General features: G+C 44.4%; 4 protein-coding genes across 4 annotated transcripts; 2 read left to right on the forward strand and 2 right to left on the reverse strand.

Annotated features, from left to right (window-relative positions):
- Positions 17027-20824, reverse strand: LOC8060937 (NAC domain-containing protein 18). The gene is made up of 3 exons (XM_021464971.1): positions 20237-20824; positions 19855-20141; positions 17027-17864 (listed from the first exon to the last, which is right to left on the reverse strand). The coding sequence occupies exons 1-3, from the start codon at positions 20460-20462 to the stop codon at positions 17670-17672; spliced, it is 708 nt and encodes a 235-aa protein (XP_021320646.1). The 5' UTR covers positions 20463-20824; the 3' UTR covers positions 17027-17669.
- On the reverse strand, positions 36045-39836 carry LOC8060599 (glycerophosphodiester phosphodiesterase GDPD1, chloroplastic). The gene is made up of 7 exons (XM_021464909.1): positions 39477-39836; positions 38409-38468; positions 38232-38312; positions 37936-38136; positions 37715-37810; positions 36779-36975; positions 36045-36675 (listed from the first exon to the last, which is right to left on the reverse strand). Exons 1-7 carry the CDS (start codon positions 39819-39821, stop codon positions 36450-36452), a joined length of 1206 nt encoding a protein of 401 aa, XP_021320584.1. The 5' UTR covers positions 39822-39836; the 3' UTR covers positions 36045-36449.
- On the forward strand, positions 40468-42948 carry LOC8060600 (mitochondrial import inner membrane translocase subunit TIM8). Its single transcript, XM_002444640.2, has 2 exons — positions 40468-40625; positions 42538-42948. The coding sequence occupies exons 1-2, from the start codon at positions 40593-40595 to the stop codon at positions 42721-42723; spliced, it is 219 nt and encodes a 72-aa protein (XP_002444685.1). The 5' UTR covers positions 40468-40592; the 3' UTR covers positions 42724-42948.
- LOC8060939 (probable protein S-acyltransferase 7) lies at positions 53915-58631 on the forward strand. Its single transcript, XM_002444642.2, has 5 exons — positions 53915-54344; positions 56572-56754; positions 56985-57281; positions 57453-57686; positions 57773-58631. The coding sequence occupies exons 1-5, from the start codon at positions 54270-54272 to the stop codon at positions 58286-58288; spliced, it is 1305 nt and encodes a 434-aa protein (XP_002444687.1). The 5' UTR covers positions 53915-54269; the 3' UTR covers positions 58289-58631.

A 71868-nucleotide genomic window follows, 5' to 3' on the forward strand; every position in this document is an offset into this window, starting at 1 on the left:
TACGAATCTAACGAAATTTGAATGGGTCAAAACGGAGTTAAAACGAATATTTTATGAGCAAAACAAACTCAGTGGCAATTTTGTAAATACCAGAAAGCGTACTTGAAATCATACCGAGGTGAAATACGTTTTCAAAATCCGTTGACGTATTCCTCAGGGGCGCTTTGGACTGCGGGTTTATTTGGCAAAAGCTCAGGGGCTCTTTAACAAAAGTGCGAATGAAGGGGTACGTTCTAATCTAGATCGTTGATCTTGAATCGGACGACTGAGACTCAAACTGGAATAAACAGGTGGCTGCCGGTGGTGCACAGAAGCCAGACACGGTGGCTCCATTGCCGCAAAGAGGAGAGACTCGCCGGAGTTCGGAAAGAAAACATTAGGAAGCTCGGTTTTCGATGGGAAAAGTTCCAGGAGCAAGAGAAGACCCTCGCGAACTCACCTGGGGGGTTATCGAAGCCCAGGGAGGTCTCGGGAGAGGCGCGCGACGCAAACCGCGGACGGCCCTTCCTGTACAGATTTCGGCGTTGATTAGAGAGACACTGGAAGCACTAGAAAACGTAGGGAGTGGTCCTTCGGCTTCGCAGACCTTGAACGAAGCTCGGCAAGGGCTCGGACTCGCCCGCACGGCTGCAAAACGCGATTTCCCCAGCCACGGTTGAGTTGAGTCCGACGGCGAGATCCAGATCAAGAACACAAGCGTTATAAAAGGCTTTGCATCGTGTGCAGGGGAAAAGGGGGGGCGCAGAGAAGAGCCTGAGGCTTTATAGGCGCTGGATTAGCAAGATAGGAAGGAAATCAAGTGATTTTGGGCGGCGATGGCTGGAGTCCTGCTCGGTCACGTCCCAGGAAGAAGAAGAAAGGGAGCTGGTGACGCTGACGTGCGGGCCCAGGGTGGCAGTGAGAGAAGAGGGGAAGGGAAAGATGTGGGCCGGCTGCTGGGTCGGTTGCGCGCACGCTGGGCCAAGCTGAGTGGGCCGAAAAGAGAGGGGAGAAGGGTGGCGCCAAACAGAGAGAGGGAGGGGTTTTTTTTAATTCTTTCCTTTTATTTCCAAACCATTTTCAAATCCATTTTAAAATCACTTTAAAATACTTTTGAACTTTAGTCAAATCACTCAGCACAATAAAATTAATTCTCCTGCATGAATGCACAAACAAGTTGCTAAGCTCTATGATAAATTTATTTTAATAAAAAATATTATTTTCCTATATTTCATGAGCACAAAAATACAAATTAAATTAATTTCTCCTATTTTTAAATACTTGCAAACTTTAGGGTGTTACAAATCTACCCCCCTTAAAATGAATCTCGTCCTCGAGATTCGGAAGAGGCACGGATCCTTTGAGAGAACAGAGGATAAAGATCTTGATAACTCTTTCAACTTCACAACTTGTATACCAAGGCAAACTCAAATATTCCATGGAATGTATATTATTCATAATTGATCAAAGTCCATCTTGACTACTCACTTTTTTTTGACTTATACAACTCAAAGATATGATAACTTAGCATGGATATGCCTCCTCAGGTAGAAGTGGACCACCTTGATACTCAATTCTTTTCCCTGATGGTGTGGTTAAGAAAATTTTCCACTGGGTAGCATAGATCATTGCCTTATGTGCACATAACCATCCATTGCCAAGAACCAAAGGAATGTCGAGTGACTCTAGCCCAATGAGGTTTACAGTAAAGTTTTCCTTTTACACTTCTGTCATTGTGGATTCTGATTTGATTCGATGTCAACTTGCTCTTCTGTATTGTTATTTTGATAGTACTCAGCATTGTCATACTCATAACATCTTTCTTCAAGGGCAAGATGATCATACTCTTCCCACATATCCATGAGAGGTGTCATATTGGGCTCCTGATCCATGGGACACTACACTCCCCGTCATCAAGTGACCAACGTCAGTAACACGAGCAAGGATAGATGATCATAACCATAAAATATCTCAGAAGGCAATTATCACTTCAAGGTAGTTTTAAAATGCATCATCTCGTGATATCAAGATGCTACCCCTCTTAAAATGAGATTGATTGGGGGGACAGGGACTGGTTCTCCTATCCTTTTTTTTGGATGCTACACATCATAGTCTTTTACATTCGTTGTACCGAGTATCTTGATCCAAGGTTAGTTTCATCACTAAGTCCAATTATCGGTACCTTAGTCACGGTTAAGTTGCTTCACTCTCATATTGTATATATAACTTCATAAACTTTGGTGTCATCTGATCCTCACAACTCTCAATCCATGAGTATCAGCAATGACATATATCTCCATTAATATTCTCTAAATGGGATGATATCTTGAATCAAAATCCAATTTACCAAGAACTTGTGATCCTTACCTATGATCCAACATTAACCAATTCTTCTCCTTGTAACTCCTTTAACTAGGCTACCCTCCTTATGAAAAGTCAATTAGGGGCACAAGAAAGGTAGCTTGCATGTTTTCCAGACAAGTTAACTAACATTAAGAACTTCTGACATCCCAAAGATCTTATGTGCCAGAGAGCAAACAGGTATCCTGAAATTTTCCTCGCGATATGAAAAACATCAGCGTAGTAAAACACATATAACTCTTATTCTGTAAATCCAATAGAGTTGTAACTTATACCGTTAGAAAACTTATGGAATTCTCTACAACTTTCATGTATAAGACCTTCTTAGATTCTATCTTTAAGTTTAGGTAAAACAGCCAAATATAATATCCCTCCTGACAATGTCTCAGCAAAGGTGCAGTAACTTCCAGAAGTTATACCTCGAGCTACGTAACTCATCTGGAGATGATCCTTACATTTTTGGAAAGCTTAGGAAATCCTCTACAACTTTCGTATACAACTTTTTCCCAGTTTCTGAATTTAACTTGGCTGAAAATAGGGAATACCAAAACTGTCCAGACTTTGATACAGAACAGAAACATCCACTTGTAAATATCATATCTCAGGTTCTACTTAACCAAATAAGTTCCAGCTTATACCGTTGGAAAGCTTAGAAAATCGTCTATAACTTTTCTATAGAACACTTTTCCAAATTTTATAGTTGTATTTGTCTCAAACAGCAAGTTCCCGAAACTGGTCCAGATTCTGGACAGCGCAGCTGCATCAACTTGTGATTTTTGTAACTTCAAAACCATAATAGCTATAAGGGTGATTCTTGCGGTCAGGGAAAGATCTTGAAGTCTATTTGGTCCCAGAAAAATTTGATAAACTTTGCATGATCAGAACTTGAGATACACCAGTATTATTGCAAACTGCTCCAGAAATCAACAAGGGAGGGAAACAGGATATAACCAAACCCAACTACTTATTTCATTACTCCTTATGCCTTAGACCTATAAACTAAATGAAATTGTGAAGTAATTCCACAAGATCATTGCAATCATTACAAAGATCCAAATCAAGCATAAACATAATAACAAACCAATTAAGCATTGAAGGTTCACACGTCACTCAACTTGCGATACTATCGTTCTCTTCATATAAAGGGCAAAGTCCTAGAACTTATATTTCAAAGACGCAAGAAGGTGGTAAGAAAAGGTTCTAAAAGCATACCAAATCAAGGAGTGAAGGTGAGAACGAGTACTTTTTAAAATAAGCAACAAGGTAGATACAGATAGCAAGGATAGAGATATAGTATGGATGAAAATACCAAGGTTTATAGAGCAAGGATTTTATGACAATTCCAAAACCTTAATATGACCAATTTCTAACTAGGCTTGCGTCCTACAGTCAGCATTGCTCTGATACCACTTTGTAATACCCGATTTTAAGAACAAAACCAGATATGCACCATATGTGAGTCTTAGAAGTAAAATCTCACATATAGCTACAAATAAGGGGTAATATCAAAGGACAATGCATAAATATATAACGTACTTAGTATGAAAGAGATAACCTTTGATAGCAAACAGCGGATAAATAACTCCAACTTCGGGGTATTAACTTCACTCTACAGGATCCAACTGACTGGTTGATCACAAGCCTAACACTCCTCCTGAAGTATGGAGGAAATAGCAAGAGTGAGTCCATGTCGAACTCCACAAGTATAGCAACTAGATTGTATAGCTCTCACAATCTCATGATCAATGTGACATAAATAATGTAAAGCATTAAATAATAAATAATGAACATATATAACACACAAGAATCATCATCGTCGACGCAAGAATCCCCAAGGCCGCTCCTGACCGTGAGCTCGGCTAGTATACTAGTTTTTAACCCTCTGCAGAGGTTGTACATCTTTACCCATGAGTCATGATTTACCCTTTCGCCCGAGGTGATCAGCCTCTTAACCCACTTCCAAGGAAGGTCGGCAGGGATCACTATGAAGCCTTTCAAAAGTTCGTCTAACATGTTAGGGCCGCAAGGTTTCCTTTGCGCGCAGATATAGATACCCCCCTTCCAAATGGCACAATGACGCGCAGCCTATACACATAAGGACAGGGGCTCGCACTATACCCAAAACGGTTCAGCCCCTCCGCCCTTTCGGGTAACCTCTAACAAGCTAGAAAAGGTCTTCATACTGAGCTAAAGCCAGAGCCATTATAGCCCTCATGGTTGCACTGTTGTCCCGGTTATCACTTACAGATAAATCATCAAGTGGCTAAAAAGTCATTTTTATCATTTATTACTTAACATCAATCTAGTCACACGATCATGGTCACAGAAATAAAATCCAAATGCTATACTTGCCTTAATCCAATTGCTCTTGCTGATCTTGCTAGTTGTCCAAGGCTCTGATCTTGATCACTGGAGCACTCTTGATCACCACGAATTGCTCATCGACTAAACTCGATCATCGATCACACAACAAACGGAGATAACATACACGAAGCAAACAAGGCTACAATTAGAACAGTACACCAATCATATAAAAACAGTATGAAAAGTTTATAAAAAGATTCTACGCATCGCTACGATTTCATAGACGTAAAGATCGCGAAAATCGGAGCTAAAACGGAGAAGTTATGAATTTTCTAAGATTTTATATAGAAAAGTAATTAATTAAATAGGATCACGAAATTAAAAAGTTTCAAAACAGTGAAATAATACTTCTAACATGTAGAGCTCGTAAATACGAATCTAACGAAATTTGAATGGGTCAAAACGGAGTTAAAACGAATATTTTATGAGCAAAACAAACTCAGTGGCAATTTTGTAAATACCAGAAAGCGTACTTGAAATCATACCGAGGTGAAATACGTTTTCAAAATCCGTTGACGTATTCCTCAGGGGCGCTTTGGACTGCGGGTTTATTTGGCAAAAGCTCAGGGGCTCTTTAACAAAAGTGCGAATGAAGGGGTACGTTCTAATCTAGATCGTTGATCTTGAATCGGACGACTGAGACTCAAACTGGAATAAACAGGTGGCTGCCGGTGGTGCACAGAAGCCAGACACGGTGGCTCCATTGCCGCAAAGAGGAGAGACTCGCCGGAGTTCGGAAAGAAAACATTAGGAAGCTCGGTTTTCGATGGGAAAAGTTCCAGGAGCAAGAGAAGACCCTCGCGAACTCACCTGGGGGGTTATCGAAGCCCAGGGAGGTCTCGGGAGAGGCGCGCGACGCAAACCGCGGACGGCCCTTCCTGTACAGATTTCGGCGTTGATTAGAGAGACACTGGAAGCACTAGAAAACGTAGGGAGTGGTCCTTCGGCTTCGCAGACCTTGAACGAAGCTCGGCAAGGGCTCGGACTCGCCCGCACGGCTGCAAAACGCGATTTCCCCAGCCACGGTTGAGTTGAGTCCGACGGCGAGATCCAGATCAAGAACACAAGCGTTATAAAAGGCTTTGCATCGTGTGCAGGGGAAAAAGGGGGGCGCAGAGAAGAGCCTGAGGCTTTATAGGCGCTGGATTAGCAAGATAGGAAGGAAATCAAGTGATTTTGGGCGGCGATGGCTGGAGTCCTGCTCGGTCACGTCCCAGGAAGAAGAAGAAAGGGAGCTGGTGACGCTGACGTGCGGGCCCAGGGTGGCAGTGAGAGAAGAGGGGAAGGGAAAGATGTGGGCCGGCTGCTGGGTCGGTTGCGCGCGCACTGGGCCAAGCTGAGTGGGCCGAAAAGAGAGGGGAGAAGGGTGGCGCCAAACAGAGAGAGGGAGGGGTTTTTTTTTAATTCTTTCCTTTTATTTCCAAACCATTTTCAAATCCATTTTAAAATCACTTTAAAATACTTTTGAACTTTAGTCAAATCACTCAGCACAATAAAATTAATTCTCCTGCATGAATGCACAAACAAGTTGCTAAGCTCTATGATAAATTTATTTTAATAAAAAATATTATTTTCCTATATTTCATGAGCACAAAAATACAAATTAAATTAATTTCTCCTATTTTTAAATACTTGCAAACTTTAGGGTGTTACAGCGAGCTCGTGTTGGTGAAGGAGGTTCGTGGATTCGTGGACAGACTGCTTCGCCTCCGCCTCGCCGGGCTCAAGGACCACCAAAATCATACCCAACCCAACAAAATCCACCACAAAATCCCTCAGATCCAATGCAATCCAAGACTGCTCACGACCATGCCTCACAATCTACCCACCTGCAACCCCCAAATCCCCTAAAATCCGAAGGAAATCAAACCTACACATCAATTCCAGGCTACAAACCCTAAATCCCCCACCCAAATCTCCATCCACACAACTAGTGGAACCCAAAATCCCACAAATCAGAGCACTCTATGCCTCTGCCCTAAGCAAAGTAGACATCCACGAACCCTACACCAACACAGAAACAGGATCGAATACAAACCTACAGCGCGAGTCCGAGACGAAGAACCACGAGTTCCCCCGCACCAACTGCTGTTGTCGCCGATGAATCGCCTCGAGCCCTCGACCGTGCGACCGCCAGAAAGCAGGCCACGAATCGCCTGGAGTCACCGACGAGTCGCCACCGACGGAGAGGAAGGGGAAAAGAGGAGAGAAATGACTACTCGACTTCTGGCGCGACTCCCAAAATATGAATACTGTGGACACATTTGTGGGACCTATGCGTCAGCGAGACAATGAAAGGGCGCCTCCCTGTCCACTGAACAGAACGTTCCCAGCCCTCCATCGTGGGATCAATGGAGTAGAAATTCATGTGTCAACAAACCAAAAAACACATGTGTGTCATATAGCATTTCTGATTTTCAATGATCTGAGGAACTAAAGTCTCTTCGCTTAAACTTAGGCTCGTTTGGCACAGCTCAACTTCACTAGTCAAGCTGTTTTTTTAGAAAATAGCTTCATGAGTGACTTTCTAGATGAAGCTAAGCTGTTTTGGAAAAAGTGTTTGGCAAGATAGCTTCACCAACTACTTCATGCATAGTTGAGAGAGAGAAATGAGAGAGAAGCTGCAATAAGCTACTTTTTTTCAGCTTCATCCAACTTATGTTTTTGTGAGAGGAGGGGAAAAACAGCTTCACCTATGAAGCTGTTTTGGAAATAAGTGTTTGGTAAAAAAAACAGCTCACAACAGCTCATGAAGCTGTTGTGAGCTGTACCAAACAGGCACTTATTATTGAAATTATTTTTTTAGAAATCAGTAGGAGCCCATGTCTCCTACTATAAATAAATAAAATAAACCCAACAAGTTTATAGTAAAACAGGACTCGAAATGAAATAAAGCAGAGAACCTAATAGAACTAAGCAGTAGAAGTAGACCTTTAATTAAAAAATTATTAGTTAAATTTATCAGTTATTTAATAATATTTTTCTCTTATAATAAATCAGTCACTGTCTTACGACCAAACGATCGAGCAGCAACTTGGCAGCCACGCGTGCGTGCACAAACCACAAGCACGATCACCTTCTTTGAATTTTGTTGTCTCATAGTTTAAACTAGCTAGGGGGGCTAAACAAACAGGCTTGTATAGGGGGCTAAACAAACAGGCTTGTATACGCTCAATCACAAACAAGGAGGATAGGTGCTGCAACACAGCTCTTGCTATTGTTAATCCGATAACATCCACGCAAAGCCTTATAGTAGATAGGAGAGCGTGAGAGAGCTAGAAGAAACTGTATTTTCAACTCCACTCAAGAGTCGGTTTTAAAAAGCTCCACTTCTTGAGGAGATGTTTTCTTTTAATCTATTTGATAAAGAAGTTCTAAACAGCTACTAAAGAAATTGTCCCAAGACGAGACCGAGGCCTCGTATGGAGTACTAAATAAGACTATTTACGAAACTAAAAACACAACTAGAAAATAATTTACGAGACAAACCTTTTAAGCTTAATTAATCTATAATTAAACATTAATTATCAAATAAAATGAAAATATTATAGTCCCTGCTAAACTTTAACACCCAAACAAACACTTCGAGTCATAGCTAAAAAAACAGTTTTCAATCAATCAAAGAACCCTTGTCTAGTACGGCACCTCATGCATGTCCAGCTTGTCCGTACTGACGACAGTGATCAACCCGCAACAATCCGGAAACCCTGACGATGCAAATAAAACATGAGTTAGAAAATTGGTCGAAGCATAGCTAGGTTGTTATCGCATACTATAGATCATCAGTAAGGCTAATGGTGTCTGGCATGCTGCTAATCGCATGCTGTCACTGTTGTGATGCGACGGATGACGTTTTTGTTTATTCAAAGCGAGATCTAGCATAGATACGCTCGGGTAAGGCCGTGCCTGTCGCGGGCTCCACGCACGTCCTCCCCGTCGTCCCCGGCTCTGCCACAGCGACGGAGTGACGGAGCTCAAGGCACCCGCATTTTTGGCATTCGAAAGCTCGACCCGCGAGCATCCTCCTCCTCCTCCTCCAACCACTCGTCGGCTGCTGCTGCTGCCAGCCCTTATCCGCTTCACTGTGCTTATTCGACTCTGTAACACCCTAAATTTTGCTTCTTTGAAAATAGAGCTAAAATAATTTATTTTGTATTTCTGTGCTCATAAAAATATAGTAAAATGAAATTTTTCCTTAAATTAAAAATTATCATAGGAGTTAGCAATGAGTTTGAGCATGCATGCCTGTGCATTTGATTTTTGAGATGAGTGGTTTTTGACCAGAGCTTAGAACTGAATTTTAAATTGTTTTCAAATTGGATTTGAAAATAGCTTTTGGATAATAAAAAAAATGGCACCATCTCTTTGTTTTTTTTTTTGGGTCCGGAGGTCTTTTCTTTTTCTCCTGCTTCGTGTAGAACCTGATCTCTCCCTAATTCTCGTATCTCCCTAATTCTCGTAAGATACGGAGTATCTCTGTTGGCCATATATATCCCTTTGCAAACCGAGAACCCTTGGCTCCTGGATGTTGCATTGCTGCCCTAGCTCTTGTCCGGCTGCCGCGCCGCCGCCGCTGCCTCGCGAGCTTCACGTCGAGGAAAGCCTCCGTCAACCTGCGTCTCGCAAAGGAACTTGTCGTCGTCCCATCGAGTCCAAGCCAGTCCGCTCCCCATCATTGAGATCGTTCTTGGTGAGCTCGTCAAATCCGAGCCACACTGGCTAGCCCCGTGACGTTTCTTGGTGCTCATGTCGTCCGACTCGTCGAGGTGAGCAAGCGTGATGTGCTAGCTGGATGACGTCATGATGACGCAGATGGATTTTGTTGCCGTTTTTCTTTAAAAAAACAAATCTAGAAATACAAAGGAAATACACTAGTTTGTTTTAGCCATATAATGATCGTTTTAACTCCAAATTGATCCATTCAAATTGCGTTAGATTCGTATTTACGAGCTCTACATGTTAGTAGTACTATTTTCTCTGTTTTGAAACTTTTTATTTCTGCAGTAGCATTTAATTAATTATTACTCTATAGGAAATCTTAGAAAATTCATATCTTACTCGTTTTAATTCCGATTTTCGTGAACTTTACGTTTGTGTGATCGTAGCGCTGCGTAGAATATTTTCATAAACTTTTATATTTGTTTTACCACTGTTTGGTGTATTGTTCTAATTATATCTTGTTTGCTTCGTGTATGATTGTCTACATTGGATTGCGTGTTGTTGATTGATGATTGGGATTAGACGGTGAGCCGTACGTTGGTGACCAAGACCAAGCTTTTGAGGACCAGCAAGCTCAGGAGAGCTTTGAGCAAGGCAAGTATAACTGGGGATTATCCTTGTTACCTATACACAATTAATACAATATTTATCATATGCATGTGTCCACCTTGATGACCTTAGCAAAATCATAGATGATTGTTATCCTGAATTCCTTGTTACCTATTTGGATATGCATTTGGGTAGTTCTTGCTAGTGCTTGATTATTAATCCATGATCTTGTAACATGAATATTGAATATGCAATAAACAATAAAATAAGCTTTTCAGCAACTTGAACATAAAGGGTGGAAAGAACTCTAGCTTTTGCTAGATTGATCTTGACCCTCCATAAGGACTTATCCCTTGGCAAAAGCTGGGACAACTCGTACAACCATGAGGGCTATAATGGCTCTGGCTTTAGCTCAGTATGAGGACCTTTTTCTAGCTTGTTAGCGGTTACCTTAAATGGCGTAAGAATGGTTAGACACGTTGGGTATAGTGTGGCCTCTGTCCGTGTGTATAGGCTGCGGGTTATGTGCCATGGAAGGGGGGCTCTATATCTGCCTGCCGAGTGAATCTAATGGCCCTAACTTGTTAGACGAAACCTTTGAAAGGCTTCATAGTGATCCCTGCCAACCTTCCTTGGAAGTGGGTTAAGAGGCTGATCACCTCGGGCGAAAGGGTAAATCACGACTCATGGGTAAAGATGTACAACCTCTGCAGAGTGTTAAATCTGGTATACTAGCCGTGCCCACGGATACGGGCGGCCCGGAAAACTGACGGAATAGATGGACACTGATGAACATGATTAATGATAATAAATGATGGTTTATTATGTTGTTTATATGTGTTATTCATAATTCCTGTATACAATTGATCATGTGGTTATGAGATTTAATATGCTACCTTGATATTTGCTATCCAATGATTAAATATGCTATCTACATATAAAAGCTAAATGCAGTCAAACCAGTGTCAGCTATTTGAGCCTCATGAACCCCTGGTTATACTTGTTGAGTACGATATGTGTTCACTCTTGCAATTTCCTAACACCTCAGGATATGACAATGAAGATGACTGGAATGAGGATTACCGTTATGAGTACTAGGTTTGGAGTCAACCAGTCAACAGTGTCCCTGTGTGAAGCTTCCGTCGAGAGCGTTGTTTATCTCATATTACTTTTGGTGTAAGACTATGTGATTTATTATGTTCCGCTATGTAATAAACACTGCAATGGTACATTTAAGATTTGTCTACTTATGTGTGCGACTATTCCTGGGGCACATATGAGTCTTTTATGCATCCTATTTTGTTCTTAAAATATGGGTGTGACAGACTCCTTTTGTTTTATTAGCTCCTAGATTATGACATGTAAACAGATTTGGCGTAAATGCTTTTTTCCACACGAGCACACGTCGTGACTAGTGTGCTTTGTCACGTGCACACTAGAGGACGGAAAAAAAAACTCACATGGAGAAAATGGTGGAGATAGTGCTCTAAGAGCAAGTATTATAGTGGGTTGTAAGCAGGCTAAATGCTGAGGTGGAGGAGAGAAGAGAGGAGAGAGAGGAGAAGCAGGCTGTAAGCTTACAACCAACTTAGGCACAGGAACCAATAAACTTTGTGAGAGAGATAAGTGGGCCACGTATTAATAGTGAGAATAGCTAACTATTGTATGTGTGGGCTGAGAGAAGGCTATAATGAACCTTACAGCCAGCAAATGGACTGTATTATTAAACTTGCTCTAAGAAAAAGACTTCATCGGTGTTTGGGTTCTGGACGTGGAGTTACGTCTTAGATTTACATGGTTTAAAGCCTTATAAGCGGTTTCTAAGAGAGGCTACCGATTTTTTTTAACTTGCTTGTGTCAGGGACGGCCCAAATGATCGGCTTCTTAAGCTCACTGATCACCTATACACTATCAAGGACGCCTAGACTTCGCTAGACTCCTCAGGAGACTATGGTGATGTTCATGGCAGGCTCATATAGCGCACCAGACTGCCCAACAAGGTCAAGGTCTTTGCGTGGTTATATTTCAAGGATCGGCTGAGTACTAGAGTTAACCTCTACTCCAAAACACATAGTTGATGGGACAACCTGCGAAAGATGCTTCATGGGGGACAAGAACCGAGCTCATGTCTTCTTCAACTGCGACACAACTTCTGGAATATGGGGGATCATCAAGATGCCACACCTCTCGTCCATGACCGATGAAGAAGTTTGGGCACCACCTACACCATCAGGCCTGTAAGCTGCGCTCTGGCCCTTTGTGTTCCTCACCACACTTTGGAGGATCTAGGATGCTTGGAACGACTACGTTTTTCGCAACGAACAGTTTAGTATACGCAGTGTGCTGTGCAACGTTCGCAACGACATTGTAGTATGGCGAAAACGCCTGCCTCCTAATCATGTAAACAGCCTTCTAGGCTGGCACGCTCTCATCAATGATTGTATCACCAACTCTTTTGCACGCCACGGATCACCGACTGGTGGAGCTTTTTAAATTCAAAAGGTGGGGAAGCTCCCCCCCCTGACCAAGTTTTTTTAAAAAAAACTGGCGACAGTGGTGGTCAAGATGGCAGCAGGACACGACAATAGAGACTTTCGTTCGACAAGGGGATGATGGCTCGAATTAGCGTTGATGGTGGGTGAGGGTGGTGGTTTTTAGGGGTAGGCCGTTAAACCGATGATGGTGGTAGTCAAGACGGTGGAAAGGCAGGGACATCACCCGGAGAAGGAGATGACAATTGGGATTAATGTCGACGTTAGGTGAGGGTGGTGGTTTTTAGGGGAGGCCTGATTCTTTGGCTGATAAGTCACGGCAGAATATATTGTTCGCTAATTTGTTATGAGAGAAAAAATACTGTTGAGTGACTGGCGGATTCGGCTGATAAGCTCATTAAGCGAATAGGCTGGTAAGTGATGGGATGGTCGAGATGATGACAAGGCGAGGCGGCGTGGGCGTTGGTTAGAGAAGGAGATGATGGCTTAGATTCACGTCTGCGATGGGCGAGGGTGGCAGTTTTCATAAGAGGCCGCTGAACCGAAGGTGATAGTAGTCAAGACAAATGTCAGGACGTGACAACAATCAAAGAAAAAGATGACAACTAGGATTAGCATTGGCAGTGTGCAAGGGTGTCAGTTTTAGGGGAAAGCTGCCAAACTAGCGGTGGTGGTACTTGAGGCAACGAGGAGGCGAGTGTGTTGCTTAGAGAAGGAGATGACGGTTCAGATTAGCGTCAAAGGTGGGCGAGGATGTCGATCTTCAAAAGACCGTCGAACCAATGATGGCGTGGTGGTCGAGGCAGTGACAGGAAGGGGCACTGGGCGCATGTCAGAAAAAGAGATAACGACTTGAATTAGCTATATATATAACAATTTGCAGGGCAGTTTGTTGCTCCCTCCGTTCTAATAATTATTATATAGATGGTATGTACATATTAAGAGGTGCCATTTAGATCTATAAACTTTGAAAACATATTTATAGGTCCCTAAACTTGTCAAGTGGTGCATAGCAGTGGTTTGTATGGTCTAGAAATGGACCTACGTTGCACCACTTTATTATAAGTTTAGAGATGTGCGGTGCACCACTTAATAAGCTTGAGGATCTTAAAATACTTCTCAAAGTTTGTGGGTGTAAGTGGCACCCTATTAGGCTATTACAAGTTCAGGGGCCAATGCATTTATTTTAACTCTAATATATCATCTGGCAAGGGCATACCAGTTAAATTTGTTTTAAATCAAATAAACTGCATGTCATATGTGTGCAAACAGAGTAGCCAAATCTATCAATTTGTTTCATGAGAACATGTTTAGTTATTTACCAGTTTCATCGATCTGATGTATGTGTGACTCGTAGTTCCGCGCAATGTCCAAAAACAGAAGGTTATTTCTCGAAAAAAAATAGGGGGTTTTCTACTTGGAACAGCCATAATAATCAATTTGTCAATGGAGTCCGTTAGATATGCTAGACCATTATATAAACCAGAATCAGCAGTTGGTCTGCTGATCGATTTACGCTATTGCACTAGAACCACATATGACACGTACGTCTAGAATTAGGTCTTGTGTGTGCGTTTCCTTTTCTTGTTCTTTGTGTGTGTGTGCTTTAGATGATAATACAAAAGCAGCCGGCGGCCTGCCGGTCTTTGATTAATTTATAGTTTGGATCAACGTCATGGCTGAGCTGTTTTAATAGCCCTAGTTCACCATACATCAACAAAGGTATTCTTGTAGGAGTATGTACCTTCAGTACATCACTCGTTGGAAATCGACGAAACCTAAAACCTCACCTTGTAACGACAGGAGGAGCTGGGTAGTAAGCAAATAGCTAGCATAGAGGAACCACGCTAGGTTTAGACCCTTGTTTAGTATGACTTCATTAGGCTCTGACTCTGGTTTTAATCCTACACTGTACGCCAAAGAGTTAAGAGCCCAGGAACCAAAAGAATAGTCACTTTACCACCTCTAGCTCATTTTAATACGTACTCTCTCTGTCCTAATAACTGTCATTTGCGCTTTTTGATAAACAACTTTGACTAAATATATATTAAATATATTAATTTTTATGGTACATAATTAATATCATTAGAAAGATCTTTGAGGCTATTTTTTTAACAAATTTATTTGGGGGCACAAATATTGCATGTATTTTCTACAAATCAAGTTAAACTTGTGGCATGGAAACCAAAAATAACAATTTATTTGTGACAGAGGGAGCAAGAACGATTCATTACTATAGTAGTATAGTGTAGCTAGAATATATAAAGGAGCCGCAGCCACAGCCGGCTGGAGCTCTACCAAACAAAATCTTAATTTTTACTATTTTTATACTTCATATATCCTACATATCCGGCACAAACGATTCAGACTTTAGGAAAAAATATATTCATAATTTTTGTTTAAAATTGTGATCGTCAACTGTTTCTAAAATATTTGATTTAGAGACAAGTTATAAGTTTGTAGATTTGTTTTTGTTATAACATTTCCAACTGTCTTTCTTAAATTCACTCTCTAAATCTTTATTTGGAGAGACATGAATAAACCCCCCCCCCTCTCTCAACCTATCTCTACACCTTCCAACAACTTCTCCATCTCTTGTATGCACTATAGAGTCAACCCTACTCTTGATCTTTGTCTAGCGATAAAATAGAAATAGAGAATGACAATATTTGGAGATCTAATTTAAGGTGTCAAAGGACTTTTCTCACCAAAATTTCTATTCCTATCAATACAGAAGGATATAAAAAAGTAACTTGGAGTTGTTCTAAGTACCTCTATGGATCATGTATGCGTCAATGTTTGATACCACCAGCAAGTAATTTTGGTGTCACACATAGAGAGTCAAAGGGATAATACATGGAACACAAAAGTTTATATTGGTTCTGGTGCGGTGCCCTATGTCCAATGAAGGAGATAAATTGTATTGCTTGTGCACCAAGTTCTTGGTTCAATGTTGTGTTGTTGAATGTGTACGATTGATTGCAGGCGACCCTCCCCATATAGGGGCTCCTCACCATGCCTTATATAGCATGGGGTGTTACTGTTACATGTAGACATAGCGGTCAGTGGGAAACTATTGCTCTACAATATATAATCATATTCAAATATCTAGGACATTTTGGCATGTGTGGTAGTGTATGGATCGGAGATCAATTGCTAATGCTAGGCCTCACAATGCTTAAAGAATGAAGACATCTGCAATGGTTGATGGCAAGATGATCAAAGAACTTAAGATTGGAGAAGGAATCAAGAAGTCAAGTGAAGCACTCAGGGACTGAAGATCAAGTGGATCATAGAGGAATCAAGTGTTGCAAGCCTCTCCCTCATATGTAACTATATATTATTAGTGTTTCTTTCATATCCACCTTTTTAATAGGCCATGTGGATTTGGCCCGAGGGAGAGAATGTGTGTGGAGAGGAGTGGCATGTGGGGCCCATTGCCACATGTCATCAGCATAATGGCCTGATGTGAACATTTTTTATAGTTACATGGTCAAAATAAAATTTGATTTTAGAATATTAGGGTCAAAACTAAACTCTAACTATAGTTGATGGTAAAAAAAATAGGCTTCTTCTTAACGATAATGAGAGAGGATAGGAACTACTATCCCTGGAAAATGTAAATTTTACTCGTCGAATCATTTACGTGTACTTCGCTTTTCCATTGGCCAAAAAGAGGTACACTTCCCCTCTCGATTAGGGCTTCATCAATGAAGGCTAACAAGTTTATTGGCCTCAACTAAAGCAGGAGTACATGTAGATAAAAATGCCAAAACTCACAATGGAGACAACTTCATTGCTCTGATGCAAGCAAACACCTTTACCTGTTTCCCTGACGTGAGTGACCAGCTTTATTTGCTGGGGACCATTGGAGGCAGCTGCTTCCCTTGCTACAACGCGCGCTCCAAAATTAGCTCTACTTTTTTGTCAGATGGAGCTATTGTCTCCTCCGCAAGATGTTATACTTCCTCCATCCACGAAAGAGCCAATTTCTAGAGTTATCTTAAGTCAAACTTTTTAAACTTTAATCAAATTTCTAGAAAAAAATACTAAGATTTATGCTATCAAATTAGTATCATTAGATTCATCATAGAACATATTTTCATATAATGTGCATTTTATATTATAGATGTTGTTATTATTTTCTATAAAGTTAGTCAAACTTTAAAAAGTTTGACTAACACGGATCCTAGAAATTGATTCTTTCGTGGACGGAGTGAGCACCATGCCGCGGGACTACTACTCATGATGATGTGGACTTAAAAGAGCAAATGTGGAGGTTGGGGCACCGGCAGCTATCCAGGTAAGCGCGTTGGGGAAGCCCTTAGCGTAGCGATTGGCTAGATGGTGTTGCATTGCATGACGTCGTTCCTATGTTGTGTTCTTCCCTTGCTACTTTTTTACTTTGCAATTAACGTTTTTCTGTTACTAATTTATAACCAGCAGGGGTACGGTGCGAGCCCTTCCCGTTTTCCTGAAGATGGATTGTGACTGAAAAAAAAATGTAAAATCGACAGATCAAATCCAGATTCGGCAGTAACAACTGCTGTTATAGATTCAGATAATCAGATTCCTCCTCCTTGAAGAATTAATATCACAAAGACTTTACGGGCAACCTGCGTGCAAGTTACAGATTGACCATAGATATGCAGAGCTGATTTCTGCAGCTGGTACGTACATATTACATACACATACCCCGTACGCTTTTAGTTGCAATACGGCGTATATATGACTTCTGAAACTGAAACCTCAACAAGAAGCTTGCTGAACCTGAGTACGTAGTAATTTTCTGTTAACTACTAATCCGGCCGGTAGTAGTGCTTGCTTCTCTCACTAATTAAATTACACTGCATTACATTACATAGAGAGTGAAAAAAAAAGAAATAAATAAAGAAAGAAGAAAAGAAAAGAGAAAAACTAATTGAAGTGACAACAAATGTCGGAGCAAGCAATGCAAGAGGGAACTAATTAAGGTAGTGCCGGTGGATGGTTTTTGTTTTCGTTTTGGTTTCCGTTTCCGTTTTCCGGCCGCTTAATTAAGGCTAGGCTAACTCAGCTTGAGCTGAGCCTCTCTTTGAGAGGCAAGCCGGCCGCCGGCAGCTAGCAGCTAGCACGCGGCAGCTGCGAGCTGGTGATACGTTCTTTTCTTGACTTGTTTGTGTGGCTGTCCGGCCGGCTGGGACGGTCGGTGGCTCCCGCCCCTAGCTAGCTGTTGACCTCGTCCAGGTCCGAGCTCGACCCGTCCGTGACGCAGCTGCTAGCGGACGACGGCGACGCGGCGACGGCGGCGGGGTGGGCGGCCGGCACCGCTCGCCTCCTGCTCGGCCTGCTGCTGCTGCTGCCCTTCTGGAAGACGCGGCAGACGACCCACTCTCCTTGAGCTTGAGCCAGGCTGCAGCCCTGCGTGTGGATGACCCAAAACGAACTGTCAGCGTCAACATCAAACAAGCAAAACCAGCGACACTTTTTACTTCGGCTTATGTGCCGAATCTATCGGCCATCCAACGGTATTTTTCTCTCGTAATAAAGATAGCTGCAAGGAGCAGTACGATAGCTGCTGAAACGACCGATCGATGCTGCAAACTGAAAGGAGACTACTGTAGTGTGTATGTAGGAGCAGGCGTTGCCAATCAGACAGAGCAGCTACTACTACAGGCCAGGCAGTGAGTGATGAAGCACATTGCTGCTACTGCACATACAGATTCAGTACTGTGCGAACCAATAATCGATCATCGATGTGTTTAACTCCGGATCGAGTACTCGAGACGACAGGCCACACCACAGCACAGGACAGGATCATGTCTGTCATCAAGACGGACGCACGATCGATGACCGCCGATTACTGCTCGTGCAGGTGCCTTCTAGTACCTCTGCACGGGCGTGTATGGCTACTGATGAACCAACACCGAGTGCCGTGCCGGAGCGGCCGCTCTGCACTCCCATCCATCTTATTAGGCTCGCAGATTTTCAGCAGCGACCGTTGATGTTGATTTGTTATGAGAGAAAAATACTGTTATCTTTTGATGTGAGACTAACTCTTACAATGAGTCAATTACTGTATCATTCTTTCACATGTACGACCGACCGGTAATATTCATCCTCACCAAATTGATCGGCGGGTGTGGTGGTGTGGGATAGATGCAGTAGTGTATTTGCAGGCTAATGAAGGCGTCGTCGTCGTGGGAATTAAAGTGCCAGTAGTTCAGGCGCTGCTGGTTTGGTTGATTGGTTGGCTGGTTTATGGTGGGGGTTGAGGGACAAGCAGAGAGATCACACGCCGGAACGGAATAATCCGATCGATCTGAGCAGAGCAGCTACTACTACACAAGCAGCAGCATCTAGCAGCAGTACTGATTAAGTACAGCTACCACTCGGTGTCGGCATAAATTTGCAACCACCAGGGTATATATATGATAGCAGCCAGCACCCAGCAGGCGATTAAACACAGCGGCCGGTTTATGGCTGATCTCGACAGCCCATAACTATAATTAACGACGATGGATGATCCATAATTAATATTTCATCACCCAAAACAATTTTACTCCTTTTCTTTTTCTTTTTTTTGCTGGACACTGAAAACGATCGAGTTTTTCTTGTGGTGTTCAAATAAAACAATTAATTAACCAAGCATGATTTTTCTTCTTTTTTATTTAACAAAAAAAAGTCTCCTGCTACAAGAGTACATTCATAGCTTAACATTAGCAGGATTGCTAGTTCATTAGTAGTCGATCAAGTTAATTAGGGTTGATTAAATTAATATAATGGAGAGAGAGAGAGAGAGAGAGAGAGAGAGAGAGAGAGAGAGAAGAGAAGACGAACATGGATGCATGATTTTGTTATTATATGCACATAACGTGATCATGCCAGACTGACAGCAGGTCTGATTAGGTAGGAAACCTCCAAGAGATGGATGTGCCAAGATGAACAACTTTACACTGGCCACTGGGTGCATGCTCCACCATCTATCTACTCGCCGGCCGGCCTAGCTAGCTATTCTATTTCTTCCCCATGGCTAAACTCACCTGCTATAGTGCTAGCTAGTTCATCCTCCCTCACTCTACATGCATCTGAGCATCTCTCTGCTAGCTACATGTTCGTAATCATCCCTCAAAAAAATCCCTAATCGTAATCTCAGCTCACAGTCGATCGATCTAGCTCCTCAGATGTTACAGTTACTGTGACCTAATTAGCATAACTTTGAGCGGTTAATTATACGCTGTTACTGATTGCATGCAGCTTTGCCACTGCAATCAGATCAGTTAGAAGATCGATCATCGATGATTTATTATGAGAGAGAGAGAGAGAGAGAGAGAGAGAGAGAGAGAGAGAGAGAGAGAGGCAGAAGCATGCACGCGCTGCGTATATGGAATTATGGAGAAGAATCACTCACGTTCTTGTGCAGCGGCGCGGCGAGGCGGTACTCGTGCATGACCCAGCCGGTCGTCAGGGCCGCCGCCGCCGACGACGCCGCCTTCTTCTTCCGCCGGGGCACGAACGTCATCGCCCTCTTCACGCCCACCAGGAGGCTCCCTCCGCCGCACGGGCGGGGCAGGACCACCGGCTTCTCCTTCCCCGACGGCTTCCACCGCCCGCTCGCCGTCGCCCTAGCACCGCCGCTCTTGCCGGCGCCCGCTGGCCGCACAGCGAAGAAGTACTTCTCCCCCTCGCTGCTCGCATCTGGAGCAAAAAAAGATTGCAACTTTAGTTCTTTCTCGATCTTAGTGACACGACGATGTTCGTTGGAAGCGTCGTGGCTTGGCGTGGTGCAGTACCAGGGCCAGGGACGACGACGACGTCCCAGGGGTCGAGGCTGTAGAGGTCGCGGACGACGGGGATGACGGCGGCGGGGAGCGGCACGCCGAAGGCCTTGCGCCGGAGGTACTGCACCACGAGCTCCTCGTCCGTGGGGCGGAACCGGAACCCCGGCGGGAGCTGCCGCAGCGCCTCCACGCCGCCGCCGGCATGCCTCACCAGCACCGGTGCTCTCTCCGCCGCCATGTCCAAAAAAGGTTCCTTTTAATTTACCACCGGCGCTTTACTTCAGCTGCTAGCTCCTGTCCTACTGTGCTGCTCTACACCGCTACCGCTAGCTCTAGTAAGCAGCTAGCTAGCTAGCTATAGCACACACCTGCGCGTGCACTGCTCGCTACCTAGCTGCGCCGCTACACGCACCACAGCTTAGCTGCTAGCTTAGCTACCTCCTGTTCAGGGGGGCAAGCTGAGCTCTCGCAGCTTCTCTGATTACTTAGCGCGCGCGCAGGACGCGTGCGGATGCTCGGACCTCGGAGCGTCCATGGCGAGCGAGAGATTGGACAGAGAGGGAGGGAGGGAGAGAGCTGGGGGGGGGGGGGGGGGGGGGTGTGCGGGTGTGCCTGAGGCTCTGGGGAGGAGAGAGGAGGGGGAAAGGGAGGCTTTATAAGGGCGCCCTGTTGCGTCAAGCTTACTCCATCTATTATATCCTCCTCCGATCGATCCCTCCTCGCTCGGCGCCTCAGATGAACGTATGTACGCCATCGGTGCCTTCTCTGATCTGACAAGCTAGCCCGTCCGCCCACTCTGCACCGGCATCCCGGCCGGCGAAGTCCACTGTCGTCAGCCTCGATCGTTCTCGCGCGCCGGCCGGTTTCGTGAACTCCTTCCAGAATCTCCCACGAAGTTACTTGGCCGCTCACACTACAGCGATATGTGAATCGTGCAAACTAACACTGTTGCTTGCTCCTTTTTTTTAATTTTTATTTTACCTGTAGCTACCGGCCGATAATAATTCATCCACCGATTTGTTTCGTGGTTTAAGGGCCCTACTATTTGCATTGTTTTCCTTCTCTGCTGTCTGGCGCCAGTAGTAATCCCAGTTGTTCGATTTTGGATGCATGGGGCTGTATAATGGTTGCTTAAAACAGAAGTTAATTGAGAGACTCTAATAATCGAAATAGGTCTTGAACCATATGCTACAATACCTGTTAAACTTTAACAACTTTAACCAAACACTCTCTTATTACATCGTCTGGCATGTTTTGTTGTGCGCTAGTGGCGGAACTAGAGCTTGGCGACCCTAGGCGCTTGCACGGGATCCAACGACGACGCATGTTTGGGCCTTAATCGCAGCACCCTTTGTCTAAAGCTTCAAAATATGACTTCATCAGTCACCTTAAGGGCACTCACAATGCAAGACTCTATCATAGAGTCTAAGACAATTAACTGCATATTATTTATGGTATTTTGCTGATGTGGCAGCATATTTATTGAAGAAAGAGGTAGAAAAAATAAGACTCCAAGTCTTATTTAGACTCTAAGTCCACATTGTTCGAGGTAATAAATAACTTTAGACTCTGTGATAGAGTCTGCATTGTGAGTGCCCTAAGTTTCTTTCGGGCTCCATTCGAGTGATGAGTAGCTACTGTTATAAGTCCATTTGATTTCAAACTGCAAAATGACTTTTAAAGCTAGGGAACTAGCAAAAGCTGACACAGCTTCTAGTTTTATTTTAACTAAAACTACTAGCTTCTCATCTAGCTTGAAAAAACAAGGCTTTTAAATTTGTATTGCCAAACCAAGTTCAACAAAACCAGGGTGCCAATAGATTTTAAGCTCTTGCTTCCTAGTGATAGTTCACACACCCTCTCCCTCCACTTTTTCATTCACCCAAACTCCCCTCACCTCATCATGCCACACAAGCAACCCTTCTTGACCCATCGTGTGTCGAGACATCTAAGATTCTAATGGCTAAGCTAACCAATCATAATAACGTCCCTACTTGGCCCTCTCCTTGTTTGGCTCACCGTCATACTATCCCCATCCTTCCATTACCCTCTGTCTCCCTCAGTTAAATCAAAGTCAAACCGTTGTAGGCCAAAAATTGGGTGGCTTTGGAGAAGCGACGCGGGGAGAGGCTAGTTCAATATGCCAAGGTCGAGCTCTTTGACTACAGCAAGAGCTTCGGATAAGGTGAGTTTGAATTGAATGGATGACGGTTGTAGTGCCGGAGTAGAGCTAGGAGTTGGTTTAGGGCGGGCAATGCAGGCCTTGATGAACTGCACTGTGATTCGCATTGCAGACACTAAGAGATGTGACAAATGAAAGGACAATCTGCCCCTTCTTTGTTGAAGTTAATGACACATCACACATGGGGTTCATAACATTTCTCCAATAGTAAAGGTATAGTGAAAACCTAGGATGGCAAACACCAACTTTGTTTGCTAGAAACTAAAACTACATAACCAATAGTAGTGAATGTCCTAAACAGATGAAACAAAATTTGCCATTGATAAAGTCCCGTGTCCAGCCATGAATCTTAGTAGTAAGACACATAAGTGAACAACATTTGAAGCATACAAGATACTACAAGAAGCTTGGATCTATCCTGTAGCTTGAGCGAGGTCATATGTTGTAAGCCAAGCAGCAAGGCAAGCTAATAAGATGTAGTCCCAAGGTAAGTAAAATCGATAATGGTAGAAGAACGACAACACATGGGTATGAAGCAAATATAGACGCGGGAGAGCAAGAGCATGTTTGGCACAACTCCTTAAGGCTCTGGCTCCTCTTATAACAACAACTATATATATAGATAGAGACACTGTTCACAAAAGTTATTTTTTCTCTCTCATCAGTGAAATAAGCTAGGAGCTAGATAAAGCCCTGGCAACATTTTTTTTGATGGAAAGCCCTGCCAAATATAGCCTAAAACATTTTTTGGGGTTGGGTATGTGGGTCCTGTTTGGGTGGGGTTAGGGGGGGTGTTATATATATACGCTAAATCATATTGGGTCAAATTGTATGCTATCATGCAATGAGCAAATAAAGGCACTTTCTTTAGTTATTACAAGAGGAGAATCGAACCAATTTACTAGAGAATCTGGGTCCAAAAAACATATAAATAAACCATACAATACAAAGTAGAGGGTATTGCCTGCTTTGAACACCGGTGTTAACATATGCCCAATGGATGTATCTCTGACTTTTTATTATCTTTTTGGTACTTTTGTCCATGAACCTAAAAAAAAAATTGCTAGACGACCCTACGTACTTCCAATGAGGCGCGGGAAACGTGAAGCCGTGTAACAGCTGAAACCACAGCGAATGAGATACCCTCCTCTACACCGAATCCGACGTTGCTTAACAGGCATGGTTTTCTCCAAAATTAATCAGTCTGCCCGTCCGGCAGATTTGGCGCTAGCTATGGCTAGTGTCTGTACTTGTTGCTGCCCTCAGCCACGAACCAACGCAACACACACAACTGCCCTCCATTACCACTACCACCCCACTGGACACACATGCATGCGATGCAAATTAAATATATATACATATATAACAAAAGGCAGCAGCTGGCTGGCTAGCATATCTCCTCTGCATGCTCTGAATAATTAACCTGTGCTGCCGGGTGTCGATCCCACCATTACTATATGTCTAATCGAAGCCGTGCAAGCTACTGTCAGTGGGGCGTGTGTGTGTGTGTGCGTGTGTGTGTGCAGTGATGACAGTATCGGATTTGCTTGCAGGGCATCTCAATCGGTTGTTGGTTGCATGTTTGCATATGCCCTTGCCCTGCCTTTCCTTGAGTTCCTCTTTTTCTTGGCTGCATTGCATTGCCATTGCTCATCCCCTCCTTTCTTCGCGCTTTGCTTAATTAGGAGCATGCATGCATGCTTGCTTCCTTCTCTCTTTTTTTTTCTCTCTTCGCCGTCCTCCTCTTCCTTCCCTCTTTTGAGCACCTGCATGCGTGCATGCCTTTGCACCGCCGCCAAAATTCCTTTAGGGAGGACGTGGGGCCCACACCGGCGTTGAGGTGGGCCCTGACGCAGAACAGTGCCAGTGCACTGCACGGTGCACGGCTATAGGCCTAGTACCTTAGGCTAGTCTCAATGCATAGTTTCATGACACAGTTACCAAGACTATAAACTAGGTAACCGAGCCAGATGAGTTTCATAGAGATGAAACTCCTCTCTCATCTGATGAAACTCCTTTATTTAATGACCCTGCCAAGTCAGCAATTTTGCTTATGTGGCATCCTAATTAATGTGCATGACACTCTCATAAAACATGCATTGAGACTGGCCTTAGCTTGCTAGGAGTATATGGCATCTGATTCTTTTCTTTGGGTTGCTGTACAAAACAAGCCTACCTGTCGTCTGCCCGCACTGCAAGTAGCTAGCCGTACGTCTAGTAGGCTCGACAGCAAGTTGTTGTCGTTGGTTGCTGTTCTCAAGGGGTTACTTTTATATATATATATATATATATATATATATATATATATATATATATATATATATATATATATATATATATATATATATATATATATATACACACACACGTAGGAAATAAGAAAATCCATCCTTGTGGTGTTTTGTTTGGGTGGTGGCGCGTCAAACATGCATGCACATGTCACAACATCCAAGGAACGGTCAAGAAACATTGCCACCTTGGCTAGTAAACCCTCAGCTTTGTCACTGATTACCTGTACTAACTTCACATTAATCTATCCACTAGTTTATGCATGTAGTAGATGTCATCAATTAATTAAGAGGTTCATCAACTGTGCATTATCACCATGTGCTACATTCAGCAATACCGCTTATTTTAGAAAACCATACGTACATTCAGCAATACCGCCTATTAGAGAATATCATACTTAGTGTATGATGCCAGGTTGTGGTTCCTTTTTTTTTTGGTAAAACGAACCGAATAGAGAGCTGCCGATTATATTAATAAAGGAGGAGAACTGCTGAATACAATAGTAAAAGAAGAAGCTCATATCGGACAGAACAACATCCCCACAAGAGAGAAGCAACAACAAACCACACATGGAACTATTCATCATCATAGAGCTACAAACCACGCACGATATCTCTCATAAACAAGGTCAACAAATATAGTGGCGCAATTTGCTCATGTGTGTCCCTAACACCAAAATGATGAAACGTGTGCAGATCAGAAATCTGGCGGTCACACATTTCAGACCGTACCACAGGCTCTTGATAATAACCTTTATTTATTTGGCAATTGCAAAAGGGGCTAGTGCATGTTTGCTATACACATGAACAATGACATCAACCATATGTCACAAAAGAGGGAAGCATGCAAACAAGCAAAATGGTCACATTGGTCGTCCAAACGTCGCCATTAACGTGACAGGTTAATGCTAATCTTGGAGTAACTCCAACAAAGCCGACTCATGCACATGTTTTGTAGCCGTTCTGGATTAGAACGGCGATGCATGCATTATTACGACATCAAAGCAGAAACGCTACACGTACACAATCCAGGTCCACACGCACTTAGTCGCTGCGCACAAGCAATCGCCGTTGTAATGTAGGCTGACATGTGGGCCCGCATGCCATATGTAAATTCAGCTTAGCTGGTGTCATCTGGCAGTGATAGATAGATTGTTGAAAGGAATTGTTCGCAAGGATTTCGTGACAAATATATATGGCTTCCTTTGTACGCGAAGTGTATTCACAACAAATAAAGTGACACATCTTTAATTGGTGCTGTCAAAATCTGTTTTTTTTTCCTTCTTGACACGGGTAACTTGTTCCATGTGACTTCTTTGAGATATACTAGGAGTTCTTTTTTCCGTCGCATGGTTTTCACGGCGGCTTACTTTAACCAACTTGTCGTGGAAACAACCACAAAATCTCCTCCCATTTGTCAACGAATTATCCTCTGTTGACGAGCGCCACGATAAATACGAACAATTTGCGCCTTTTGGCTTTTTTTTATATGTATATGCGTATAAAGCGACAATGATTTTTCAAAGAATTCACTGAAAGCACGTTATCTCAAGTGCCGGAGAAATGTATCCAAGCTGTACCTTTCAAAGTTGCCTCGGCAGAGGGGACAACGCCCCAATAACAAATCTAGAAAATAAAAACCCAAGTCTAATAGTTAGGTCCTGTTCGGTTCGAGACCGTAAATTTTACCGTCTATTACATCAAATGTTAAAACACATGCATGAAGTATTAAATGTAGATTATTTATAAAATTATTAGAGAATAATTTGTGAGATGATTGTTTAAGCCTAATTAGTCTATGATTGGACACTAGTTGTCAAATAAAATAAAATGCTACAGTATCTGTTAAACTTTAACACCCTCAACCAAATATCCTCTTAAATACTCCAGCCGTTCTAAACTGTAAGTCATTTTAGTTGTTGCTTCTTTAGATACGTAGATTTTATTATGCTGAAATAAAGTATATCTAGCTACGTAGCAAAATCTATAGACTTAGAAAAACAGAACAACTTATAATTTGAATGCCAGAGCTTTACTCCCAGCTCAATTAGAGCTTCACTGCAAAGGGCAGAAGGCGGTAACAAAGTGCCCCCTGTCAATCAAGAGCAACAAGCAGATTGCCACCCAACCGTTGTCGCACATACCAACCTCTAAGCGGGGCGAAGTACTGCTCATGCAGAGGATGGGCATCGCATCATCAGAGGCTCCACAGTTCCTTTCGTGTCCAAGGGAGCATACGGCGCCATTTTCAATGGGAACCTGACACCGAGCCAGGTAAAGCCCTAGATAAGTTGTTTCCAGCGGCTAACACCAGGACAAGTAGAAAGCTCTTCTCAGACGCCGGAGAAGGACCGCGCAGCCAACAGTCGAGGTGCCTGGCCTCGTAGGTTGTATATATTTATGTAATATTAAAGCTTCGAGTGGTTTGCTAGGATGGTCCAGTTTACAGCTATAAGACCTCCGAGTGCGCTCCTTAGAAGCACGTCGCTTGTATGACTTAACTGTTCTTCTTAATTATAATGATACACAAATCTTTTGCGTATTCGAGAAAAAATAGAGTGTATTATGTGGATTTCTACCAAAACTCTTAAAATGCAATTAAATCCTGGTGGGCAGCAGATGAGGGTCACTTCTCCATTTACATTACAAGTTGGGAGCTAAAAAAATCCTGCTCTTCACGGCTCCTTGTTGCTCCCATTCAATCACTAGTGGAATCACATCAGAATCGATCCTCACCTCCCTTCCCCCTAATCACTCCACCGGAGAATCAAGAAGCAAAGATCACGAAGAGAAGCTCTGCCAACTCGTCCCAAGGTTAATCAATTTACAACGTAGAGAGTAGTATAATCAATGATTAGTGGTACCTTTTCTACCTACGTAGAATTGAACTAGCTTCTTTTTCAATTCCTTATATTCCAAACTAAACTTGATTTAAAATTTAGGACTACAACGAACAGCTACTCTCATCTATTATTTTCACAACAAATTAACACCGGCAATGTTGGCCTACAAATATTTTCTTGCCTCGTCAAATATTTTTTTATAGAAGCCTCCTCATATATTGGACCAAAATATATAAAGAAACAAGCTAATAATTAATGTGAGAGGTAGAAAATAAGAGTACGAATAAAGAGTGCATCAGTGATGGCATGCTTACACCAGATCCACCTCAACGCCACCCCTGCCCTACAACATTAAAAAAAGAAAATCCATAGCGTTTAGTTTTGTTGCACTCTGACGCGAAATGTCTGTACGCTGGCCGGAGGTGCCCAGGGCAGCAATGGCCGGACAGCGACGCCAAACAAAACAGCTAGCCTAGTACTAGTAGCCAGTGGCACACTAGATAGTGCTCTGTGGGCCCCACCGCCTCTACTATACCCTTTTATTTTTTTGGATGAAACCTTTTAATTTTTTTTGGCTGTGCTTTATTTAATTCGTGCAAAGAGGTTTTTATTGTGCCCCTGATTGGAAGAAAAGGAGGGCCAATCATTGGTCGCTTATCCCCTTTGGCCCGGCTCACTGGAAAACCGGATCATTGTGTTGCCACTCCCTCGATCACCGGATCATTGCCATAGAAGACTCGCCAAATCCAATGGATAAGAGCGTCTCCAAGAGATTAGCCAAATCATTTTCTAAAGATAAATTTAGCTATTGTTGAAAAAAAAAACGTCTTCAACAGACTCTGTAAATGACTCTTCAAATTTAGCAGCTCTCCGTCCCACCTTATTTGCTCTCTACTTTTGGATAGTCTACCTCACTAGCCATTCTTTTACAGAGTCTGTTGGAGTACTCTAATATCTTTTTGTGAAATCTATTTTAGAGAGTAGCTAAATTAGTAAATTTGACTAGTCTTTTTGGCTAATCTCTTGGAGATGCTCTAAGAGCACCCTCGAGTTATATCTTTGATCACTAATTCCTTCTAGATTACTTTTAAAACCCTACAGGTTTATAACATTTTGCTGAGTTTTTTTTTTCAATACTACTATATACGAAGTAGTTCATCAATCTATACTCATGCACAGACAAGTTAGAGCATCTCGAAGAGTTTTCAAAGCCCATTTCTAATCTTGAATTTTTCTTGGCAAGATTAAAAAAAGATTCTGCAACAACTGTTATCTTAACCTCAAATCTTTCCACACATAGAATGACGATCCAATCGCATAACAAAATATAAGCACATATCCATTCTGCAATTTGGAGGTGGAAGCATATGGGAAAAATGTTGGGAGTAATAAAAGACAATAGCTACACGTGATACGTACTTTGTGGGCGGGAAAGTCTTATCCCCTTTTGGGTTGCTCAAAATGTTGGGAGTAATTAACCCCCTCTTTTGTTTCTTCAGCTAGCATGGAGTCTCTGCACTAGACTACGCCACTCGTGCATGTACAACTTATGTCTAAACTCTTCACTATTGATGCAACACCGGACAATCAAATCTTTCAAAAAAAAATTGGAGGTGGAAGGATATTGGAAAAAGAAAATAAGGAGTAAGGACATGATTCCTAATGCAAATGTATAAGAGAGAGAAAGTTTAAAAATGGTTGGGATGATTTGAAAAACATCTGAGATTTCTAATGTAAATTTGTCTTCTATCTTTTAGGAGCTAGATTTTTGAAAAGGTTAGAGAACACAAGAATGCTCCCAACCCTTTTTAGTCACTTGGAAAACCCATAGATTTGTCCATTGGATTTGGCAATTATTGGAGATTCTCTTATATATGGGGCATAAAAATATAAAGCATGGTCCATAAATTTAGTATCTATGGCTAGGCTACAACTAATCAAACTTTCATAATTTCCACTCTATTCATTTTCTAACATAGATACTCTGCAATCCCAGCTACCTATTACGATAGACTTACCAAATACTCTATATGTTTTCATTCATATACATAGTTTCCCCTCCTTTATTTGACACCTTTGTGTCTTCGACATGTTTTAGTTAAAAATCTTAGCTTAAGTTATATTGTATCAACTCTTGTTAGCCCATGTGTCATCACGTCATGAATCTAGATTTTGACTTCTACATTTTGTCCTTATTAATTGTTGTAATTTTTATCAGTAAAGTTAAATTCTGGTGCTTATTTTACCTTTTATTAAAAATCTCCTTTTATATTTTACTCTTTGTTACTCCCTGCGGGACCAAATTTTAGGTTGTGTTAAAAAAAAATCACCTCGTCCATTCCACACTACAGCACAGGCTAAGGCCTAACCCCACTCGTGGTTGTCCTCATGTCGGCTACGGTGCCACTGTATATTAATGAAAAAGAGTTCGAGAATTTTCTCAATCTATGTGAGAAGATTTTCTTTTTAATGCAATTTCCAGCATTGTCTTAGCCCCGCAGGTCAAGTTTTTTAAAATTTCTTCTGTTAGAGAATGTTGTATGTATTATTGTTTCTTAAAAGTTTAGGTGCTTATTAACGAGTTATGACTAAACTATCAATTAAGACATGGCACAATATTTTGAGACAAAATATATAAATTTGTCTAAACTACTCGGTACGTGGTCTAATCCAATTATTGATCATTTTAACTTTGTTTTATGTTAAAATATCTAACTTTGACCAAGTTCATAGAAAATTACACTAGCATATACAACAACTTGAAATTAGTTTCTTTAAATTTCCATGAAACATGTCTCGGTAGTGTATTTTTATTTAAACCCATAGATTTTTTAAACATATTTTCATGATATTTTTGTCGAAGATAAAGGAAAAGTTGATTTATGACAAAGCTAAAGTGACCTATAACTTGGTACTGAGGTAGTAGCAACTTACATAATTTATTTTCATACATTATCAACACAATTTGTAACTAATTGTTATAATTTCTATAGAAATTTATATGTATTGCTCGCGCATGCACGTATACTTGTTTTGCATGACCACTGTCAATATGTACTTCAATAATAATATGAGTATATAAATTTAGAAACATTCATGGGTGTACATTATGGCTATTTCATTTTTTGAGTGGATGTTGGTAATTTAGAAGTAAATTTTAGGGTATACTGTAGTTTGTGTTTAATGATGGAAAATGTGGGCATATGTGTTTCTCTAAGGCATTATATGTGTTTTTCAGTCACCATACACGGATATTTCAGCAAGCGGGTCCCTCTATATTGATCTTACGAAACTCTACAGGCCAAATGACTGAAATGAGTGACTGAGAGCAACAAAGTAACAAAGAGCACACAGTTGTGTATCAGCATAATCCACCTGTTGCTAAAAGTGATTACACCAAATGCTCAGACAGGTATTAGACAGATCAAAGACAGATTGACGAAAAAACAGACGTGCTGTCATCATTAAACAGTAGTTTGCGTGGTTGGAACTTTTCCTGAAAATTTCAGGGCCGGGACTGGGAAAAAAGCAAAGGCAAAAATAAAGTCTTTTTCATGCCTCCTCTTTCCCCTTTGCGTTACTTTTCCACAAAACACGCTCAATTGGACCTTGCCCCTTTTCTGGTCCGTTCCAATTGTACAATGAAAAAGACTTCCGATTACTTCCAATTAAATCATATAAACAATTGATGGTTAAAAAACTTAAACAGAGACAATGAAGTTTTGTGGATTAACCTTGCTTCAAATAATCAACTGAAGCTGCAATAGTGTCCCCATCGAATTTACGGAATTTCCTTCTACAAGCTAGGTCCTCAGTCAATTGGTACAGTTAGCCAAGTTTAGGAACCATCACAAATTCTTGTCACAATTTTTTTTTCCTTTTCATTGTATTACAACTTGTAATGCTGTTTTTGAATCCTTTTTTTTTGATGTTTTTATAATAGCACAATAGGAGCTGAAAAAGTAATTCTAAAGATGCTCGCGTCAGGAAAAAAAAAGATAGGTTTTCTGAAATGAATGCAAGGACAAAAGCAATTCAAACATTCTGTTCACATCGATTTCAGTTAGTCTGAACCTTACGCTTCCCAGAACTGAATTCTCATCCCCAGGCCGGTTCCAAACACATTTCACCACGCAAATGACGAAACAGAGATCAGTTATAATATAGCATCACCCAGCACCAGGACGAATCCACTGAAAAGTTGAGAAGACAAAATTATTTATCATATATATATGATTTGCTCGATCTAGCGATGGTTCAGTTCCACAGCCTTTCAAAAGATCACTCACCTTTTTAGGGAAGTTGCCGTGCTGCAAAGGTTTCTTCTTCAGCTAGGAGTACTCTTTCGCATCACCTAAATGCTTCATGGATCCCCATTTATCTGAACCTCATGCATGCTGTCCTGCGTGGAAGCTGATAGCTCCACACGACAATGACGTTTATATTTTATTTTAACTTAATTCAAATCAAATGTCATATCAACAGGACATTTGATTCTGAGTACATGAAATGAAACAGGTTGAATTCCAGGACAAGCAACGTATATAATTACAGTTGAGTCCCCTCTCTAGACCATTATATATTAGTACATCATTGGCTCATAGCATAGCATGAACATGACTAGAACCCTTTTGTAATAAGAGCTTGATTTATGCAAGAGTTTGTAGTATATTGACAGATCATACGCTGTTCGTCTGTGTATTCTAGGAAATGGTGATACAAGCGCCGCAAGATTATCTGAGTTGTTGGATTTGAATTGGACAGCCAAGATAGAAACCCCCCCCATGAGTTTCTAGATCCAACACTCTAGAACCATGAAGCAATGCAAGCAACGCAAGGAAAGTACCATGGCAAGTACGAACGTACACGATTCCAGGAGTACAGATTACAAACTCTGGCCATTCCCCATAACTGAAATTGCGGCTACCTTTTGCTCATCCAATGTTCAGACATGGAGGCAAGGAAACGACAGGGGAAATAAAGTTTTTCCCATCATTTTTTTTACATATAAAAAGTTTGGCTATCTGATCTAGAGAGGGAAGTGCAGTCCAACACACAGTTTGATTGGATTGGTCAAAGGGATTGCTTCCGGTTGGGAGTAGAATATGCGGTGGTGACAAGTAGAGCGGGAGAAAGTTCAGTTATCTTTTCAGCAATCCTTTCTGAAGCCCTTTCTCAATATCTCTGGTGCCAGTTGCCACATTCTTTTCCTTGCTCTAGAGTCTAAACTCTAAAACATGTTAAATCTCCTTATTATCTCTCATTACACTTTTGATCATGTTGTCAAACGATTAGAGAAGCATGCAGCTACAAGCCTACAAAGAGGCAAACTTTTTATAATTATATGCAAGCTGTGTCCTAGAGATGCTAGGGAGTGGCTTGCCAATCTTGTTTTGCCTACTATACTATAATAGTTTGTGTCAGTTCAGGCTGAAGTTTCTGAGGCAGTTGTCAAGCATTGTGCAGAGGGATTCTCTCCTGGCAGCTTGTGATTCTCGCTGGCCTTAAAAAATGGACCAAGGTGACTAGGTTTTCTTCTGCTAACACGGTTTCAGTAGAAGATTGGAGATCTTGTCTAACTAACCAATCACCATTGTTGAATTATTAGGCTCTCACAGTCTTAAACTTGTATGACAGAGTCAATTGTGCAACGCCAGAAGCTATTACTTAGCTTGATGCATCATAAAGTAGCACTATATTCCATTTTCATCAGTGTGCAACAGGCAAAGCTGCAATCTAGTGCCTAGCAGAGTAACTTAATTGTTAGGAGTTAGTACCTAGGGTAAACAAAATTATTCCTTCTTCTTGAAAGTATAAATTGATGTTTATTCATGACAAGATATACTTTTTAAGTTGACATGCAGGGTCAACACTCAACACAGAGCTTTTAGTTCTTTGGGGGCAAAGTTGGGTAAGGGAGCCTTTTCCTTGACGCAGGAGACGAGCTCCTGAACCTGTCCCTGCCAAATACGTCGCATTTTGATTTCAGCGCATAGTTGAAAAACATGGGTCAAATGTTTTAATATGTTCTTTCAGCTTCTATACCTAAAAAGATACTTTGTATTCAAGTTACACTTCTTAACATATGTTTATTATAAGGTAGCCTTCTTACCCACCTCATCTGAAGTGCTTTTGCTTGGAATATGTCAACAACGATCTTCTAGTGGTCAACTAGAGAATATATTATACCATCTCTACCAATTGCTCATCTTTGAAATCTCAGAATTGAACATTTATCAATCAAGTAGGTATACAAGAGAAACCTGAAAACCAATTTCAGAAATAAACTTATCAATTGTACAGGAGAACAGTTTGAATAGTATGATGTGTACATGTTATCATATCTCAGATCAGAAATAAGGACAGGGTTAGGCAGAAGTTGGACTGCTCAAGCAACATGTCACCTTCAGCACTTGAGGCGAGCACTAGGCAAATATTGTTGACAGAACCCACAAATTGACCATGGTTGACAGCACCAAGGCAGGCGCAGGAGAAGAAGAAAAAAAAACCCACAACGGCATTTCTTTTCGTCGATTTGCTTTCCCCGATATCGGCTCAACAACACGCGACCTCATGGATGGCCAGGCTGATTCCCATTCAGCATGTTTTAGATTTTTTTTTTTGGAGGTAAGCATGTTTTGGATTAACTCGCGAATCTTGTGGGGCTACTGAAATCAGGAGGGAGTCGTTTCAGTTCACAAAGTCTATCATACACTCAGTGTGAAGTGATGTCACTAGCTTGTTGTTCCTTGAACAGAAAGCAAAACTTTCAAATCTCGCAGAAAATAGGCGGGCAAGCAAACTACTACCTATCAGCAGTTAGGTGAATGAGGACCAGTCTTGTGGAGAAGAGCTGGGGGAAAAATACCGGGCGTTTCCTCCATGGAGAAGCCACCTCCAGTTACCAAACCCTCGCTCCGCATCGTGACGTAGCGGCTTCGGCAATCCAGCATCACAATTCACAAGTCTGCAAGAGTTGAAACCCACAATCACCACGACAATGTGAACGTCAGAATTGAGCAGCACCCATTAGTGAAAGCTAAAGCCCTGCAAAATGCCCTTTTTCTTCAAAGCATGATGCATCACATTTGCACCTTCTGACCCTTCCCCTTTTCATGTTGCTTTCTCAGTCCCTGCATACTGCAGTGCGGCCCACACTGTGGATGCCTTTGGAGTGGGGCTGCATGCCTCCGGTGACCAAACCTGTATGGCCGATCTTGGCCATGAAGCAACTCTACGACTCTTGGCCACCCGGTCCTGAGGCCCGCCTGATCCATCCATCAATCCATCCACAGTGACAGGATCAGCCAAGAGAAATGCTCATCTTAACCACTGGTAAATCGTTGTGAGGTAAAAGCAACTCCAATCATTCAAAAGCTAATTGCCTTTTCAAGAAGGCAAAGAACACGCCATGCAAGCAATGACCACCCAACAGCCTTCATGTCTAATGGGAAGACAGATTAGGCAAAGCAGGGATGCCAGAATTAGGCTGTGGTGTGGTGCCTTTGTCTCGGGTCAGGTGCAGCCGGCGGACCCTGCCATCCCATGGATCTGCCAACGATCTGATCCTCTCCCCTTGCCCTCTGCCAATCTGCCCATCACGGATCGGGGAAGATCAGGTAGGGGAAGGGGCAGTCAGATAGCGATGGGCTGTTTGATCCTTTTCAGGTGTTATTAGGCCTGTCTGTTCTCGAGATCTTTCGGTCCTCCAATGGCCAGGACTAGTCCAGGAGAAGAGGAAGACATGAGAGGCAGCTTCTCATCATCAGAGCGCAAGTGCAGTGCTCGCTTTCCCTTGTGCTGACAGAGCATGCATGCTCGATGAGTCATCTGCAGACAACTTTTGCACGTGGGGATGCTCCGGATGGGCCACATGGATGGAGGTCAGGTCGGGTGGAGCACTGAATTGGTGGCGCACCAATGATTCAGGTCAGGTCGGAAGCAAGGGACTTCATGAATCCTGAATCCTGAGCGTGCAGTGCTTACATGTGCTTAAGGCCCTGTTTAGTTCGCCACCCAAAAATTTTTCATCCATCCCATCGAATCTTTGGACACATGCATGAAATATTAAATGTAGATAAAAAAATAAACTAATTATACAGTTTAGTTGAAAATCGCGAGACGAATTTTTTAAGCCTAGTTACTCTATGATTAGCCTTAGGTGCTACAGTAACCCACATGTGCTAATAACAGATTAATTATGCTTAATAGATTTGTCTTGCAGTTTCCTAACGAATTATGTAATTTGTTTTTTTATTAGTTTCTAAAAACCCCTCCCGACATACATCCAAAAAATTTTCATCTCCAATCTAAACAGAGCCTAACTGCTAGTGTGTGTGTATATATATATATATATATATATATATATATATATATATATATATATATACCCATAATGCTTTGCCTTTGCAGAGGCAGTGTATGACTCTGATCGCTGGACATGTGGTCGAGCAGAGCTCGTGCAGAGCTCCAGGACTCCAGTTCCTTAGGACTCAAGAGAAAGCGACTGCAGATATGCATGTTCTTGTTCTTGTTTTCTTTGCATTCCGAAGCCTGATATAATAAGGCCGTTGCCCGAAATGGATGTGGTCACGGCCTCATGGGCAACATTGCTGTGCTAAACTACCAACATGAAAACCAAGACAGATACCCCGGCAAGAACGGGATATCCGAATTACAATCTTGTAAATTTCCAACAGTACATTGCTCAACCTTTTGGTGAACCTACTTGCAACAAGATCGACCACGGTACCAACACGAACCGAGTTTTGGACTGTACAGAATCGTGTATGCATGCACTCAGCACAAGTATACCTCCTAAAACTGTCAAACTGGACCTATCAGTCAGGACAACAACTGACCCTCTTCGAGGGCCAAAACTGGGATGCCACTTGGGTATATATGGTGTACCTTCAATGTTGCTGTTCAATCAGTTCAGGGATAAGCCGGAGCAAGAACCCCAGCTGCTGTTGTGAGAAGGCCTGATGCTTTGCTCCGCCTCCGTCCACACCAGCACCACTCTGGCCGAGGTCTGGTTTACCGAAACCCGCCACAGCGTTTGAGATCTCCTCCACCCGATCAACAATGACGCCATGTACACCCATCAGGTATTGGACATAGACTGCCTCCGACACGTTACTGAGAATTTATGCAAGCAAGATTCATAGGAAGGCTGTAAGATGATTGACGAACATGCAATGGTTGACTGACACAAGAGACGCGATAACGATATGCTGCTTACTTTAGCTCCCCATATGTGAGAAGTGCAAGGTTAGATTCTTGTGCTCTGATAACTGCAGATGGGTTCTTGAGAACGCCTCTCACGTCTGACACGATCCCATGCAGATCATACTCTAGGCATACCCGGATGGCATCGTCAAGTGAGTTCCTTCTTGAATCATGGTGTTTGTATGTCCCTCCTTCTGTTAGGAAAAGTACCTAATGCAAAATAGAGAAAAAGATGTAGATGATTATTCTCAAAGTTAAGAAAAGTACCTAATGCAAAATATGGAAAAGGGTGGAGATGGTTATTCTGAATGTCGAGATGTATCTAGTATTGATGTTCTCCAATTCAGCACAAAACCTCATGTTAAAAAAAAGTACCTAATGCAAAATAGGAAAAGGATGGAGATGACTCTGAATGTTGAGATTGAGATGTATCTAGTATGATGTTGTCCAGTTCAGCCCAAAACCTCATTTACTCAAACGTGGAAATAGGACTCGACTGCAATTATTTATTTAATTGAGCCTGCCAAGACTCGAACTAGATACAACCTAAAAGCTTATGTTAATGGGGGAAAGATGGCATATTCACTCATACTTAAAAAAATGCATAGCAAAATTTTATTGAAGAGTAATTCCATCATACACAACAGTGGATCTAAATTACATACAATCAAATATCAGCAGAGATTTGTTCAGATTTTACATATAGTATTATCGATTTGCAACTACCTAAAGATAAGGTAACTAGCTGGTGCATTCAGAATACTATAATGCAAGCGTGTTCACAATCAGATTGTGTCTTGAAAAGTTGATGTGCATGTGCTAAATACTGACTGGAAGTTTGCCTATGAATGAATTTCATAACCATTGCAATACTAGCTAGAGTACAGATTGATGAAACCTGACAAGCAATTCAAAGTTTCAGGCACAAAACAGAAGTTTCAAAGATTACAGGATATAAGCTCTGGAGTTCCCGCATCATCTGTGCCGCATCAGGATGGAAAGATGAGAAAAAGACTGGTCTGTTCCTAGCATACTGGAAAACAACCTGCCAAAATGATTCGACACCCTTATTGACATCAATCATCACCTCTTAGTGCTGAAATGGATGTGAATAGACTGATCAATTGATACTGTACTAAGCACTATATGAAGTAGGGGAAAAGACTGTACTTGCAATACAGCTTTAAGAGCACAGTCAAGGTCTTTCCTGTGATACGCAATGCTGTCATCAAACTTCAGCTCAATGTTAAATCCCAGGCGAGGACTGACACGTTGAAAGACCTCTTGCAATGTGCAAAGAGAATCATCTTCTTCTGTACTCCAATTAAGGACTCTACCATCTCCTGCCCGTCTAAGTAAAGGCTTGGAAACCTGAAAGGCCAATGCAAAGGACAGTGAATATATGAGTGCCCTGAGCATGCATGCATGGACTTTGCATGAAAATAAATAGCAAGAAGGTATGACACCTTGCGAGATTCTTTTTGTGTACCATAAGAGAGGAAATCTTCCAAGAGAAGATCAGTAACACGCCTTTCATATACAGCTCCCTATATGCAACAACAATCAGCTTTAACTAAAGAGTTTTCCCCCTACAATAGATGAACAAGATAGTACAGAAACAAAGGATGGGTAAAAAAACATACAATCCCCTGTGTTAGGATGAAGTCATCATGGAAGATTATTGGGCAGCCATCTTTAGTGACCTGTAAACGAGGTGGCGAGATTAATGGTTTCTTCAACAGATCAGTCTGGTCTCACAAACTCAGACTTCAGAGATAACATGGACAACGTCACGGATTGCAAACTGTTCAAGAGGAATCAATCAGGTGAACTGCACTCATATAAAATCTTAAAATGGAAAAAGGCAAATAACACGCAGCCAAAACACATATGCTTCTATCAACTGCCCATACTTATTTTGGCAGGTGCTTGCCGTTGAGAATGCTCTAACTAATCATACATTTGAGGCTTTGACCACCAGATTAGTGGTAAGTACTACAAGTATTTAAACAGAAACACCTCTAGTATATGTGTATTTGACAATCAACAGCTTCAAATCTTGACACTTGCCCGATGCAGAACTTCAGCACAAGAGAACATTTACAGGTCAGTCCATCATCATCATCATTGACTCGAACAGAAGTCGCAATTTGCTCACACATTGCCAGATTGCAACACAAACTAATCAGTTTCACAATCCAGTCCAGCACATGTTTGCTTATTGCTTGGTTTTATTTGACTAGCCAGAAATCTTTGTATATACTCCAGCACATTCTCTGTATCTTCTGAAACACTCTGGCAACTTCTGTATTTTCCGTTAGCTCTAATGGAAATGGGGATACCTCCGGTTTGAAAAAAATATACTCTATCACATGTTTACTTATTTGCTTGCTTTTATTTTGCTTTTATATGAGTAATGCACTGCAACTATATGCTACATATACACAACATCCAAGTCCCAAATCCCAAATGGAGAATAGTCATGAAGGTCGCAACCAATTTTAGGTGGCGGTGGCAAGTTGCATCCACTAGAGCACGCGTTTCCATTATTTCGACGGAACGGGGAGGGCCCAGCCGCCAACATTTTTTATCGACCGCACTAGGCCACTACCTAGCAATTACTGTACCATTGTCGCATCGCAATGCTGTGGTGTAACTGCGAATTCCAATCCAAACCCGAACAAGGTCCCAAACGAGACAGCGAGGCGCACCTGCACGTCGAACTCGACGAAGGCGACGGCGGCGTGCGCGGCGGCGCGGCCGAAGGAGAGCAGCGTGTTCTCCCGCTCCCTGGCGGCCCCGACGCGCGCCCCTGGCGGCGCCCCCACCGCGTTCATCCCCATCCCGCGGTGGCCGCCCACCACCATCCCCCGCTCCGCCACCAGCGCGAACGGCAGCTCCCATTCCCTCCTCCCGCCGGCCGCCGCAGACGGCGAAGGCGACGACGCGCTCGCCGCGATCCGGCAGAGTCCGGCCGCCGCTGACGAGGACGCGCTCGCCGCGATCCGGCAGAGGCCGACCGCCGCGCGGGTTCCCGCCGAGCCCGGGAGCGCCATTTTGGCTCGGGCGTCCCCGCCCCGCCCCGACGCGTCGCGCACGTTTCCAGATTTGGCAACGCTGGTGTCCGAATACTTTTGTTTGAATATTTTTAGACCGGGTTGACCGTGACCCGCAACCGCCGCCGCCGGGGGCGGGCGGAGCGACGAGAGAGACGGCTCGCGGAATGTTCCGCCGCGGCGCGGGTTTATTCGGAAGGCATATTCCGTTTCAACTGACAGAATATTCTTCCTGGCGTCTGTGGAGTCTGAACTCCAGCTGGGTGGGTTGTGGCCCCGTAAAGGCCTAGTAGCGTTTGAGGACGGCCCAGAACCAAATCTAATTGGGCCGTACTGCTGGGTGGGTCGAAAAGATTTTCAGGCCCAGTGAGGGAGAACGGAGAGAGTTCATCTTTCATCCCATCGTGACGTCAGCATCACAAGTACTCCCTCCGTCCCAAAAAGAGTGTCGTTTTAGGTTTTCGTGCTACAACTTTGACTCAATTTATAGAAAATGTGTGCAATATTTATATCTCTAAATAAATTTGTTAAAAAACTAGACTTAAAGATCTTTCCAATAATACTAATTATATAATATAAATATTAATATTTTTTACTATATATTTAGTTAAAGTTATTTTTCAGGAAGCGCAAACGACACTTATTTTGGGACGGAAGGAGTAGTATACTTGTACTAGCCGCCGCCGGGCGGCGTCCCCCATCCCCTTCTGCAAGCAAAAACCAAACCGAGCTAGGGTTTTAGGGGGGGAGAGAGAAGCAGACGGAGGCGACATGGACAACCCCGAGATGCAGCGATTCCTTCAGGTGAGAACCTGTTCCTCCCGCTCTGAATCGTGATGCGTTATCGGCGGGCGTGCGTCGTCGTCGTCGTCGTCGTCGTCATCTAAGGCCCGAGTTCTGCTTTTATCTGGGCATGCGGCTGTTGATTTCGCGGGCACCGATTCGTTGCAGTGGTCGGACATGGATTCATGGCGGTCTGATGTGCTGCTGTAATTTTCTGTGTTATAGCTTCATGTGCAGTGTAGGGGATGGTCAATTTGTTTGTACCTGTAGCACTGTCTCGTTATGCAATCAGTGTTTGTTGTATCTGAAGCCACTCAGGAGGCATCGTTAAGGGAGCGGGGTGATTGACTAGGTTCTGAGCAGGGCGAGGTGTTTTGACTTGGTTCTGAGCATTCTCGTTTTGGTTAGCGATGGCCGATTAAGATTTTATTTTTTCCAGCTTAGCTGCGCTAGGTTCTGAATATTGTGGTCTTGGTTTGTTCAGCTTTGTGTGCTAGCCTGCTAGATGATGACTGGAGGTAGATTTCAAATTTTACTTTTTGATCAGAGGTGAACTAGTTGCACAAAATTTGTTGTTAGTTCAGTGAATTAGATTCTTAGTGTTTGTATCCATTGAACTAGTGGTAAAATGCTTTATTGGTTACTGTGTTATCTATAAGGTGTTCATCATCCATAGGGTTTATGTCCGTAAATCATATTGCTGTAATATTATATATACTTTAGGCAGAGGCACTTAGTGTGAGTGATTTTGAAATTTGCAAACACACTCTGAACGTATCTGGCAGAGAACCTGCTCCCTTAGCTTTGACTGTTGTCCTACCCTGCGACCTATAAGAACTTGAAAGTTAGATTCAGTTTTCTGTTAACTCTTATTAAGCCAGATCTTCTTGATTATCGGATCATTAGCTAATTCTGATTGGACCACTTGCTGTAGTTTTGTTAGCTGAGTAATATTATACTTTGCACATATAAGCAAATTAAGGAGCTGAGAACCTAGTTTTTCAAGTTTATGGGGGCTTAGCTCTGGCTATCATGCAAAGTTTAGATGCCAACTGTGAAATTTGTTAGCTGTTCTCCATGTAGGTTTGCATAGTTTGGTTTATAGTGATGAAATGTGTAAATAACTAAAGCAAATGTCTATCAGGTGTTACCTAAGTAGGAGATGTCATAATTAGTCACTTCAGCTCTTAGAGAATAATCTTAGACCTTAAATTTAGGTCATGCTCACCGATCTGTTGAGCTACTGTCTCAGATCATAAAACATATGCTATATTAAGCTTTCATCTACTTGACATTTGGACCTCCTCCTCGCTAGCCATGTATTGCAATTTCAGTCTTTCCTTGATCCTCTCTTCTGTTATTTTTCCTTCACAAGCAACCATGTTGCTTATTTTAGATATTGCATGATATTGGATATAGCTGTAATAGCAATACTACAGCATGATATATCATTTCCTATTTTTGCATATGGGAATGAAATCTTGTTATTGATGTGTATTGTATTCAGCATTTACCGGCAGGATATATGATTTGTTTCATTTGTTGCTCCAGATTGTGAATTCATACCGTTACTTGATGATAATAGATACATTGAATCATATTACCGCTTCTCCAAGTATGTTTAGATATGCAAGATTGTTACTCTGTGTCAATGCATGCTTATTGTATCCGTAGTAGCACCCCAACATTGTCATGTTGGATTGCATTGCATTTATACCAAGAGACATCAAGCTGTTCATATTTCACATTTGAACCTTAATTTTTTCATGGCACATAATCCCCCATTGCTGGATGATGCTATCTCCTGTTGCATGCATTCCTTCAACCTAATCTTGGTCTCCCATTTGATTTATTTTGAGCTAGCATGCACATGCTCGTTATCATTTGTGTCTGTATGTGAAAAATTCTTACCTCAGTTTCTGCAACACTGCAGCAAGAGCAGCAAAAGGCGATGATGAACGAGATGGTTGGCAAGCTAACGAGCGTGTGCTGGGACAAATGCATCACCAGCGCTCCCGGAAGCAAGTTCAGCTCTGGGGAATCAACCTGCCTGACCAACTGCGCCCAGAGGTTTCTCGACATGAGCGTGCTGATTGCCAAACGCTTTGAGATGCAGTGAGGCGTCGTCGCACAAAAACTGTTGCCTAGTCAATCGCCTTAAGTTTTTCCTTTGATTTGAGGTTCCATTGAGCACTTGGAACGATTCAACAGAGAGTTTAATGTACTTTCTATATCTTACTATCTACTGCCTCGTTGTGCAACTTGTTAAAGTGTGATTGAGCCGATTGAAATTGGATTTGTACACCTCCTGCTCTGAGTTTAACCGAACGTTTTGGTCATGCAATTCTAGTTCTTAATAACTACTGTTAATAAGCTTATATTTAAGCAAAATCTCTCAGCATATACCTGTACAATCCGAGGTACTTCGATTTCATCAGTTTGGTAAGCTCGCATGACAGGCGAAGCAGGATTATGAGACTCTGAAATTATATTGTTTCGCACACGATCCTACAGTCCCATTTGTTTATGGGCCAGGTTTCAGCAACATTTGCCATTCGAGATTTCACGGCCCAACAAGCCCATGTGCGGCCTCGACACCTCCAGATATTTCGGCCCCGAAGCAATTAACCAGCCTCCTTCGCCGCTTCCCTTGATCGCCACCGCCGCGTTGTCCCTCATTTCCGCCGTCTCGTCTCCCTTATGGTATGGCGTCGGCGTCGCGCGCGCTCCTCCTTTCCCGTGCGCTCCAAGCCGGCGCCGGATCCCGCAGCGTCCCCACCCTCCTGCGGCCGCGGGCCTCTTCTCGGCGATGGCTGCGATGGCCGTGCCCGGCGCGGGGGTGCGGTGGGCCGGGGCTTTGCGACCCAGCCGGCGACAATCCTCGCTGCTGGACTCGTCGCAGAACGGGAGCAGATGCCCGCACAAGGATACGATCCTCGACGACGGGTGCGACTTTGAGCACTGGCTCGTCGTCAATGGAGCGGCCGCCTGGTGATGCCTCCAACCCCGACATCACGCGTGACGAGAAACGAGATCATCCATAGCTATATTAACACCCTCGCCCCAAGTCGTCGATAGGTATATGTCGCTGAATCTTTTTTTAAGTTGTTGTAGGTGTTTCTGCTAGGACTGATAGAAGAGCTATGTTGTAGCATTTTATAGAAAACTAATTTTGATCAAATTTATAGAAAAATATATTAGCATTTTACTATATCAAATAAATACACAATCAATATATGACTTGTGTATCTAATGAATCTGGTTTGATTCTTTAAACTTCAAAGGTAGAGAAGTTTGACTAAGGACATAGCTAAAATGATATATGGTTTGGAACGGAAGGAGTACTGCTAGCTATTAGATAGAGGATCCAAACGGGACTCAACTAAGGGTTTGGATCCACTAGTGCTTAGTTAGTAGCTAAAATTATTAGTACTAGTAGATCCAAACAGATCTGCTAATAGAACAACTAGCTATTAACTAGGAAGTTGCTGACTATTAGTTTCATTAGTAGGTTTGAGGTAGCTAATAGGTGGATCCAAATGGCCACCACCTGCTAATAATTAGCTAGCGTATAGTTAGTAGCTATCGGCTAGCTAATTATTAGTGCTAGTGGATCCAAACATGTCCTAATAGGTTAGCTAATAGCCCCGCTCATAAAAAGTACTCTATCCGTCTCAAATTATAAGTCATTCCAAGAATCTTGGAGAGTCAAAGTTTTTCAAGTTTGACCAAATTTATATAGCAAAATAATAACATTTTTGGTACCAACCAAGTATCATTAGATTCTTTGTTAGTTATTTTCATAGTGTACCTATTTTATGACATAAATCTTTATATTTCTCTCTATATTTTTGGTCAAACTTGAAAATGCTTTGACTCTCGAAGATTCTTGGAATGACTTATAATTTGGAACGGAGGGAGTAGTGCATAACTGATCTGCTGCTCAAAATGAAGTACCTAGCTGATAAAAAGTTATTAACTGGCTTCCCTAAGCTAAGTGCTACTAACTATTAGATGAGGGATCCAACAACACTCAACTAATAAGTTAGCTAATAGCCCTGCTCCTAAAAAGCAGGGCCTAACTGATCTGCTATTGTGATCTTTTCAGATTTGTTCTTTCATTTGGTCCAGTTGTAGTTCTTTTCTGTGACTAGGACATTAGAGTTTTAGAGTGTTAAATATTTGTGCAATTTTTAGTTCATAGAATGCAGTTCTTTTTGCTCATTGTCTCTACAAGGCCTGCATCTAAAACCAATTCCTTATTTCAGTGGTGAACAAGCTAGGCAAAAGATATATTCAGTGTTGACTCGTCATTACTTCGCCTTTGGTGCCCTTGTATCTGAGGAACTTTCTTACAAACTGAAAGGTATTGTGACCCCATTAATTAATATAGGAGTAGGAAGTAATTGATTTTTGAATACCATAAAATGTTTGTCTTTGGAATTTTATGCCTCTTAATCATTTGCAGAGTTGCCCGAGGTCCATTGGGTTATTCCTGATTGATACATGGATGTGAAAATAAGTGCTATGGAGGTACTGATAACCTATCCAAGTACAGACTATGGATTATTTGCATTTTCTTGGTCATGTACAAGATCTTGCTCATTATTCTTGAATTGTAGTCTTTTTCACATTCTCTTTGTTGCTTGTTGACACTATTATGTCACTTGCTTGTTGTACATAATATGCAGCAGCTGAATTTTAAAATTGAGTAATTGGAATCTGGAAATTGTAAACATCATGGAGATATTTCCTCTTTAGTGATGGCTCTCCAGCCGCTCCCCCTTCCCCCTCCACCTCCTCCACCGCCGCCGCCGCCCCCGCCGCCACCAACGCCTCCGCCTCCCCCCCCGCCGCCACCTCCACCCCCGCCCCCCCCTCTGCGGCCCAGCCACCCACCTTCCCAGTCCCACCAGCCGGTCCTTGCGTCTTCACCGTGGAAGCCTCCTCCGTTGCCTGCCTTTGTGCTACCAGGGACCCTTGCGCCGTCGACGAAGAAGAAGCAGATCATCTCCGCAGACGTCCCCTCTCGTAGGCCAGGCTTGGCTTTCCAGGAGCGCCTCCTACTTGATCACCACTCCACAGCTGCTCCCACCTTCCTCGGCATTGCCCTGCCCAAACCAGGTACCCTCTGGCTTTCTGCCTCCCCCTCCTCCAACCCCATTCGTCTCTCTCCCGCTCAGGTCTCCAATTCCCTCTCCTATTGTCTTACTGCCCCCCCCCCCCCCCCCGTGTTCTTGAAAGCCCGGTCTAGAGGTCCGTTTTTGTTCTCCGTGACTGTCGCTTCCGATAGTGTAGCTCGCTTAATCGCCTTGCATTCCCCGCTTCGGTTGGGCTCCTTCGTGTTGAACGTGCATTGCGACGAGGCCTCCGCCATTGCTGCTGCCGCCATTGCTGAGGCCGAGGAACTCCAACGTGGTTTCAATGCGGCCAACGCTCCCAACCACCAGACCCTCACTGTTGCTGCTCGGACGGCAGAAAGTGGCCGCACGCGCCGCCCTTTCGTCCTCTGTCTCCGCAGCTCTGACAACGCGACCTTACCTCCGCTCCTACCTCTGCCCTCTGATCCGGCTGCACCTCTGACCAACGGGCCCCAAGTCTTTAACGCCTCCGACAGGGCAGTGGGCTCCCGCGCCGAACTAGTTGACAAGTGCGCCAGTTACTGTTTCGGGCGGGCGTCCGCCTTACCTTGTAAGGAACTGGACGGCTCGGTTCCTGGAAAGTCCTATCTTACTGCCGCTCTCTCTCCTCCGAAACCTTCACCTCCTCCCAAATCTACTCCCTTCTCCTACGCTCCCTCTGCCTGCTTCCGGTGCCTTGCCGCCGACCACCGTGTAAAAGACTGCCGCGATCCCGTCCGGTGCCGCGTCTGCGGTGTCTTTGGACACATGAAGCGCTACTGCAAGCTGTCCTCGCGGTGGGGCGTCGCGGCCAGGCATGGCCGCGTGACCCGGTCGTCTTCTTCTGGAGGTGCTTTTGGAAGCACTTTCGGACAGCGTGGTGGGCGCACCCGCGCCACGACGTCGCGGTCCACGACTCACGTGGACGCGGACACTACCTCGGTCCCCCACCCTGGTGCCGCTCCTGCCCCGGCAACTACAGCGCCAGCTACAGTCTCTCCTGCTCCAGGCTCGGCGTCCGCCTCGCCACGCGGCCAGCGCCCGACCCCCGCTGGGTCGGCTCTTGGGTCGCCGTCAACCAGCTCTAGGGCCCCCTCCTCGCCCGCACCGGTACCTCCGCTCCCCTTCTATTACTTCTCTGGGGACGAGGCCGAGCCAGACATCTGCAGCGCCCTCGATAGCCCTGCCTCCGTGCGGCCCCGGATTCAAGACCCCTCCTCTTCTAAGGAAGCAGCCGCTCTCCCCCCTCTGCGCTTCAAGCCCCCAAGACTTGCCACCCCTGACCTTTGTCTATGGGTGCGTGACCTCCACTCCTCCTCGTCTCCCACTGCTGCCTCGTGGAGCCTAGTCTCCCCGGGGAACTCTGCTTCGCGCTCTGCCCCCTCGAGCCCCCCGCCTACGGCTCCTGCCCCCATGGCGGTGCGGGATCTGGAGGACAATGCCCCGCCCCCTCCCAGGGTGAGAGCCTTCAACGACAACATCTCTCTCCCGGACACGGAGCCTGGCTTTCTGGGGTCCACTCCGGCGTCCCAGCCAGGGAGCCCAGGAGGCTCTCCTCGAGGTGCTCCCTCGAGGGATGGATCTGAGGCGGACTTGCCTGGGGTCCACTTCATGTCCTCTCCGGGGAACATGGCGCTGACCCGCCGTGTTGCCTACGCCTTCACGGAGAACCTGGACTCCGATGAGGCCCTTGCGCCGTTCATTCGGGAGGCGCTGTCCGAGGGAGCTCCGGACTCCACCTTCCGTCTGTTCCCCTCCTCGGTGGGGGACTACATGCTCGTCTTCGACAGCCCCCTTGATCGGGAAATGGCGGCGATGGCCTCTCCGTTTCATCTCAATGGAGGCCGCGTCTTCCTCGTCCGGTCCGAGCTCGCCCCCTACCGCTTCCGCCGCGACCCGGAGTGGCACATCGCAATCTCCGTTACCAGGTTCCCGCCGGAGCACTGGAACGCAGACGAGATTCGTGAAGCCCTGAGGTCCATTGGGGACGTTCTGGAGATCGACAGTGACTGCCTAGACGGAGACTTCTCCTCTGTAAGGGCGGTGGTGGCCAGGCACAGTCTCAATGGGGTGCCAAATGAGATCCCCCTTGTCAACCCCGATGGCCTTGGCGCAGTGCCTCGCGTCAGCATCTATCGCTGCTGGCCTAGGGCGCTCCAACTTGATGCAGTTGGCAGATACCGGCCCTTCTACCGCAGCAACCGGGGGCCTCCCGTAGGAGATGGCCAGCGGGGCATTGGCCCCCCTGGCTTCCCTAACGGGGCTGGAAATGGTGCCCCTCGGAACGGTGGACGCGAGGCGAACGGCAGTGCTGCGGGGAGCGACAGCTCCACCCTCCTAGGCCACCCCGTGGCTCACCTCTTGCGCCGTCTCCTGTCTACCCCTCCTAGGTGCTTCCCCCTTCCTCCGCTGCCTCGCCTACCGCTCGTCATCCGCCGCCTTGATCCATGTTTGCTGGTGTTGGCGCCGGAACCTAGCGCGCAGCTCAGCGATGCTAAAGATGCTAAAGAGCGCTCTCCGAATACTACTCCACTAATCTGCTATCAGCGGCGTCCGAAGACCACGACAATTTTGCCAGATCATGCTGCTAAGCTGCCTGTTCTAGCTGCTTCCCAGCGGGCCTCCCCTCCTAAGCGCACCAGCGCCAGACTCGCGCGCCTGGATCCAGGTACCTTCCTGGATAGCACCGCCAAAGCAGTTGCCCGCAAAGCTCTGAGGGACAGCCTCAGCTCATGCTCAGCCGAGCTCAAGAATCAAGTGCGCCACTCCAGGGTGCTGAAGAAGAAGAATGCTCTCAAGATCCTAGACTTGACCCGCCTGGGCAAAGCGGCGGGTCTGGATGAACCGAGTACCCGCGCGGTGGCAAGGGCCGCGGCGTCGGGCGTCTTCCCTTAATGTTAACTAGTTTCAGGACTGCTTCCTTTCCTATCGCCCCCTATATGTTCCTTCTGCGTTTTTTCCTTACTCCTTTATGTTTCGCCTGGTCTTTGGGTCGTTGTCTAATCTCTGCTCCATGAATCCTGGGCGCAGAAACTTTGTAATCCTCTCCTGGAATGTTCGTGGCCTTGGCCGTTCGGATAAATGTGCTGTTGTTCGTGACAATATTTCTAGGTATTTTCCAAATGTTGTTTGCTTGCAGGAAACTAAGCTTGCCTCCCAACCTGATTGGGTCTATCGATCTTTCCTCCCGAGCAACCTAAACGCCTTCTTTGCCGCGCCGGCTGTTGGCTCCTCTGGGGGACTCCTCACTGCTTGGTGTGACTCCCTCTTTTCGGCAACCGCTACCGCGACGTCTGCGTTCTCCTCTACGGTCTCCCTTCGTTCTAACGTCTCTGACTTCCATTTCGCAGTCACCAACGTCTACGGCCCCTCTGACCACCAGCTCACTGACTCCTTCCTTAGCGATCTTCTTCTTGTTGCTGCTAGTATCCAGTCACCGTGGCTCCTCATCGGCGATTTTAACTTAACCCGCCATCCGAACGACAAAAGCAACGGCAACTTTAGCAGATCGCTGGCTTCCCGTTTCAACAGCACGCTCAACACCTTGGAGCTCCTAGAGCTACCTCTTTCGGATCGACGTTTCACGTGGACTAATAAACGGGCCTCTCCGACCTTGGCTAGAATTGACCGGGCTTTCCTAAACCTTGATTTTGCCTCCCTTTTCCCTGGCTCCCTCCTATCTACTGGTAATAGGCCAACCTCCGACCACTCACCCCTGATTGCTACTGTCCAAACCAACATCCCAAAAGCCACCTATTTCAGGCTTGAGCGCTCCTGGCTTCTTAACCCCTCCTTCGTCCCCTTAGCTCTTCAAGCTTGGCTCTCTGCTCCTCGTCAGCTGGACCCCGCGGGGTCCCTGGTAGCACAAGCCAAGGCAACTAGGCAGGCTTCCAAGGTTTGGGCTCGCAAGCACCGCTCCCCACCATACTTATACCACAATTACAACTTTATCATCTCCCTGTTTGACCATTTCGAAGAGTTCAGAGACTTAAATGCAGGTGAACGGTGCCTTAGAGACATTTGCTACAAACAACTTGACCTCTTTCTGAGGCAGAAAGCAGCCTACTGGAAGCAGCGAGCAAAAGTAAAGAGCCTAAGAGAAGGGGACTCAAACACAAAGTATTTCCATGCAAAGGCGTCCTGCAGGAAACGAAGGAACTTCATCGCTTCAATCACAGTAAATGGATCAACTGTCACAAGCCACGAGGACAAATCCAAGGAAATCACTCAATACTTCCATCGGATCCTCGGGTCTGCTGTCCAGGCAAGTTGGAACTTTCAGGTGGAAGACCTATACCAGAACCAGAATCCACCTCTTGACAGCTTGATATCCCAGTTTTCAGAAAGTGAAGCGTTGGAGGCTATCAAATCAATGAATGTGAACAGCGCTCCAGGCCCTGATGGTCTAGGCCCAGCCTGGTATAATGCAGTTTGGACATCGGTCAAGGGGGACATCATGCGACTGCTTCACGCCTTCCACAACTGCTCCGTTGAACTTGACAGAATTAACAGAGCTCATATAGTCCTGATCCCCAAACGTGAAGGAGCCTCTTCTCCCTCTGATTTCAGGCCAGTCTCGCTTCAGAACTGCCCGGTAAAGATCATCTCCAAGATTCTGACGACAAGACTGCAGAAGCATATCCAACAGCTTATAGACATTGATCAGACCGGGTTCATTAGAGGACGGTCCATATCCGAGAACTTCGTCTATGCTACTGAGCTAGTCCAATTCTGCCACAAGAACAAGAAGCCAACAATTGTCCTGAAGCTCGACTTCGCCAAAGCTTTTGACTCTGTTTGCTGGGATAGCCTCCTGAGAGTTCTTTCGGCTAGGGGTTTTCCTCACAAATGGAACCAATGGATCCTGCAACTTCTTCAAACATCGCACTCTGCGGTGTTGGTCAATGGCTGCCCTGGAAATTGGATTAGTTGTAAGAGAGGCCTCCGGCAAGGGGATGCTCTATCCCCCTATCTGTTTTTGCTAGTAGCAGATGTCCTGCAACGGCTGATCAAGGCTGACAATGGAATTAGGCACCCTGGGTGTGATGGACCTTGCCCAGTGCTTCAGTACGCTGATGACACCTTACTCCTCATAAGAGCTGATGTTGCTGATGTTACTAGATTAAAGGCTGTTTTGGACAGTTTCGCAATGGCAACCGGTCTACAAATAAACTTCAGCAAGAGCACCCTAATTCCGATGCACGTTCAACAGGAGACCATCAGTGTCATACTCCAAACCCTGCAATGCACCCAAGGAGCCTTCCCGCAGTCCTACCTTGGCTTACCTCTGTCCAACTCAAAATTAAAACTATCCGCTTTTGCCCCGCTGATTTCCAAGGTTGACCGCCGGCTAGCAACCTGGGAAGCAGCTCTACTCAATCATCAGGGGCGCCTAACTCTTGTAAACTCGGTGATCGATGGGCTAATCAACTACATCATGCAGGCGCTCCCGCTACCGCCAGGAGTGATTGAGGCAATTGACTGCAAACGGCGAGCTTTCCTCTGGGCAGGGAAAGGCAAAACCTCAGGATCTAAGTGCCTGGTTAGCTGGGAGACAGTAATGAAGCCCCTGCAAGAAGGAGGACTTGGTGTGAGAAACCTCGCTGCCCAGAATGCTGCACTCTTGCTGAAACTCGTGCACCGCCTCTTCAACCCGGAGCAATCGGCCTGGGCGTCCTGGGCTAGGCAAAACAACAACCTTATCACACCGACTGGTCCGGGTCTGCCAACCACTGGCACGGGCTAAAAGCTCTAATGCCGGTCTACCGCTCCATCACCAGAGTGTCAGTGGGCAATGGACAGGACACCTCCTTCTGGTGGGATGCTTGGTTAGGGGATTTCTTCTTGGCTGCAAAATTCCAAATTCTATACAGCCACTGCTCCCAGCCTCACTGCTCCGTCCAACAAGTTGTCCAACTGGGGATCAATCACCTTCTGAGCTCCAGGCTTTCTGCTGGGGCTGTCTCCGAACTGCTATGCCTAAACCAACTAATGGATCAGGTAATGTTAACGGATCAAATGGACAAGCGCACCTCCAATCTTATCTCAGCTGATGGAAGACTAAGCACCGCTGCGGTATACAAGGCGGCAGTACACACGCAGCACACAAGCCCGGTCTTCAGCTTTGTGTGGAAAAGCAAGGCACCTCAGCGAGTTAAATTCTTTGCCTGGCTGCTTCTTCAGGACCGAATCCAAAACCGCTGCAACTTGCTCAAGAAACACATTGTCGACAATTCCACCTGTGAGCTTTGCAAAGTGGCGCCAGAAACATCTGAGCACCTAATCTTCCACTGCCCGGTCGCGAACCAACTCTGGACCCTAGTTCTGGGGTCCCCTATGAGCTTCCCGCCCATCAATGAGCTGTGGAACCTTTCAAGACCTCCCTCATTGCCGCCAAAACACTACAACACCTTCGTTCTCCTCTGCTGCTGGTGCATCTGGAATCACCGACATGATGTGGTTTTCCGACAAATGAGACCCTGCCTTCAACGCCTTAGCACGGCTTGCCGACAGACGTGCCACCTCTGGGCCTGCAGGCTAAAAAACGAGGACAGCACGATCCCAAATCACTGGAGCTCCGTTTTCCCGCCTTAACTCTTCTGTAACTTTCTCATGTAATCCTAATTGTAAGGCTACTTTGTAAACCATTCCGTACACCGGCTTGCCGGCATCAATGGAATTATTCAGGTGGGGCACTCACCCCCCCGGTGATCCTTTTCAAAAAAAAAAAGTAATTGGAATCTTCATTATTTATATCAGAAGATGTGAGCAAACAACAAACTGTTCTACGAACAAGCCTGTTTTTCTGCCCACTAATTTTCTTTTCTATAGGCCTGTGATGCAAAACATATCGGTCCTTAGGGTATAACATAATTAAGGGTTTTGTTAAATCATCTTAGGCGATATAACATGGATTGCATCATGTATGTTTCTTGCGTCATCTTGAAAAACATCTTACAGATATAAGAACCTGTAACTTGGGATAGCAGTTCACCACAAGTCCACACACCCTTCTTGTGTTCTTCTTGCATCATCTCGTATGTATGCCTTAAGAAAATATTTCAGACTTTTCTTATGTCTTGTGATGAAATTGTGGGTGGCCATAGTTTATGACCACACATCCTAACTTTTTTTTTGAATGTATCATCATACTTGTATTGTTGAAAGTACATTTCTGTGAATGGACTCACCATTCCACGAGTTTTTTATACCTTCTACTTCCTGTTTCAGGAGAACCCTTCATAAATGGTGAAGCTGTTCCTTATGATCCTACATACCATGAGGAGTGGCTGAGAAGCAAAGCACGGTCATGTCCGGGGTACCAAGGCCAAGGAGGCAACTGAGCGACGAGTGAGGTCGACCAGGGGTATAACTGTATAAGTAGGCATCCCTGTTCCAGAGTAGCCTTCTGGAAGAGATGGTGCGCAGCAGTAGTACAAATGGAACCCTTGTTGCCATCTGATTTTCATGGATTGTCGCTGTATTCACCTAATGATTGTGTTTTATATAATATAATGCTCGAAGAACCTGGGCTTGTGGTCTGAGCGATGTTCCTGATAGTCTGAACTGTAGATGTTGATGATGGTATCTGCTCTTGTATGTGCTTGCAGAACTAGATAGTTCGCAGATGCCATAGTAAGCTTCGTCTGTCCTGTTCGTTTGTCGCTGAAGTGCACGATTGGGATGTTTGGTCGGATAACTGAATGGTTGGTTAACCACCAGCTTGTTACAGGCCATTCTGCTCAAATTACGTGATGTTTGGTGATCCATTCCATCATAATACTACAGGAAAAGCAGTCACCTGTATGCTAAATATTTGGTGATTGATGATTTCATTCAATCAAGTACACCCATTACCCGTTCACCTGTGTGCTGATGTTTTGTGATTGGTGACCCATTACCCGTTCCATCCAGTACAGGAAATGGAAAACCAATCACATCTTTGCAGTTTCTCGCCTAGTCGCAAGCGGCCAATCAGTGGTTTCTCGGCCCAGGCCCAACTGCAGCGGAGCGGAGGTGGGTCCACTACCCCAGAAGAACATCCGGGCCCACCACTCCGGCCAGCCGCGCTCTGCCCACGGCAACTGCTGCTACGCGCACCCCGAGACGTCCACCCCCGCCCACCCACTGCGCGCGCGCAGGCGCAGGCGCGGACGCAGACGAGACGGGAGACGACACGCGCGCACGTCCCCAAGCCAACTCGAGAGCGAGGTGGAGGAGAGGACCCGGACCGGAGGAGGAGAGGAGAGGAGAGAGCCCACCACCCGCGACCTAACCCGGACCGGAGAGGAGACCTCCCCTCCCTCCCAGCCAGGCTCTCCCACCCACCTTTCCCCTCTCTCTCTCTCCCTCCTTCCTCCCCGTCCCGCGTCGCCTCCCACGCCGCCGCACCCCCACGCCTCCGCGGCAGCGCTCCTCCTCGCCGTGCGGACGTCGGGGAGGCCTCGCTCGCGCGGGAGGGCTTCGGGTGGCAGTCGGCCGTAGAGGAGGAGGAGGAGCGGCGGAGGAGCTTGATCTGGGGCACCTGAACCCGGGCGCCGTCGAGATGTACGTGCCGCCGCTGCCCACCGGCGGCGCCGGCGAGCAGCCTAGGGTTTACCAGGTCTGGCGGGGAAGCAACGTAAGAAATCTCTACCTGCCATCATCACCTCTCCCTGCTCCCCGTCTGCAGTGATCCGCGAGACGTTGATGGAATTGTAACAGTCGATTTTGCCCCCGTACCTGCTGGGACTGGCCGGATTGCGCGGGCGATTGCTTGGTTAGAGAATTTATTTACGGGCCTGGTCCATGTTGTAGTAGTAGCTCGTGTTGTGCAAGTCCCGGTATGCAGGCTGGAACAGGGGGGATTTTTTGCGTGCTTATGCTTCATATAGTCTTTTGGCGTATATTGCATGAGCATGATGATCAGGAGAACAATTAGTAGCTTAGGCCATGGACGATTCTATGAGCTCTAAAACTTCATTTGAAATGTAGGTCCTTGTTACAAAAACACACACAGAGTTATACCCAGTCACAGAAAACAGAGTTAAGGCAGGGAGACCCTTGACTTGGGAACGTTGTCCCTGACCCGGATACACAGGTTATTTTCAACCTTGCCTTTAAAACCTCTCACAAATAATGTACCACGATCCACGACCCCATTGACTTGGGAACTCTGTGACTATGATTATACCCATTCACTCATATAGTAATACCCTACTGTTGTGATAACTTTTAGTGTCATGATGTACGCATCATTTTTAGTTATATATGTGAGGAATAATTCTTTGAGCAGGACGTTCAGTAGAATTCAGTTGGAATTGTTTTGTGCTGGTACACCATCTGTGATTTAACGATGGCGTTAGCCTGTAATGTATAGTGGATCTTCGTTATACTGCCTAACTAGTAGGGATTTGAAATGGTTTGTGAGGGTTTTTGGGTGGGGCATCTATACAAAATTCTAAGCCATAGGATAAAGCCTGCAACGTGAAAAGGTAGATTCGGGTCATTGTTTCTTATTCATCATGTGAACTATAGTCAACCTTTGTTGTAGCCTGATCCCTTCATCAGCATATTGCCAGTGTCAGCAATTAGAAACCAGAAAAATAAGCAGGTAGCAGGCTGCACCACCAGGCAGGTAGGAGACACATGAGCTCACTGGATTGGAGCACGGTCCATCAGAATTGGAATTTTATGGATGCATACATGTTTTGTTTTATATGCTTCAAATCTTCTGTTACAGTTTGATACCTTTTCCTTGATCATTTCATTTGGCATTGTTCGAAACTGATCCATGTGTCTACCGGGGAATCAATCGTTTTCTGGCTATTGCTAATATTTTCATGAGCGGTGCCCGTGGTTATTAAGGCGTCGCCTAGGCGCTAAGGTGTACTGGAAATCCGGGTGTCCCCATCGCCACTACCCAAAGTCAGCGAAAAGAGAGGGAGGAAGGGAGAACAGAGGAAGAACGAGAAGAGAGAGAGGGCAAGCAAGGCCAAGAACATGCAGCTGCTGCTATCCCCGCTGTCTCCAGTGCCGGTGGCTGGCGCAGCACTTGCTGCTGTCAGCTGCATCACAGCTGATCTGGAAGGGGACTGCAACAATTGTTGATTTGAGGGTGTGGAGCAGTGAGGAAGAAGCAGGAGGGAGAAGTTTTGGGCTGCGGCGCATCTGGAGGACGAGAGAGAGAAGCAAAGGGAGGGAGGGAGGGAGGGAGGGACTTACACAAGGCAGAGGGCGAGCGGTGACACTAGGAATCGGGGTTTCCATCTGATGTATCCATGTAGGTCACGCTAGGGAGGGACGGAGGGTAACGTGGTCTGGCTGGTGGGCTGGGCCAGCCCCATCTTACCCCTTCCTCTTCTCTTTCTTTTTTTTTTCTCAGCCACCCTGTTGCAATTTTCTAGATTGGTATGACATTGCCTTTCCTCGCCTTATCACCGCCTAAGGCAATTGGAAGGGGTTGACTCGCCATAAGTCGCCTTGCTGCCTTAATAACTATGGCGGTGACATCATGATATATTTATAATTGTTTGATTCCATGTACTTTTGGCTTGGAAGTATGTGTTTTCACAAGTTTGAAAATATACTTCTGTATCTTCCATAGTTGCATTTTGCAACCTATCAAGTTTAACTGCGAAGAGAATATGTTTTTTATTTAGTTTGAGTTCTCAACCGTTGCCAGATGTTCATCCCATTGCCTGTCTAGTAGTCCACTCTGTACTTAGCTAACAAAGTGCGCATAGGCTTTTATGAAGAAAATCTGAATTATGTGGAAACCAATATTTCATATTTACTGTGGTTTCTTGCAAATGGGTATTTTGGGCTTTGTTGATGGCTTTTCACATTTTTGTCTTTGCCATTTGCAGGAATTCTTCTTGCAGGGAAGATTCATATTTGGGCCTGATGTGAGATCTGTTTTTCTCACTATGTTCCTCATCATTGCACCAGTGGTTGTCTTCTGTGTGTTTGTCGCAAGGCATCTCATAAATGATTTCCCCGATAGCTGGGGAATCTCAGTGATGGTAGTAGCGGTTGTCTTCACAGTTTATGTAAGCATACTACTGCATTCCTAAGCTACATAATTACTACTTACCATAAGCAACTGAATGAACTGATCAATAGCCATTGATTCTCCCCTAGAAGAACACTTTTCTTGTGCTTGCGTGTCTGCATCTTTCATTAATCTCACTTGACTTGTTGATGATCTTGTACTTGTTATTTTCAAGGAAATCTGCACGTTGTAAGTGTACGTATAACTGAACATATTTTCTTTTACCAGGATTTGGTGCTGCTTCTTTGTACCTCTGGTAGAGATCCTGGTATAATACCTCGGAATACTCATCCTCCTGAACCTGAATCCATTGATGGGATCAATGATATGGGTGTTCAGACTCCACAACAATTTCGTTTGCCGCGCACAAAGGAAGTTGTTGTAAATGGGATCAGTGTACGGGTGAAATACTGCGATACTTGCATGCTGTACCGACCACCTCGATGCTCACACTGTTCCATTTGTAATAACTGTGTGGAACGGTTTGATCATCACTGTCCATGGGTTGGCCAGTGCATAGGACTGGTAAGTTACTCAAGATTAGTAGCTGTTTATATTAGAACAAGCGTGCTGTGCATGTACACTTGAATTGATATTCAGAGCTACTCTTTCTGGGTACATTTTTATTTTCTTTTAATTTTGTTGACTAACTTTCTATGTATTTTGTTAAGCCTGATCATCAACGTATCTGTGCAGCGTAATTATCGGTTCTTCTATATGTTTGTCTTCTCGACGACATTGCTCTGCCTGTATGTATTTGCCTTCTGTTGGGTGTATGTGATCAAGATTAGAGATGCTGAGCAATTGTCACTTTGGAAGGCCTTGTTGAAGACACCAGCTTCAATTGTTCTGATTATCTACTGCTTTCTTTGTGTATGGTTTGTGGGTGGTTTATCTGTCTTCCATTTATACCTGATGAGCACTAACCAGGTAGGTCCAACTTTCATTCCAACTCTCATCTCATTGATGCTCAACTGCAGTTCAGTAGCTAATCTTTTACCCATTTTTCCTTGTAGACAACATATGAGAATTTCAGGTATCGCTATGATCGGCGCGATAACCCATATAACAGAGGTATTCTAAACAATTTCCTAGAGATATTCTGCACTGCTATTCCCCCTTCGAAGAACAATTTCCGGGCAAGGGTGACAGTAGAGCAAGGGCTACACCAAACGCGCTCACAGTCTAGAGGTTTCATGAGCCCTAGCATGGGCAAGCCCATTGGAGATCTTGAAATGGGTAGGAAGCCAGTAGCACCCTGGGACGAGCCAAGGACGGCAGCTGATATCAGGGACTTGGAAACAGGGCTCGGGGGCATGTTTGATGAGAAAGAGGGCAGAGTGGCCCATGCGTCCCCAGATCTGAGCAGAGATCTTCCGGCAGAGTTTGTGGAAGGGCGATCTGGCATGCACTCGAGGCAGTCAAGTTGGGTTCAGAGAGCAGGTGATGCATTCGAAGCATCGATGGTGCAAATGGCTAATGCCCGCACAGCCGAAGCTAGCAACAATGTTGCCCGGAGCGGCACACGTTAGCCTGAAAAAGGGGGTGGGAAAGAGTGGAACTACGGTGTGTTTCAGTTGTGTCTCAAGGTGGGTGTTGGTGGTGGTGATGTCTCGAGGTGAACTGCCATGTGTTTATTGCCACGTGTGCCAGGGCCCGCAAGGCCCTGGATCATTGTAATCCTAAACACAAGCTTTCTGTTGTTGTTTCATCCCTGGTAGCGCATCTGATCCCTGTTTGTTTGTTTGTTTGGGTGTTTTCACAAATTAAGGTAGCCGCGAGCTTAGGCTCCTGCCCGGTCTGGCTGATGTATCTGTATATATATAATAACTAAATTATTATCAGGTTGCAACGGATGCTGTGTTTGGTTTGCCACACCGCTGCTTGTGCTTTGGTTACTCGGAGTGGCGGCATCTGGGTGCCCCCATGTAAGATTACTCTTGGTGTAACCACGGTGGAAGCACCTGGAAATCTGGCACTGTTGTATTATATTATGCGGATGGTCTGTATGGTTGTCATTGTTGTATTGCAGAGGTGGACATGATGCTTACTAGTGTACGTAGAAGAGTCATACTCTGCTCAGAAATTGGTTTGGAACTTTTTGCAGGACATGTAGATAGAGGTTGATCTTGTTGCAGGAGCGGCTGAGCGCCTCCGGGGAGTAGCAGGCAGCAGGCGTGGTACGGTCACGGTAACCGGTGGTCTCTGCAAGACAACGGATGCAATGCCAGCCGGCGTCCATGGGCCTCTTCGATCAAGATCACGAATGCAAATGACGGCACATCGCACGAATCGCCTGATCAAGCCATGCGGGCTTGCTGGCCCCCGACTAGAAGAAATTGTTGCAATGGGGGAGATGGAGCTGCTGAAACCGAAGTGGCACTAGCACTGGCACGGCACGTTGTTGAATATGCTGAGGGTAGGGCATGTATGCGTGCATGCGCCATGGCGGATCGTTGTGAGGCCGAGACCTAGGCATCCTCAAGTCGCAGTCGGAGTGGCAGTAGCAACATGAGCATGCGCCCTGCAGGGTGGCGTGGCTGGGTCTCTGGCAGCCTGGCACGGACACTGCAAGCATTGCTCTGGTTTGCTGCTACTGGAAAGAGGAAATGCATGCGGTCGATGATGAATTGTTGATACATCGAGCTTCCGGCCGTCGCCCCACTTGCATTGAGATAGGCAATAATTGTACCGGGGTAGCCTGCTGTGTGCTGTGTGTGTGAGACTCGGGAGGTGTTTGGTTTGAGGTGTTAAAGTTTAATAGGTTACAGTAGAATTTTCGTTTTATTTGACAATTAGTATCCAATCTATATATACTAATTAGACTCAAAAGATTCATCTCGCAAATTACTCTTTAGCTATGTTTTTAGTTTTATAAATACTCTATATTTAGTATTTCATACATACAGTTATTCGATATGACTGTCGATAAAGTTTAACACATGCAACCAAACAGAGCCAGTGCAGGCCTTGCGGTACGTCCAGCAAGACCGCGGCCGTCGACGGAGGATGGGAGCTGCAGCAAGCAGCTCGTCATCGCCCTACTAGCAAACTAACCATGCACCGCGTGGCGCGTGCATGCCATCATCCCCCACAGTACGTAGATATTTCCTGTGTCGTTGCATTGCACTTGCACAGTTGCACCGCACCGCACCGCAGCTCGATCAGGATCAGGTATAGTCGAACGACACTGGAAGCTGCTTGGAGACGAGACGAGACGAGACGAGGGGGCGGGGGGCGGCACCAACACCGACTCAAAGTGGGGGTGGTTCCTACTAGTGATAGTAGATAGGATCAGCATGCAGCCGTAAAGAGATGAGTATAGAGAGTTGCTGGGTGGGGTGAGCTAGCTAGCGTGACCCGGCCGGGCAGTACGTGCAGGTGCAGTCGGTCACGATCTCTGATGGATGCATGGATCATCCCATCGGGTAGGTGTAGGTGGGTATGGCCTATGGGTGGGACCGATCGAACCTCGCCTAATACTGTACAGCACTGCAGCTGCGTGCTGAATCTTTTTTTCCCAGTCTAGGTACTTTATAATTAGATAATATTTGTTAAAATAAAAATAAAAAAATTACAGTATCAGAATATCTTTTTGATCTAAACAACGCCTCGTGCATATATGGAGTGCAAGTCGATCGCATATGCTTCGTACGTACGGAGTACGTTGCGGGGGCGATGGGATCGCACGCAAATGGGAAATGCCCGTCGTCGTCGTCGTCGATTTATCGGCCGGCTGGTAGTGCCAGTGGCAGTATGCAAGCATAGATAATCATCATGTGGGTCACTCCTATACACATATCGGTGCCCTCCAGCTTGCGATGCAATATACTCCGATCCGTATGTAACACCAGAGGTGTGTTTGGCCTTGGCGGCGCTTCAGATCGCGACAGCAACTACTATAGCAAAGCTACTAGTACTACTCGGCACGTATCTAATTGGGCCCACGCCGACGGCCCATCCATGCATCCACCACCCGGCCCGCTTTTGCTCGTTGCCTGCCGTGTACGGCGCCGGCCCTAGCGTAGCGTTTCCTGTTGTTTGTTCCCCTGCAGGACTGCAAAGACACGGGAATATTCTGGCGGCCACCCTGATGCGCCGTGCATTGTCGTCGTCCCAGCTTAGAGCAACAACCTCCAGGGCTCCAGCGTTGTACGCCATGCCAAAACCGAACCGTGGGAATATTCTTCTCTGGATCCAGTACACGTTGTGTGTGGCGGTCGAGAACCAATGCAACCAGAATCGAGCATAGCAAAAGGCCTAGGATCGATTACCTTCTTTCTTCAGTTTTGAAGAAGCTCCTTCTTTCTTCAGTTGTTCTCACAACGTACAGATCGATCGAGCAGGAGTACGTGTGTTTCCGAGACGTCACTGTCAGTGTGCCTGAGGCCTTGTTTAGTTCCGAAAAGTGAAAACTTTTCGGAACTGTAGCACTTTCGTTTGTTTATGACAAATATTATCCAATTATGAACTAACTAGGATTAAAAGATTCGTCTCGTGATTTTCAGCTAAACTGTGTAATTAGTTTTTGTTTTCGTCTATATTTAATGTTTCATGCATGTGCCACAAGATTCGATGTGACGGGGAATCTTGAAAACTTTTTGGTTTTCAGGGTGAACTAAACGCCTGAGGCGCGAATGCAAATTGCAGCAGCAGAGTAGTACGTAGTGGTAGTGGGAAGGCGAGGCGTGTGCGTGCGTACGGGGGAAATTAAAAGGGGAGGCAGCCTAGTCAGGGCCGACGCGTTCCAGCACAAGCGATCCTGCGCCGATCCATACCAGAACGAACCAAGGCGCGCGGCCGCCGGGACCGGACCGGAGTGACCAACAGCTAGCTTAAGCTGGGGGATAGCTAGGCGAGCGCCGGCGCCGCTCCAACTTGCGCGCGCGGTGCGGCCGCCGGCCCAAGTTGCACTGTTACATTGGCCACTGACCGCCGTTCCAATTCCACCTGACCACGAGTCTCGCTTAAGCTTATGATGTACTGAATCTATTAGTTATTCAGGCTTTTCAATCAAACAAATAGGCTACGCGACAGCGTCTCTGCCCCTACTTCGGCCGGCCGGCCAGCAACAACAAGTGACTCAACTCAACCGACGATAGATGATCCACCGGGGAAGCTGTTGGTACTTGTCATTTCTAACCTTTAGGTGCAGTCAAGTAGTTGATGCTAGTTTTTGGGAAGAGATCAACTACGGCTTTTGTAAAAATATTAGATGCAAGCCCTAGGACATCTTATTATGTAGCTGTGGATGCAAAAATTATGAGCATCTTAATTGTGGCTATTGATGCTAGCTGTGGGCTTCTAATCTCTATGTCATGCAGATGATGACAAATTGATGCAATATATTTGTGTTCTATGTATATTTGTGTTCTAGCTGAATAGTATGGAATTGTGAATAAAATCCTTTTCTGGTCTGGTGAATGCAATTGTAAAAAATACATTTACAGGCCATTGATCGACAACCGTAAAAAATGGCTTTTCCTATGCTTCTAGACCATAACGTTTTAGATCATCACAACCATGCAATCCATGACGAAAATAAATACGAATCCGTGACGGCTCAATTCGGTGCAACAAATGTATGACGTGAGATACATGACAGATTTCTCGTTCGTCATGGATAGTTGACTGTGACGTATTTTTAACAATCTGTGACCAAATCTATCGTCATGTAAAGCACCAATCCTTGTAGTGCATGCATGTCGATGGATCTGGTGGTCGTCCTCCGTATGTTTAGGGCCTCCCTTTGCATGCATGCGTGCGTGGGTGCGTGCATTTTCCAGCTGGTGGTGACCAGCGTGACAGCGTCTCCTCCTCGTGACTCGTGACTCGACCGTATCGTATCGATATCGCGTATACCGGACCCGATACCATACCGCGATACCGCTACACCCTGCACACTGTTTTCTACTATTCCTACTACTGCATGTACATTTGAGGTGGATGTCCGTATATATTCGTTCACGCATGCACCACACTGTTTCTTCATGCCTACCAGACCAGAGTGCACTTTATCCTCGCTCGCTTTAATCACTTATAATTAGTGTCCACACCATGTGTAATAAAATTGCATGAGATTTTACACGATACATGCGCGCACTTTTGTCGACTGCTGCCTTCGACGGCCAAGCAACAAACATTCCGTTTTCCGCTCCTCGTTGACGGGGCAGAGAACACAGACGACAGAGCACTGACAACAATATATAGCATATTTCCATTGCATTTGCATGTGCCTATATATGTACATTTGGGGTTTGGACTCCGGAGGCGCGCCATGGAAGTAACCGAAACTAGCTACCTGGAATCGATGCGAATTTATTAATCTTGATATCTGCCGCGCACAAAGTTACTATTAGTTTGACATCGAAATTAAGCACTATGTGGCCAGGATTCGGTTAAGATTTTAAATCCTTTCTCTCTTTTTTTTATTATTTTACCTTTGATTTGATTCGATGACATTATGTTACAAGTGGTCTAGCTATTTTTTTCCACTTTTATGTTACCTTATTACAAGTAGCTAGAAATCGCCAATCCGAGTGAGAAAACTCCTTTTGTATCCAATGACTGTGAGGCGAACTCAAGGCTTTACACCTTATGTATTTCATTTATGAATTGAAAAAAAAAAACAAGGGGATACATAATGCCTTAGAAATTCTTTATACTCCATATGAAATTAAAACAGGGTGAAAAGGTCCTCTAAAAGGAAGATGCTTTCCATCACATTCTTCCCAAAATGCAACATCTAGCCAAAGGAACAAGCAATAAATTTAATGGGTTGCTAGTTACCAACATTAAAACAAGTGAGTGAAGTGCATCCTTCAAATTTTGGGAGCCTCCATGAGCAAATTGATGAAAAATATCCGCAACTATGGTGGGAGTCGATCGGGGAATGTTGTGAAAGTTCAGTCTTGGTTTTCCCTAAGACATAGATTCATCTCTTTAACTCTAAATAAGATAGAATAATACACCTCACACATTCTAGAAAAAATTGAAGCAAATCGAATCAAAGAGCTATAGTGTGTGCTAAGTCAACTGTACTGAAGTTTGACCAAATTTATATAGGGTCCTAGTTTGTTCTAAGTCAAATTATACTGAGTTTGATCAAATTTATAGAGAAGAATGATAACATCTGTCACATCAAAGTGGGAAAACTATAAAAGTATAGTTTATAATGTATCAGTGATGCTAATTTGATGTCATAAATTAATATTATTTTTTTTCTATAAATTTAGTCAAAGTTAGTATATTGTTTTGACTTAGGCCTTGTTTAGTTACGAAATTTTTTTGGTTTTCGGAACTGTAGCACTTTCGTTTTTATTTGACAAATATTGTCCAATCCTAGAGTAATTAGACTTAAAAGATTAATCTCGCGATTTACAAGTAAGCTGTGCAATTAGTTTTTATTTTCGTCTATATTTAGTGCTCTATGTATGTGTCGCAAGATTCGATGTAACGAGGAATCTTGAAAATTTTTTGATTTTTAGGGTGGACTAAACAAGGCCTTAATGAACACAAACTTGGATCGATTAATTGTTTGACGAAGTGAGTATTATATATTATTGGCATCTATCATCTACTAGTATATGCACCTACTCTACCTACTCGATCTCACATGCATACCCTCTGTGATTCCGGGTGTGAATTTCTTTCAAACTTTGTTAGTGGAACTGTGGTGGAAGTGGAATCCTGTTCCCGCATGATTGGGCTCTCCACGATTGGTAGCTCGCGTAGCAGCTGTTGTCTAGACGACTAGCCGACGCAACTACGCTGTCGTCCACAAACCACAACCCACAGCTACTAGCCACTACCTCTGAAACCTCGTACACGCGACGGACGACAGTGTTGCTTGCATGCGTATTGCTCAGCCGTATTGCTGCGCTCTTTAATAATGCACACACATGGATCCATACATATATATAAACAAAACCAGAGCATGCATCTGTATATATTCTATATAAGTGGCCACATCGGCGGCAGCACGTCGTCGTCGGCGTTGTCGTTGCAGGCAGGATAAGATCACGAGCAAGGATATATGGCAGTGCCAGGAAGCCTGCACTGCACTGCATATAATGGAGCCCCTGCTGGTTCATCTACCCTCAATCCAGAGCTATAGCTAGCCGGCGTGGACGCACGCATCACAGCTGCTAGTAGCAGCTAGCTTCATGCATGCGCACCACCACCACACCACCACCACCTCTGGGCGAGGGATCAATGGCCACATCAGCCGCGCGTCGGCAAGCACCAGCCACCAGCTAGCAGCTGGATCGATCGGGGAGACTCCAGAGATGTGCACCGCGAAAGCTAGCGCCTTGGGCCGTTTGGTCGTCTCGTTGTTTCCGATCCGATCCGATCCGTTAGGGCGCGCGGCTCCGATCCAGTTCCGGGAGGGATGGCATGGCACAGTGGCAGCTGGCCGGCTTGCTTCGACTGTTTGGGTGTGGTGGCCAGAAGGTGGCCGGCTCCTCGTCCTCCTGTCGTCTGGATCCATGCCTGCAAACTGCAATGCAAGCTGGGGGCTGTAAAGTTCAGAGGACGGACGTACTCGACTGTGTATAGGTGGATGCATCATCTTGTCTGAACTGAATCCCGCGTAGCAGATGATAGCTATAGAGGAACCACCATGCAACAAGGAAACACCCAAAACAAGGTATAATAATGCATTCATGGCGTTTTCCAGTTAGTGTGCCACTGAGCTTAAGGACGTAGAAAGGTGATGAGGTCCAATGTGTGTGTGTGTGTGTGTGGCGTCCACTGTTGCGTATATGATGATATGATCAGACTGCTCTCTGCGTTTTCGGTGCCTAAACCTGTACGTCGTCGGTGCACATATACAGTAGCTTAAGCGCCCTTATGATGGTCTGTAAAGTACAGCTTCTTTATTTCCTGATCAGAGTGTGAGTGTGGTTGTGCGTCTCAGCAAGATTCCCGGGAAAAACCATGCATGCGTTCTTCCAAGCATATGCCTGCCATGATTCCCTAGCTTCCCGCCTAGCTCCAATGCAAAACCAAAGGCCGCTAGCTCATGCATGGATCCGATCAGATTCGACGGACGGTGCACGCGGCACGCAACGTTCCAACACAACTTTCACTTGGACTTGCTGGCCTTGTAGACTCGCTCGTTAATGCCCTAATGCTGTGTGCTAGTGCTGCACTGCAGCCTGCACGGCCGTAACTTTTGGTCAACTTGCTGTCCGTTGCTGCAGGGGCGAATATCTCCGATGATGATGATAGCATCTGCACTGTACGTGATGAGATACTGACAGGTATCATCGACGCCTCTTTTCTGCAGGATACGGTCCGGCCGGCCGTCGTTTCTCTCACTCAGCTCTCGCTGGGACAAGAGAATGAACTAACCGTGCAGTGCTGCATCCCCAACAGGCAACAGGCAGGCAGCGAGCAATGCTATGGTCGGTGCTTCCAATGGCATTAATATTGGGCAATGGCGATGACACTCAGCAGGCCAGCAGCTAGCCATGCATTATAGGGGTCACGAGGACCGGCTGGGATTGAAGATGAGATGCGATGATAGAAAGGGTAAAGCGGATCGATCGGAAAAGGGGACCCTAATCGCCTCCCTCCAATGTCGTCGTCCCAGATCGATCAGCTACTACTACTACCGCGCGCGCGCGGATGCATCTGCACTGCGATCGCGCGCGAGCACGGAGCACCACTAGTAAAATTATCGATCTGTTGCAGATTTTGGCCCGACCACCCAAGTTGCCCGCTCGATGGAGCATCTGCTCTCTTATCCTTCCCACGCCTCCAGCAAATGGGCACAGCATTATAAACCCCCCCCCCCCCCCCCCACTACCCATCTACTCCCTCCATCCCAAATTGTAAGTCGTTCCAAGAATCTTGGAGAGTTAAATTTTTCTAATTTTGACTGAATTTATATGATAAAATAATAATTATTATAATACCAACTAAGTATCATTAGATTCTTTCTTAATTATATTTTCATAGTATACTCACTTTATGTTACAATTCTTAGTATTTCTCTCTATAATTTTGGTCAAACGTAAAAATGCTTTGACTCTCCAAGATTCTTGAAATGACTTACAATTTGAGATGGAGGGAGTATCTACTACGGCTTATTAGTACCTTTCAGCAAGCTGAAGACGATCGTGCGTTCTATGTATTCATGGTTAATGCAGGCCAATTAATAATAACCCTATTTCATCAGGCAATGCAGGCCACATTTGTTGGGCCATCTATCTCATTCTCGCAAAGATAAATCGACATTCAGTTAGTTTTATATATATATGGTCCTTTTGAATCCTGTGTAGATTCCAGCAAGCTAAGTGGTGCTTGTCACTGTCTGTCTTTGACATGCATGAAGTAGTAACTGGGGGAGTGATATGTGTGTTCTGGAGTAGCATTAGAATCCTCCTCCCCTGCAGCTTACTAATACGTGTGTGTAGTACTTCGATCTGATCATGGAATAGTGGAACAGCTTACTTTTCTGGTCAACTAATAATAAGCATGCACGCAATGTGCCCAACTGAATCATCACGATATATATGCATGTGTAAAGCGTCCCTGCAGAGTTAATCATGCATGCACAATATCGTCTATCTCTTTCAAATGGTGCGCCTCCACCAACGTACCAATCTCCACTGCGACTGCAGCGCGCAGGATCCACAAAAACAAAAGACAAAAAGCTATATAGCCTCAAAGAAAATAAACCCAGTGCGTAAACTGAATGTAGTACATTGGAACGTTTGTGCAGTACAACATACAGTTACATGCTGTATGTGCATACTGAATTTTACACTACACTGATCTGATGTTCTTGTACGTATATATATCATTATTGTATTAATCACAAGCTAGTGCGAGATGTACATAGTCCATATTGCAACATGCATGCTGTGTGCCTGTGTATATAGGATCTCTCTTGTTGGATCATGGCTATGGGGCTTGCATGCATGCATGTCAGCATGTATGAGATCTTCTCCATATCACCAACGCAAGTGCCAAAAAGCAACTGGAATGATCATCCCTCATTCCCTCTGCAGTCTGCACTCTGCACCGCCCTTTACCCCGGCTCCTCGTCATCGAAGAAGCACACATACAGGGTCTGACGTGGCGCCCATGCATGCCACCGTGGAGTGAACTTCCACATCACCTTGTTGTACGTGCTTGCCTTATGCCTTTTTTTTTTTTGAAAAGGCCTTATGCCTTTCAATACAGAGGTCCCTATCACGGGGGAGCACTCGGTCAACCCATGGTAGCCTTTTTTACTCCCTTTTTTTCCCTTCACAAAAGTCCTTTTGGACACTTTGTCAATGCATTGCATGCCTTTGAGGCTTTGAGTACTATATGCTGACAGACAGTGCAGATGTTTCATTTCTTATAGACAGAAGTTTTAGTTTCTTTATGTAAAGCATCACTGAATCTCCATTTGGTCTTCAAGGATATATCATATATGCCTTTCTCACGGGGACGGGCTGTATGGGTAAATTCAACAGATGAAACCGGCATTGTTTCTACGCCCAGCCCCAGATATATACTAGATCTATCAGGTATAGGATCTCTTGTGTTCTTCTTGAACAAGCAACAAAGCCTGAATCCCAGCTAATAAGCTGCATGCACCATCGACCACAGTGCTAGTGCTGCTGCGAGCTGCTCCTTTTTGTGTTGTGTGCGCCTGCTTTTTCCATATCCCAACCATTGGTAAATTTCAGTACGGCGTAACTAGGCACCACACCTTTCGGTCTCCAAGTTCATCATGGGGAGGTAACTGCAGAGATATATAGATGCAGAAGGAAAAAGTTAGTGAAAGTGAGCAAATCAAAAGATCCACAGAATAAAAAAAAAGATCCATCTCAGTTGATATTCTAATTCATGGCTTGCATGATTCGTATAAAGGGCATATCAAGGGTGCAAGTTTTGTTTAGCCATGCTTCGAACTGCCAGAAATGAATTGTCACATAAAAATCCCAACTCCCCAAAGGTGACATGTCATATTAAGTAGGTGGAAGTGAAACTAGAACATTAGTAATTTTTTAATGTCAAATTAACAAAATTCATATAACCATCTGGAGTACAAAGATAAAGCTCACCGGATCCGCCACATATTTCTTTGCCAGTTTTACAAAAATAAAGTAGGAGCTGCCTAATAGTTGTTACATTTTACACATTTGCAATGAGGTCAAATTTGGTGTTGTGTCTATATATATACTTCATCCGCCCCTAAATAACTGTCGTTTACACTTCCCGAGAAACAACTTTAATTACATACATATTAAAAAATATTAATATTTATGATATATAATTAGTATCATTAGAAAGATCTTTGAATCTAGTTTTTAAATAAATTTATTTAAAGATATAAATATCGCACGTATTTTCTACAAATCGAGTTAAACTTGTAGCACGTACACCAACGACGACAATTAAATAGAGACAGAGGGAGTATATATGATCCCTAAAGCTAATTATCTTTGTGCATCTTTAGACAAGATAGGAGAACAGATTTACATCTTCCATAACGAACTTAGAATGGCTGTATATTTTTGCAAATATCTTCTGAATAAATGGAGGTTGCTGATAATAATGTCATCATGATGAGAACTAAGTCACTAGCCACCCGATTGCCTAATTTTGGAAGGGAGAGCATGCAACACCTGATAAACCATCTTGGCACAAGAAAACATCAAATTTTCACACCATTTTTCTGCAATTGGACGTTATTGCTACGAACAAGAAAGCTTCAAGAGAGAGAAATAGAAGCTAGCTATCACTAAGATATTCAAGCTTACTATAACACGGCATTGCAACAAATAATAATAGCGATCCGAATATGAATATAACACCTGAAAGCATGAGCATGAGTTAAATTAGTTCGTCTTGGCTTTGGCTTGCAAGCTACTACCATAATTTCTTAAAAACGGTGAGGCGCCCTTCCACTCGTTAATTATAAAACATTTTGGTGTCCATGCATTTATTGACTTAGTATATATGGAATATATGTATGCATATAGGAAATGAGACTAAATATATTCACCAATTCTTCTTTCTTCCAAAGCTGTTTCGGAGACATGATATTTTTAGTAGTTCTACACATTTCCATTGGAATAAACTTCCCTAGATGAAGAAAACTAGTTACTAAAAATACAGTCCATTAATCACTAAAACCTTCAGCACTTTCATGGTATATAAGAGAACTACATGCCATTTTTGTTTCTCCAATACGTATTGTCTCGATAAATTTATTTGTTTTCTTTTGAAGCAAGCTTTTGTTTTGAGGCAACAAGTTGTAATTAGGAGACGACTTGGCAGCAGGTTTAGGTGTGTCGGCGAGACCGCGAGGTCGCTCGGATGCCAGTATAGCTGTTGTTTATGGGGAGGAGCGTCCGTAGTCATTGCCCCGAGAATTAGGCACATTACTGAACCTTGTTAAATAAACATTATGCCCCGGTGTCGTTTTTTGTTGTGTATTTTCTTCTATGGTTATGCTTTCACGTTCATATTGGTTAATAGATCTGTTTGGGTCCTTGACCCATCTTCTCTTTTGTGAGAAGGAAGCCGGAGCCATTGTTGCTAGAATTCAGGAATACGCCGGTGGATTGCAACACGCATATATAAGACGATAAGATAATACGAGACCGTAATAATCTTCATAAAACATTGGAGTATTAGATAGCTTTCCTTGAAAATGAGAATTCCGATCCAGCATAGCATAGGATGACTTTTAGTGTATCAATGTCCTACAAAATAGTACAGGGAAACTTGGAAGATCAATATAATGCTCTTAAAAGCAAGCAATTATTAGGAGCATTAAGCTCATAGTCATTGCCATCACATTCTAGAACACAACAAAGTACTAACTAGTAACACTACATGTGCTGAAGCTAGAAAATTCACACGGTTGTTCAGGCTGGTAACCTGTACGCGCGCGTGCTATTCCACTACATGTTTCCTCCAATCGTAAGCCTGATCATGCCCGTATATGTAGGCCATAGCGACTAGCTCATCACTCAGTGGAGAGGACAGTGTGGTCAGTACTGTTATTGATCAAGTCACTTTACAGCGTTCATGAGAGAACTCATCGACACTCGACAGATGTTTTCGTATGGCTATACCCCACCAGTCAATGCATATAGGGAACCATTCGTCTTGTCGGCCTGGTTCAAAAAGCTGGTACGAAAACCTTGTTCTTGGCTATAGGTTAAGCTGTTCATTCTAGCTTATGACTTAGATATGACCTATATGACCTAGGAGTGCCTTCTCTTTCCCTTTTCACTGTATCTCTCCCTTTTGTGACTTGAAGATATTCTACGGGAGGATATTTCTCGCTAGCAGGGCTTCGTGCACTGTGTGTTTAAGACTTCTATTTCCACTCTGCTTATTGCCTCGGGACCGTACATGGTGCTGTGGGGGGCGGCGGTGGAGGCTGTCAACGTCGGAGACGCCGCAACGGCCTTCACTGCCGTCATCGACAGTGCTGTCCGGTTTTGAGTTGGATGCATCCCGCAGACCCAGGATTGGCTAAGACTAGGGCCAAATGCTAAAATCCAAAAGTTACAGCAGTATATATATATATATATATATATATATATATATATATATATATATATATATATATATATATATATATATATATAATAAAAATTCTCAAGTAAAATTTGCAAATTCAGAAAAATTCTTGAACTATATAATTAATAGTATGATACAATCTATATCTATTTATAAAAGGAGAAAATTTCAGTCTGCCTGCCTGCCTATCCGGCATGTCTCCTTTGGTAGAATCGGCCGTAGAATCAGCGCTGGTACGCTGTAGCAGGAAAAAAAGAATAGAAGCTTTTCTAGGGTTCTCAATACAAAATCTCCTATACACATTAAAGTATGTTAAGAATAAAAAAAATACAGGGACCTAAGTGCAAATTTGTCAGCCAATCTAACCGACCGACCGCATCCACAATCAGCCCGTACATATACTACTGTTTTAGGTTCTAATGCAAAATCTCCTATAAAAATTAATAAATATATAATAATTCATAGAAAAATCTAAGTTCAGCTCCACATATTTACATCCATATAGTAAACAAAAAATATGACAAATTTTAGTATATTTTTTTTGCTGGTAGATGCTTGCCTATGCTTT

Source organism: Sorghum bicolor, chromosome 7, assembly GCF_000003195.3.
Source record: "Sorghum bicolor cultivar BTx623 chromosome 7, Sorghum_bicolor_NCBIv3, whole genome shotgun sequence".
NCBI lineage: Eukaryota > Viridiplantae > Streptophyta > Magnoliopsida > Poales > Poaceae > Sorghum > Sorghum bicolor.

Coding starts and splice junctions, on each gene's coding strand:
- LOC8060937 (XM_021464971.1), bottom strand. CDS start 20,462: ATGGCGGCGGAGAGAGCACCGGTGCTGGTGAGGCATGCCGGCGGCGGC. Junction 20,142..20,236: donor CGTCGTCGTCCCTGGCCCTG/GTACTGCACCAC, acceptor TTTTTGCTCCAG/ATGCGAGCAGCGAGGGGGAG. Junction 17,865..19,854: donor CCGCGCCGCTGCACAAGAAC/GTGAGTGATTCT, acceptor ATCCACACGCAG/GGCTGCAGCCTGGCTCAAGC.
- LOC8060939 (XM_002444642.2), top strand. CDS start 54,270: ATGTACGTGCCGCCGCTGCCCACCGGCGGCGCCGGCGAGCAGCCTAGG. Junction 57,282..57,452: donor TTGGCCAGTGCATAGGACTG/GTAAGTTACTCA, acceptor GTATCTGTGCAG/CGTAATTATCGGTTCTTCTA. Junction 57,687..57,772: donor ACCTGATGAGCACTAACCAG/GTAGGTCCAACT, acceptor TTTTCCTTGTAG/ACAACATATGAGAATTTCAG.
- LOC8060599 (XM_021464909.1), bottom strand. CDS start 39,821: ATGGCGCTCCCGGGCTCGGCGGGAACCCGCGCGGCGGTCGGCCTCTGC. Junction 38,469..39,476: donor TCGTCGAGTTCGACGTGCAG/GTGCGCCTCGCT, acceptor CCTCGTTTACAG/GTCACTAAAGATGGCTGCCC. Junction 38,313..38,408: donor TCATCCTAACACAGGGGATT/GTATGTTTTTTT, acceptor TGTTGCATATAG/GGAGCTGTATATGAAAGGCG.
- LOC8060600 (XM_002444640.2), top strand. CDS start 40,593: ATGGACAACCCCGAGATGCAGCGATTCCTTCAG. Junction 40,626..42,537: donor AGATGCAGCGATTCCTTCAG/GTGAGAACCTGT, acceptor GCAACACTGCAG/CAAGAGCAGCAAAAGGCGAT.